This window comes from Accipiter gentilis, chromosome 8 (genome assembly GCF_929443795.1).
Source record: "Accipiter gentilis chromosome 8, bAccGen1.1, whole genome shotgun sequence".
NCBI classification, from domain to species: domain Eukaryota; kingdom Metazoa; phylum Chordata; class Aves; order Accipitriformes; family Accipitridae; genus Astur; species Astur gentilis.
The window spans coordinates 1,848,999-1,909,991 of record NC_064887.1 but is presented as its reverse complement, the minus strand read 5'-3'; the positions used below and the strand labels follow the sequence as shown (position 1 = coordinate 1,909,991).

Here is a 60,993-nt window from a genome sequence, read left to right as displayed (position 1 = left end):
CATTCAAACCAAGTATAAAACAATTCCAGTATGAAGATACAACAGAATTTGCTGCAAAGATTTACAAAAATATAAGCATCGCATTAAAGGATCTGTGATGACTATTAATTTTTTATCATGTTTCCATTTTAGTTGCAAATATTCACATAGGTGGTTACCAGCAGGAAAAAAGTAAGCTACTTGATGTGCAAGTCCATTGCTTCTTAATGAGTGTGGTTTTCTAGCTCTGATGCTTGCCATAGATTTAAATGCTAAAGTGACTTTTCAGAACACTATTTCTCATGGTTGGTTGTGCGCTCTGTTCTGTTACTGCAAAATGTTAATTCACATGTTACCAATCACTGGATCTTTCACAAAACAAGTAGCAGCAAGAAGAAACCCCTGTAGTTTTTATGATAATAGTAAGTAGAAGTCAAGATAACTTTTCATGCCAAGTGGATCAGGAAAGCAGTAACCAGAGAAGGATTTTATGGTATCACTGCAATATCTTGCCTGGCAATAGCTTATGTAATTTTCTGTGTACTGTGGCTTAGTACTCAGTTCCTTGCTGAAACTTTGCACCAAAACTCAAGGCAGAGATATTCTACAAATCATGGCAAATTTCACGGAGTTCAAAGCTCAGACATGAGTTTTTTGTCTTCAAAAGATGTCTTCCATGATTTCAAAGCAGTCCAGCTTTGTCAAGAACTGAGGACTCTGCCATGGCAGAGTGGGACCCAGCATTTGGAAACTGGGGGCTAGAAATTATGAATTAGGTGCATGTATATGCATGCACACACACGAAGGGAATGTACTAACCACACTTCTGATATAAATTTTGATCTTTCTTTCTTTTGAACAAAGATTGTGCATTACAAATAAAAGTAACACTAGGGGATTGGAGAACTCATTTCAGCACATATGCATATATATACATGTATCATATATATATGCACATATCATATATTTAGATATACATGCTTTTGATCTCAGTTGCAACAGGGTGATCGAACATCTAATTTGTCTTCTAATTATGCCTTTTTAATGGTTAAGTCCTCAACACTAAACAGGAATGAATAAACCCTTTATCTGGATGCACGCAAATGTTGACATTGACCCTTCTGCCTCGGTTCCTCTTCCCTCCCAACAAGGCTGATGGCTCCATCCACTGAAGGATGGACCAGGCTGCCCTGGGACTGGTGGATAACAGGGTGCCCCAGTCCGAGCACCCAAAAGCAGCGTAAGGCTCTTCAGGTAGATTTAGTGTACCCACCAAGATCCTGAAAAAGTGCAAAAAAGAGGACAGAAAACTACTTGCAGGGCTTTTCTTCATGATTGTGGTACTGTATCACTCTGTCTTTTATGTAGCACGCAAATCACAGTAAATGGTATTTTTATCCCTTTCTATGTTACATGGTTGCAAAAATTGCTGACAGAAACTGCCAACATGCTCCACTAATAACTATAATGCTGTTTCACTGGCATAAATGACTTTTTACATTAACGCAGACCATCTAATTTAGTGGCTTTTAATGATGCAACTACACTGACATTTACAGCAATGGAAACTTCTCTGATATGACAGATTAGGGGGCCAGATTCTAAGGGGATATGTAAAAAGAAGTGGGGTATGTTAAAAGCTGACAACTGGTTAAGAGTCTAAATGGAGACAACATATGCATCAAGAAGGTGTGGATATGCTGATTTGGAACCACACATTTAGACTCAATTCAAGTAACATTTTCCTGACAACAGAAAACAAATACGTCACATCTGCCACAAATGTGCTGTACGTAACAGCAGTTCCTACAGCATCAACATTATATTTACTTAGTGATTCATCCCCTTCCTCTGTATGTTTATCTAACTACCCTAACCACATCCAGTTACCAATTACTAGCTAGAAATGGCCTTACAAAACCATGTTCAAGGGACTCCAAACAGTCAAACACAGACTGAGGCTTTGGTGTCACCACGCATCGCCAAACATTTGCACAGGAGAATAAATCAATCAGCACTTTCCTAGAGTAATATAACAGCGAGCAACCTAACTATTTGCAATTGAATCTGCATCACCTCTAACCAATAAAATGCTTTTGGATGACTTCAGAAGAGTCTTGATTAGGCCTTTAAAATGGAGGAAGCAACAGATCTTCATATAGCTGCTGCACCTTGAAACTAAAACAGTTTTTCAGAAGCCATTCAGTGATTTCAGGTAACTGTACAGGTAAAATCAACAAGTGATTTGTCATTTCAACCCACGAAAGTCAAATTTGTTTTTCTTCTGATTTGGGTATCACCACCAATTACCTGGATTCTCAGAATCGAATTCTGTTCTCTTCAGCTCATACCAGTGCAATTCAGAACACACTCTAGTCCTGCAGCAGGGAATTGTACACACTACTAGATTATGCCTTAACTAGAATATAATTCTGCTTTTTTTGTTCTTTGCATTTTTTTGCAGGAGTGAGACAAATCAGAAACACAGATTCTTCGGTAATGTAAACAAGTGTACACACTCCTTGTCTTCTTTAAATGAGCTGTTTCCACAACTGTATTTATTATGTAATTATTCATGGTTTTGTAAGCTCTTTATGGCAAGAGACAAATGCCAAATCTAATGGCCATGAACCGGACTGTCACTCTCATCTCTCTCCCTCATATCCTTTAATCTCTCCCAGGAGTCTGGTCTCCCAACATTTTAGAATAGGGGCAGACTCCAAGGCAGAAGAGCTTCTATGTATGAAAGGCGTTCCACACTACTTCACTCTTTTGTGAATTTCTTTTTTAAAATATTCCCAACACACATGTAGGCCTACGTAATAGTCTTTTTTGCTTCAAAGATAAATTATGAAGTCCTAAAAACTCTCAGTTGCTGAAATTCAGAGCCCAAACCACATACTTTCTTCCTTCAGTCTCTCACTTTTCCACAAGACACACCACCAACAGCAGATGACATTTCTCTGAATGAGAAAGAGAGAGGTGGCTACCTTCAGAAGCTAATTGCAACTCCACAAGAACAATCTCCTGATGCTCCCTCTGCGGTCAGTGGAGAAATGGGCACTTCCATATGCCTGTCACACTCCTCCCCTCTACCCCGGGACTACAGAGGAGGTTAGTCCTACCGCTGTCAGAGCACCCCAGGATTTAACCCTCTGGAGCACCTAGATCCTCTGCTTACCCATCTCTCCGTTCTGCATGGCTCTAGTATCTCATGGCACTTGAGCTAATGCATCTGTCCCCAAGAAAACCAGCAGTGCAGTGGTAGGAGTAGCACAGCAAGCGCTCCCGGACTGCAAAGTAGCTTCCTCCTCTCACAGCAGTTTTCATGCGCTTTTCCTGGGGCCTGACTAGAGTCTGGGAAGGCAAAACTAGAGTTAAAAACACTGTGATCCTGTGTTTAATTATGTGATAAATAAATGTGAATAAGGTTTTGATGTTAATTTGTATTTTTTATACATGTTGTAATACAGCTACCGTATCATATAGCTGCAATGAACAAATGTGAAGAAAACTTCCGTGACTCAACTGATTGTCCTCAACTTTTCAGACAGTTTGTGAAGGCATACCTGGCTCTTCACATCTTTCTTTACATGGGGATTCATAAAACCTCAAATCATCCAAAAAAAGAAGCTAAACAGTAAGGGAGCTGCCTTTCATCTAATATACCCTCAGTGGAACTCACATTTACGTACATTAGCTGAGGATCTGGCTCCCAACCTCTCCTGCATTTAGTCTCCCATCTTCAGACTAGCTTGTTTAACTCCTTGTGTTCTCTTGTACCTTCCAGCAACTAAAATAAGCTTCTTAATTGATATTTCATATCAATTCCAGATACTACACTTAGTATACCTGCCAAGGCTCAGCTGTTCTTTTTGTGTAGATACAAATACATCAAGTGGGCAAAGAAAATTAATTTTTTTTTGTCAAATTTGTTTTGAATCAATTGAATCTATTTTAGAATGATGTAAGCCCTGAAAAATGCTGTGGGACTGTCTGAGTCTGTTAGCACTTTTAAGTAAACAAACAAAACCTGCTTTAATTTAGACAAATTTCCAGGCCACAATTGTCAGAACACCACTAAAAGCTCTTGGGTATTAAAAAACAAAATCTAAATAAGAAACAGAAGCTACATAAGGAGGAGGGCTCTGTGGGAACCTTCCTGCCTTTGGTCTGACAATCCAAAAAGTGTGTTCTGGTTTCCCCCAGCATCCGGTGCACTCCAGCAAGTTTCTAAATAAAGTCGAGTAAAAACTTCACTCAAAGCTTTAGTGTTCCTTAAATGGCATGTCTCATCTTTGCTGGCAGAGCTGCAGCTCATGTTAAAGTAAGCAACCACATTAACATTTTTCCTAAATGCTACTCTATATATTCTAAATGCTCAGCTCAAAAGTCGCTAAAATAAGTACTTAAAATAACAACTTCAAACACTTGCACAAGGCTGCATCCATTCAGAAGAGCTAATTTTTCTTACCTCACTCGATTTCCCTTCAGTGTTCATGAAACAAAGGATGCTCCATGCCATGACAAGAGAGAAAGGCTAGATTTCAGCTTGAGGACTAACGTAAGTCAATTAGATTCTATTGGCGCCTAATTACAGGATTTGTTATGTATCCCCAGCTGCCTCCCAGTACAAAAAACTGGTGACTGATGCCTTCTCTTTATGATAAACAGTCACTTAGATACATGTGCAGGCTGAAATGCAATCTAGAGTGTTTCTTTTTCCTTTACTCTGAGCAAGAAGTGCTCAGCTTTCCTGAGAATGTTTAATACCCTTTTAAGCCTGAGTAAAAGTAATAAGCACATTCTGATTGTGAACACAGATCTATCTACTGGAAAACCTGTAAAATAATATAAGCCAATACATTAACTGCAAAAGTATTTTAAAAAAATTCTGCAAATTAAGTTCACACAAAATGAAATTGCTATGCAACGCTAGCGTTTTAGAGATAATGCATCTTATGAAAGTCTAACACTTAATTATGGAAAATGAAATAAGAAGCATGAAAATTATAATTGAAAAGTAGTCCCTCTGATACGTTCACAGAACAGAGTACTAAAAAATCTTATGAATCCAGGGAAATGATATATGGGTCAACTTAAAAAAAACAACCCAGAAACAACAGGAAGCCCAAATCTCACTTTAAATACATACTGAAGCATTTGCATCAGCAACTCCTTCTTCAGCAAGCTGAGCACCCAGCATTTTCACTACCATCAACACCTCTTTGAAGTTCAGACCTCCTCAAATATATTCTCCTGCTTTACATGAATTTCTGTCACCACTCTTTCCTTCCCCATTATCACCTGCACCACAGAGAGCACAAAAATTCACATAAAATCCCACAGGAAATGCAAAAGATCTATATAAAGCTGCAAAGTGGCTTCTGTCTCTCATCTTCAGCTCTTTGCAAGTTCCTCAAACTGTTGGGAGAAGAGAATTCTGGTTACACCATGGAAGGAGGGAACACATGAACTGAAACAAGCAATGACCACCCCTATGAATGTCCCAAACCAGCCTGAATGGTGTCGCAGGCTGCTAACTTCATACACGGGCTATACCACGAACCTCTCCATGGCTGCACCAGTGCCTACAACACGCGTATGGATGGGGTTTTTGTTCAATAGTTTCATTATCAGTAACAAATGCCCACCACTCGCCTCATTCTGGCTGGTCCAGAATTAATGAGGGTTTGAGAAGAGTGCAAATCAGATCTGCGACCCTATTTTTTCAAAGGGATTCTCTACAAGTACAGACAACCCACCCCAGATTTAGCATGACCCTCTTCTAACCCTGGAGTGTCCCTGTTGCCCTTTGAGTGCTACGTTTGCCCTGAGAGAGCAGCCCTGCCCGCTCTTCCCTGGGCTCTCACTGCGTTCAGCACAGACCTTCATCTCCCAGCCACAAGGTTCGGGACAGCAGGCGAGACTCTGGAAGATCCCAGGAGGACAGCTGAAGCCACCCAGGGCAGCAGTGCCGCTTCCCACAGCTCCACCTGCGTTGAGTTTCTTGATACAAGGGAGGACAGTATCAAAGACAGTCGTATCTGCTTTAAGTGTAAAAGGAAAAAAAGATTATTTTAAATTGGTATAGCTCAGCAAATCTTAATTGTCAATAATTTTGTCAGTATTATTTTTCAATAACATATAGAACTTATTTACCTACAAATTCTTTCTCCTGCCTATGCTGGATACTTACATTCACGAAAACATTAGTCATCGCTTAATTATCGCTACGAAGCCTTATTAATATGTATGGATAAAGAGCTCTCTGGCAGGAATGCATTTTAATGAAGTCGCTTAAAGGCAACGCACAGTAATTTCTGGAAGGTTATGCCATGACTAACAATAGCAAACTGAATGAAGCAGCCCAGGCACAGGATGAGGTATGGAAGGAAAAAAAAAAATCCAAGTTCATTTTAATATTTTAATGATAAACTTAATTAGAAAGCATTTAGGCATTTTGACTGAGCAGTTACAGCTTCGAAGGGCTTACAACCGTTCTTGAGAGGAATGGCGTCACTCAAAATGTCGCCCACGAGCGTGCTGAAGAGGAGTGGCGTTGCGGCCAGCCTGTATTTAAGGCGGGAAAAGCACCTGCGCGTTATTTCCGAGGCTACCGTCAGGTCCGCAATGCTCAATATTGCCCCGCAACACATAATTTACAAATCAGACAGGCGCCCCCGCGTATAGAATCACACTTATTTCCTGGAGCGGCAACCCGCTCTGCTCCCTGTGCTGTTTTTTGTAACGTTTAGCCCTTTCTGAGGTGAAGTTACCGTTCTTGCCCGCGCTCCCAAGCCCGCCCTTGAGGGCAGAGGCCCGCTGAGGAGAACCGGCGCCGGGGCCGGGGCCGGGGGACGACCCAGGGCGGTGGGCGACAGCAGCTGGGCCAGGGCACGGCCGAGGGATCCCCGGGGGCCCAGCACGGCTCCTCCGGGAGCAGCAGCCGGTGGTACCAGCCCGCTCCCGCCGTGCGGGGCCCGCGGCCCAGCAAGGCCCCGCCGGCAGGCCCGGCCACCCGGGGCAGAGGACAACCGGGGGCGGGCCGCCCTGTGGGTTACGGGGCCGCCCCGAGAGGCGGGCCCGGACCGGACGGCTACGCGGCGGCTGGCCGAGTAAGGGTCGGCGGGGAAAGAGGGGAGGGGAGGGAAGGGGAGGCGAGGCGAGGCAGCGGAGGGCAGGCCGGCCGGGGAGCCCCGCCGGAGGGTCCCCCCGCTCGCTTGCCCCGGGAACGGGCGCTGAGGGGCGGACCGGGCTCCGTCCCCCCCCACCCCCCCCGCAGGCCCACGGTCAGGCCCCGTTCCCGTTCCCGGCGGCTTACTCCTGCCCCGTTCGTCCCCCCGGGGCCCCCGCCGCCTCAGCCGGGGAGACCTGCGTGCTGCAAGGCGGGAACCGCGGGTATTCGTTCCCTCAGCACCGCGACCTGAGGCGTGGCGCCCGCCTCGCCTCGCCTCGCCGGCTGAGGGAATCTGGAGTTTAATTATTTTTTTTTTGGTCAGTAAATGCCGTTTCTTCTCCCTTCTCCCTCTCTTAGGGCCATGTGGAACACTGTCGCTTTGCGCTCCTTTGGGAGACTGTCCCCCAACGCCGCATCCCCGCTGCTCCCAAGGTTACAAACCTTAAAAAATCGCGTGTTGGAAAGAAAGTCTAGGGACTTGCATCGTGGTAAACAGCCAGCACACATCCTGCAGGATCAGGGCTTGGAAAGGACACACGACGTGCTTCCCTGCCGCTTGGGAAGCAACAAAGCAAAATACAGACGGTGGGCCCAAACTTACCCAGTTTTAGATGGACGTATCCTGTCTGTGTATCGGCATGTGTTTGAAGAAAATCTAAGGAACAGTGAGGCTGTTATTAAAAGGTAATAAACTGGTTTTGTGCTGTTTCAAAAACGTGACTTGTGAGATGATGTGAGAGTTACCTACGGGCACTTTTCGGAGCTTTTTCACCTAGGAAGAATGCCAATTAAAAAGTCCGGAGATTAAAAAATAATAATAAAAAAAAGTTGTTTCTTTTACCTAACCATTTTGAAGGTTAAACTAGTTTCCTGGCAGCTCTTTTCTCAGGCAGCTTCTCTGCAGAGTGAATTTTACAAGCATCAGCACTTAAAAATTTCAGGCCCCCCCCCAAAGAGGTGCCTAAATGGTGACTGAAATGCCTAAATCTAGGTGCAGACTGTATTTAAAATAGTTCCATGTGGCATTTTTTTGCATATATTGCCAAGAAGTATTTTTTCTAGACCTTCACAAAATTGGTTTTGTGTTGGATTTTTAATGCAGAGACATAAATGGTGACTCACACATTTGCAGATGCCTCCTGAAAGAGTAGGTGACGGTTGTTGCAATTAATCGTGATTCACTGATAAAAGCAGGAAAATGTATTTTATGTGTTTGTCCTTAAAGATCAGATGGCAAAAATGCAAACGCCTTTGTTCAGAGGATTGATACATGAGCTGGAAGCAAAGCTACAGAAAACACACTGTGCCCTCCTGTGGTGGCATTTACGGCATTATTAAAAATCCTTAGCTTTTTTCTGCTGAGGTTTTTCAATCTCTACAGTCTGCAGGAAGCCATAATAAGGTAATGGAGTCATGTACAGAGTGGTGCATAAATAGTTAGGTTAAACAGTACTTTTAGTTAAAGATGATCCATCTTGGCAAAAAATGTTTTATTTGAAATAAATGAAGAACCTGGTTTATTTAAGACCAAAATTATTCGAGATACCTCATTTGTTTACAGTTTTTTCAATTTTTTATCTGTACTTGATGCTGCCCTGACAATAACACTTGGTAATCACTTCCTCTCTTGATGATTGTAATGGTGCTGCAGTATTCACTACTTTAAAAGTGTATCTTCCGTGCTGTAGAGTGTGCATTTCTTCTAGATTTAGTGATTTATTCTACTTCCGAGTTACTGATTTTTGTCAGATAAAATTGTTGAGGGGAGCTGAAGGAGGAAGCCCTTGACTGGATTCTTCCCTAGAGTAGCTGGAACATGGAGGGTAAATGTCCATGATGAATTAGGACTAGCAAATTATTATAGCCTGATTAATAGCTGCAAGTGATTAATAGCTGCTAATGTTGTAGGGCAGTATCTCTCAAAGTCAGTGTTGGTCGCTGATGATTAGCCCCTTGTCAGAACTCTGCTCATGGGGTTGCTGGCAGAGATTAAAAGTATGATCATGTATTGTGAAATATCATGTGTTGGGTGCATATGGGCAACACGTGGGGGAGGATATGGATTTAATAATGTCTACTAGCTATGAACATAAACTGCAGATAGAAAAAAGAATGAAATAATACAAATGTTCTGTCCTTATTAGACAATTCTTGAATAACGAAACGAAAATGCTTGCTTTAAAGAACATACCTTTGCTTTTTATTACACTTTGTAAGAAACAATAATCCGAAAATGTGAGTTCATCTTCATTCTCATGCCATTTATATGAAAACTGTGCAATACATCCAAGTACTACGTTTAATCTGCTAAAGGGTAACTTGTGTGGTTTTCGTTAATTGAAACTTTGTTTTTTTGAATCAGATATTCAGAATTGCTAGAGACGGTCAGTAAAAGAGGGAGAGAAAATGCCATCTTGCATCATACTCAGAGAAACAAGAAGCTGTTTGTTCGTGAACGCCTGAAGTTGCTACTTGATGATGAGTCTTTTCTTGAGCTGTCTCCACTGGCAGGCCTCAATATGCCGTATGGTGATGTCCCTGCTGCTGGGTGCCTTACTGGTAAATGCTAGCGAATGTAATATTAGAAGTAATGGGAAATTGATGAAGTTCATTTGTTTCATTGCTCATATCTTTAAATATGATTTGTATTGGAGCTAAAGAAGGATATGGGTTGAGGGTATTGTTTTGAGCAGCCCATGCTGGAGACGCAGCCCAGAAGAGTTTTGAACCAACATGATTCTTAATATAATTTGAGAGGTGCTGTTTGGTTGCAGTGATGAGTAAGTGATTGTAGGCAGCGTACATTAGCTGTCATTCCGTATGCGCTGCACACCTTCCCAGAGTAACCAGCCTTGTTCACTGAAGTTAAGGTGTTTGTTCTTACTGGGAAAGGAAAAAGGATGCACATAATCAGGTTTATCGAATATTTTAGTATTTTAAGAACGTGCTTTCCTAGGAAAAGTGAACATCAGCTCTATCCGGTAGCAGCTCCCAACATAGAAGGGTTCAGCCACTGCTGTGTTACTCTTCTGCGATTTTTGCTGGGGAATCTGGGAGAAACCTTTAAAGAAAAAAGTTGTTTCATTTCTTCTAGATTTAGTAATTTATTCTACTTACCTGTTGCTGATTTTTGTCTCAAAAAATTTAGGATGATGTGTCAAATCAGCTGTTGTCTGTTAAAGGAAAGGGGACCAAGTTACTGAGAGACACAGGAGCTGTGACATTTATTTTGTAATATTTTTCAAATTATAGACAAGTCTTTTCATTGCATTTTGAAGAGCAGTTCCAGTTTAAAAAGTAACTAGAAGAACACAGTATGAAATCCTATCTTTTGTCACAGAAGGCTACATTTTTCAGTTTTATATAGGTAATTTTTAATTGCCTTCCCTGTTGTCTCAAGAGTTGGAAGTCAAACTGTGTATTTTTTTCTCTTATATTGTCACCAGGAGTAAGTTTATTTCAAGTTCTGTCTTCTGTAATTTAGATTTTTTTAAATTAGCATTAGCTTTCAGCTTGTTATTCAGAGAAGATTTCTTCCCTATGTGGTATTTGCAACTTACTTTGCAGCTTCTTGATACAGTATTACTGAAAGAACAACCTAGCTATAATTTGGTCCCCTTTTTTCATCAGTGGTATTTTAGAGAGTCTTGATAAGTATCTGTGGTACCACATACAGGAATTGGCAAAATCTGTGGGGTCTGGTGTGTCTTCATGGCAAACGATGCAACTGTGAAAGGAGGAACTATTTATCCGATTGGAGTGAAGAAACAATTAAGAGCTCAAGAAATAGCCATGCAGAACAGACTGTTATCTGTGTACCTTGTTGACAGTGGGGGAGCATTCCTACCACTACAGGTAATATTGGAACCACTTCACAGAAGAAAATACCTACGTTTATTTTAATCATACTAATGTTTAGCAGTAAACCTCAGATTTATGTTTTGTTTTCTTGGCTGGCTGACTTTCCTTGTCTGTTATACTTAAATTGAGTTTTGTCCACAATTAGGAGTCTGGGAGATGATCTGACCATCTATAACAATAGTGATCGCTTTGGCTAATTTTGCATCTAGCATCTAATCAAAGTTTAGAAACTTGAATATTAGTGGGGAGATGAAGTGCTGACCAAGCATGGGTATTCCTCAGTGTGCTGAAATGCTTTTCTGTCTTTAATAAATCGGTACATTGTTTGAGGTTCTATTTTCAACTTCAGTATCTGTAAAATTACTCTGTATTTCATTGTAATGTTTGTTATCACAGTAACTACATTTGTAATGCAGTAACCTCTGTGGCCTTTAAAAATGTAGTTTGTGAAATTCTTACTGTAAAAGGAGATTTTGCACAGGTTACTTTCCAATGTACAGAGGTCATAATATCACAGAGAGTATAGTTGTTCCCTCTCCAGACTGAAAGCAAACACATAGAAAAAGTTTTTACCTGACTTAAGGAATTGCATCAAAAATTAAGTAGAAAAGAAAACTGTGCTGAAGCCATTTCACAGATAAAGTATGAACGTGAGCTTCCCCTCCTTCATGTTTACAGTCTCAATTTGTGCAGAATAAATTGGTTTAACAAAAAAATATGAAATTTACCTCTGCTTTCAAAACACATGGGTATTTTTGTGGAATTGCATAGTGTATAAGGGGAATAAATACAGTAGTGATTGCTGTATGTGAAAGTTTCAGGTATGATTGTTAGTGGTGACCTTCCCAGAGTGGGTTACAACGCATTTGTGAATGAATGGAGTGAAGAGGAAGCGTTGGCTTTTGTAGTTAATACTGACACTGTCTTTTCTCTGTAATGTCAGTCAGAGCTGTTCCCTGACAAGTCACACGGTGGCAGAATTTTCTACAATGAAGCAATAATGTCTGCCATGAGAATCCCTCAGGTACAGTGTTATTTGGAGTACAAGTAAGTGTAGTGTATGTGATCAACAGAGTTCTGAAAAAAAAGTTTTGTTCTAACTCTCAAACATGCAAAAAAATTCCTAAAGCTCACCTTTTCTATTTGTGGGGAAGGGAGATTCAAATAGTATCTCACATAACAGAATGCTTTAGCCTTAAGCATCTTCTAAGTGTTTACCAACTGATCATGATGGAAAAGCATCAGATCACTAGGTTATTTCAGAGTAAGCATTGAACTGTCAAAACCAGCATTGTTGTTCATGCTGTTATTTATATCTCTAGTTCATTGTTCCCCATGCTGCTATTTAGTGTCTTCGGTGTTTGTGAAATAAAGGTAATGCTTTTGTCTTTCCATTCTCCGCTCTCCAGCATCTTGATTTGTTTTGGTTTCTGCGTCCTTCAGGTGGCAGTGGTGTGTGGCTCCTGTGTAGCCGGAGGTGCCTATGTTCCAACCATGGCAGAAGAAACTGTGATTATAGATAAAATCGGTACACTGTTCCTTGCTGGCCCACCTCTGGTAAAAGCTGCTACAGGAGAATATGTCTCTCCCGAGGACCTAGGAGGAGCCAAGCTTCACTCTGAGTATGTGAAATAAGTCTCAAAAGTAGCAGAGAATTCTGCATACTTAGCTTTAAAGAAACTGTCATTCTATTTTAAATTGATGTGACTGAAGCTACTCCAGTGACAGGATACAATATGGTCCTCAAGGACTGAAAAACATGCAGTGAAAAAACCCCCAGTTGATATGATAGATGAATTATTATAAAGGTTGGTGGTATTCAGTTACATATGTGGGAATATCATGGGGCTAGGTATAACTCTCTGAAATAAAAAAAGTAACACAGCATTGTAATTTCAGCTTTACTACTGTCCACGGGAACTTTGCACTTCCACTGTGTGTGTGTATGTATATATATATACACACACACATACTCTCTGAGAGAAATCTCACATAAGTACAGAGGTCAGGATCAGGGCCAAAAGTAGAACCTATTATTACACAGTTTGCTTTCCTTCTCAGGTACAGTTTTTTTTGTTAGATCAGCCAAATGGAATTAAAATTAAGTGATGTTATGGGGTGAAGCAGGGACTAGACAAATCTGGTTTTGGTTCCCCATTTTTTCCACATACTTTCTGAACAAATTCAGGCAAGTCAGTTTCTCTATGCCTCAGAGGGACCAGCTATAGAAGAGGAATGGTATCACTTCTTTTCCTAATGTAAACATTATCAGGATACATATATTAAAAAAAAAAAGTTGTGATGATGGGGAAAATGCATAAGAAGTTCTTTTTTCTTCCCTAAACTGATGAGTGGAGAGGTGGTATGACTTCTTTCCGTTTGTCTTGTCTGCTTCTGAAGATACTAGACTAACTCTAAAATCTGAATGCTTGTAAAAGTACCTGAAGCAAAGAAGAAATGGAAATGGAAAGCCTGCCTGCCTCTGCTGATAAAGAGGGCTTCATAGCAGGAGATGAACGAACAGGCAATAAACTGGATAGTAGCTATCTAACTATTTCTTTAATGCTGTTTTTCTCTGTCAGAAATTTCTGTAGTTGTCAAAATAGTTATTCCCTTCTAGATAGGGGAAAAGGGTGGCTTTGCTTCTTTGTTCTTGGCATTCTATGCTGTGTGTATGGTAACCAGATTCTATATCTTTCTCACAAAACCAAATACTAGTGTGACAGTCGGATAACTGTGTTACATGTAATAAGTTACTGTCTTTATATCCAGGCTGGAAGTGCTTATTTTGAAATAATTTTTAAAGTTTCTCTTTATTATATTGTTCGCAACAACATTGTCACGAAAATAAATTCAAAGGTCTTTCTTTAATATAGGTAAACACAAAAGTCACAGGGAAGAACTTCTTACTGTGAATTTGTTTTGGGGTTGGATTGCACAGAAATTCCACTGACTTACTGCTTCCAACTCATACAGGAACAAAATCAGTATTTTCAGGGAGTTTGGAGACTCACAGATTTCATTAATTCAATACTAATTAATATTGCTCTCTCTCCTAGAGTCAGTGGCTGTACTGACCATTTTGCATCTTCAGAAAAGGAAGCCTATGAATGTATTAGAAATGTTATTTCTACATTAAATTACGATCCACTGCCAGAGGAGGTCATAGAGCATGACAGTCCTCTCTATAGCTCTGAAGAGCTCTTGGGATTGGCACCGCAAGATTATAGGTGTACTCTTCCTGTGAAACTGGTAAGGTGACAGATACTGTATTCCTTTGTCCTTTCAGTCTGCTCTATCTAGTAGCTACAGATTAACAGGCAACTGGCTGTTCTTTCTTGGAGAATCCTGAAGTACCTGAGATATTTTGTATTGTTACCTAATCAGTTGCCAAACTCTCTTGGGTCTGCAACAGAGAAGAATGGCAACAGTTCTGTAGAATTATAGGAAATATTTAAGATGAAAACCTGCTAGAGATAAGATAATTACAGATTATGCCAGCTGATCCCCATCTGTTTCCAGGCACTGTTTGAGATGCTGTTATGTCAGTATGTCTTGTAGTGTGATGGCTGCCTTGAGAATGTGCACCCCTTTAGTGTCCCGTTTTCCCTTGCCCCTGCCTTTTTTTTTTTTTTTTTTTTTTTATCCAAGTAGTCAAGACTCTATCTTGTAACTCAAATGCTTAATGAAAATACTGACTGAAAAAAGCAATAAAGCTCAAATTAAACTTGTTTGACGCTGGGACAGATGCTAATACATCAGCAGAGACATGCAGAGCTGCCCACGCTATTTTCATTGTGTTGTACTAGAAGAGATTTAGTCTCCAAGGATGCGAATCCAGTATTTTTCCAGGGGTAAATTCCTACAGTTAAGGGGACTGACTGTAGAAAGCAGTGTAGCTTTGAAGGCAGCTTTTAAACTGTGTTTGAAAAAAGCATGAGCAATATGCTGCTGAGTGTTTCTTATGCACAAAAACTGTAAGTGCACACGCTGGGTTTTTTACAACGTTTGTATGCACATGAACAACTGTCCTCTGTAACACTGAAGTAATTTTGGAGTTGAACTTTAGCTCAAAATACACGGTTGGTAATAATTTATTTGCAGATTCTAAGCCGTCTGATGGATGGAAGCAGATTCCAGGAATTCAAGGCTAATTATGGAACAACATTAGTAACAGGATTTGGCCACATGGAAGGGTAAGGCTATAACATTTCACTATCAAAATGTATGGACATACTTGTCTAAATAGCTTTCATATCATTCTCAGGTGTTACAGTATTCTAATAACAACATTTATGAAGTTTTGAGTCAGTCAAGAATTGGTAATAAAATACTTCTAGATAGCCTGATCTTCTCTATCTGAGCTCTGAATTCATCATGTCTCAGGCCAATAGCAGCAGAGAGTGATTACAAATGAATGGTTTTCATGACTTTGTGAAATGATTTGTTTACAGAAACTACTAGCCAGAGAGTTGGAACACTGAAGTCTCAGCAGATTCCTTAAGAAATAAGAAACAGCATCTTTAAAAGTGTTCGTTCTTGAACTGAGTGGAAAGCTGTCATCCCTTCTCCCATGTGATGGAGATGGGATAATGCTCATACAATAAAACCTTGCATAATTCAGATCAGACTGTATTATTAACGTTTATGAAGCATACAACGTTCTAGTCAAAGCATATTAAAATGATTAAAAAAAGGTAGTAAAATATATTTTTAGAGCCTCTTTAGGTTGAAAGCATAAACACTGCAGATTGTTATGTTGTATGTTACAGGAATTAGAGAGAGCCCAGAGTCCTGCACCTTGCATGTTGTCTTGCAGTGTAAACTCTGACAGGTCATCTATAGCTTTACGTGCCCTCTGGGTATTAATCCATGTTAATACTCCTATGCTTTACGTATCAAGAGTGCTGTAAGACTTCTTATTTGCTAGGGGGGTGTGTGTCCTTGAATGAAATGACACATGTATGTGCATCGTTTTACATTCTGAATTTTTGTAAGGGGCAGATCTGTGTGTGTGTGTATGGATATTTATGTTTCCATCCTTCAGAACATTGAGCTACAATTTCATCATTTGTGAGGTTCAAAAGTGAAAATGTTCACGTGTCTGTTTTGTAGGCACTTGGTGGGGATAGTGGCTAACAATGGAGAGCTGTCTCATGATGCTTCTCTCAAGGGTAGCCATTTCGTACAGCTTTGCAGTCAGCGAAGCATTCCCATCCTCTTTTTGCAAAATACTGCTCCACATACAGCAGAGCCAACGAGCATCTCACAGGTATGGCATTTGTAGTTCAATATGCTTAATTCAAGAAATTCCTAGTTCCTGTTCTGTTTAAGATTACATTTGGAAGTTATTTTTTTAAACCACTCTTGATGGTTTAAACCAAGAAGCTTCATAATTACTTTGTTCTTAAATCTTTCCATTAGCATTCTCACTTTATTCTAATTTTAAGCAGGCCTCTATGCTTATCTAAAATGGTACTGTCCAGCTGGCGTGCAAGCTGTAAAACTTGGAGTTTATAGTGCACTTTATATTGAAATACAGCCTATCGATTCTTCTGATGCCACTGTGCTCCACAGAAAAATAGATATTTCTCTTTTAGAAAAGTGAAGGCATTAAAGTGCAGTATGTTTTGTCCTGGGCTACAGATAGCCTCATGGTAAAATCTACATCAGATTCTCTGAGCAGAGACTGTTTCTGCAGCCCTGTTCCTCCCAACTGTCACCAGCACTTAAGACAAAGCCTGGCATAATTCTGTTGTATCTGAGCTTTGCTAATGCCTGGGAGAGCTAGGGTTGCACCGCAGCGTAGGTTTTTGCACACTGGTTACAATTGTTTTGCTCATGTACATTGTAAAAGAAGTGCATAATGGACTATGGTAGTTCATAATGCTGTCATACTGTTGTGGAAGAAGCAATCCTACAGAATTGTAAAGAAATTAATGTTTTAGAGATACAAGTTTGGTGGGAGTGGAGGGAATCTAGGAGAAAAACTTAAAGGATCTGAAATCTTTATTTTTATTTCAGGCAGAGGCTCACTCCAACAGATTAAAAGCCCAGGCCTCCATGATGGCTGCTGTTGCTTGTGCTGCTGTTCCCAAAATAACCATTGTAATTGGTGGCTGTTACGGGAGTGAAAGCTATGTTATGGTACGGGTGGCATAAATCTAACGGGTTTGGTAATAGATTTTTTACACTATACCAAGATTTCACAGCACTTCCTTTTTAAAAGTCAACTGTTGTTGCAGACATTTAACTCAATTCATTATTTTAACTACTTTTAAAGTAAGAAATGCATCAGAAGGTGTGATTACAGAAAATTTGGTCTGCCTCTAAGAATCTAGAGCCAGTTCTAAAGAAACAGGTTATCTGAAAATGTCCTTACTCAGGCGCCAATCCTGCCTTTTTCTTAGCACATGCTGGTTTTTTTCAGTGATCAAGGAGAGCGTCTCCTTTAGTTGTGCTAGAGTGTGTGCTGTGCATACTGCTGGTAAGTGCAATAGGGCTCTTTGTTTGCTCAGAATTAAACATGCAAGTGCTTGGAGGAAAAATGAAATAATAAAATAGCAGTATTGAAGGCAATGGGGATTGTGATGGTTGCTACCACAGGGTGTCTGTACTGACACAGGAGCTGTAGCTGTAATAGTAAAGGAACTGTATCATTAATGCTCTACAAATTAAACTGTATAACTTTCTGCCTTGAACTTGATTGTGTCATCCTACAGCCATCTTTTTGTGATTAATTTCAATGAGTTTGTACTGTGCATTTTTTTGTAGTGTGGGAGATCGTTCAGTCCGAACTTTCTGTTCTTGTGGCCTAATGCAAGAGTTGCTCTTGTGGATTCAAGACATTTCTCCACAGTCCCACAAGCTGGGGACAATGACTGTACAAGAGATGAATCAGAGCTAGAACATCTGAAAGAAAAGTAAGGACATTAAATATAAACCCTTGCAGTTACACTGGGATTTAATTAGTTAAATTACCTACTTTTGTTCATCTTGCAGATCAACACATCCCAAACAAATAAAGCAAACCTGAATCTACTGAAAAATATTTTAAATTTCCATGCAATCCTATATCTGTTCTTAGGATCTTCTTAAGGAACCCAGAAAAACCTCAAAACCCAAACCATACAACCCCAAATCAAGATATTCTGCGGTATATTAAACAATGGTCATCATCTGTACTGCAGAATGATCAGATCAGTTATGTATTATTTGCTGGATTCTGATTAATTTTAACAGTAGTATTGCACATTCACTTGAGATGGAAGTATGTGCCTTTTTCATCTATGATTTTATTTTACTGGCCTGATGGTTTTTATTACATTTTTGTCCTTTTAAGCTTGTTTAATACTCTTGTCTTCTCCAGGCTAGAGGAAGAAAGCAGTGCATTTTACTCCTCTGCCAGACTCTGGGATGATGGTGTAATTCTACCTCAAAACACTAGAAAGGTAGGTTTTTTCCTTATAGTACATTTTATTCTCGCATCTCAAAAGGATCTTGTGGTGAATGCATAAGCCTATGACTCGCTCAAGGTCAGCAGCATGCTGATTCCGAGAACTGGGTCTCCCATTTCTCACTCCCTTTTCGGTGGAATTTAGCTTTGTAATTCTTACTTTTTCCCAATTAGTCTATCCAAAAAGTTTCTGTTGAATTCTGGTTATGTTCTGATTACTTGACTACAGCATTTCCTCACTGAACCTCTTAATTGACTTTACCATTTGATTCTGTATCTAAATCCTTTCTTTTTTCGGTCTCGCATAATCCCCCGTATCTTCACTGTTTTTCAGGCTCTTCACCGTTAACATTGTGCCCATTCTTTTGTCCTAGGATGTTTCTTTTTGCGAATTTTTCTTCCTGCTCGTCATTTGCTGCTTACATTTGGGATGCCCCCCCCCCCCCCCCCCCGCTTTTTATTTATTTTTAAGTTGGCAGACATCCATTCCGTTAGATTCTTTCTGAAATCTGCCCTCTTTGTTCTATTTTTCTTTGTTGGATTGTTTATTAGCAATACTTAAAATGTTCTTTGCACTTCTGAAGCTTGTTTACTTAAAGTTCACAAATATAGCCTGCTATCAGTTAATCCTTCTAAATATGGTACATAGTTATGATACTACATAGACATTAAATATTTTCTGCGGGGTTTATGGGAACTTTGATGATGGGAGAACACTGAGAAGTATTTTCTAGTACTAGAGCCCCAAGACTACCTTGTCTCTAGGAGCTACACATGAAAAGAAAATATATGATAGTTGAAACGAATCATTGTTACTCTCAGGTAATTTTCACCAGCACACCACAATTCATGTTTGCATGTGTAGCTGTTTTTTAAAATATTGTTGTGATACTTTATCTCAGTTCTTGCTAACAGATGGAGTTTATGTTTAGCTTTGTCTGAACTGACAGCATGTGCTCATTCAGATCTTTTATGTGCTTTTTTTTTTTAAATAGGCTTTTAAAAGACAGTGTGTGCTCCAGTAGCAGTGAAATATTGAGAATTACCTTGTTTTGAAAGACCAAAACCAGTTCTGTATTTTCAATCCCTGTTGCCACAAGACACCGAGAAAGATGACTTCTTAGAAAAAGATGGATGTGGAAGAGCAGGATGTTCTGCTCGTTTTTGATATGCGATGGGGAATCTTAGGAGCATAGCTATGTAATAACAGAAAGGGATTATCACATAATATATTTTCATCAGAGTTTACAGCAAAATAGCTTCCCAGTGCTCCAACAGTAATTCTCTTGTCACCACAGTGACTTTAAAGTGGTTGAGTGGTGTCTGTATGCAGCACAAACTTTGGGATCCTGAGGATGTTTCTTCCTTCACATTTCCCCTGCCCTAGGGGTAAGTTACACTGACAGCTATTTCCCCTAATGCTACAGCCAACAACCGTTCATTTTAAATGTTCATTGTTTTGCAGAAAGGAAGAACAAATGTATTACTGAATGAGTGCATAACTAGTAAGTTTTACTAATTTTTTGTTTCAGAGGCTCATTGCTTATTTTGTTTGTTGTTTGTTTTTTTTTTTAATTAGGTAATTGCACAGTGCTTAGAGATTCTAGAACAGCAGAAGTACCAGGTCATATCTCCGTGTCAATATCCTGTCATCAGAATGTAACTGCAGCCATTTTTCAAATTATTTTTCAAATAATCAGCCTTTTAAAGTTAGCACCATGTACTAGAAATCTTTAATGTAAATTATTTTCTAATTGTTTGATACCATTAATAAAAATGTTAAACCACTGCAGACAAACAAGAATCCTGGATTTAAGTCTATTAGCAATAAGTTTGTATTTTGAACCATAGCCTCTTACTACATTAGTTGAAAATTTATTTTGTGAAAAGGAAGGATTAAGCTGAGAGTTTAGCACTCTAAGGAAGCAAGTTCATCTCAAGTGGTAACAATTGCTTGATTTTTTTCATATTCATGTTTTAGCATGAAATTCAGAACTCAAGAAACTGCACTTTGACAAAAGAAATGGGAAAGAGAAAACACATAAGCTAGTGTGTGCAGTTTTCAGCCTTAGTGAAGGACAAGATGCTGCCTGCTGCACTGCCTTGGGCGGGCCAGTTCGGATTTCCAAAGCAGCTATGGAAAGGCTCCGCTCAGATTACTCTGAGGAAACTAAAGGAGTGACCAGGAGGGGATTTAGATCCTTAATATTTCAGCATAGGCTAAAAATTACGTTTTCTCAAAGCACGTAACAGAGCACAGAGACACTAATACATAATGTTATTGTGTGTGCAAGTATTGAGTTTACACTGTGCCGTTCCATGCATCTTTCACTGTGCCACAGCTGCACGGTTTAATTTTGTAAAAACAAAAACCCCAGCCCTGTGCCCCAAACTTGTGTTGTTTTAACTGTACAAGAGTTCTTAGCACTGCACCTCTGGAAATAACACCAAAAGGTGTATCTAGAAAATACCTGGTTAAGTATTTTGAAGAATCATCAACAAAACTGAAATGCTCAATCTCAATTACGTAGCCATACGAATAAAAAGTGATGTTGAAGGAATTTAGGTCATTTGAGTGCTTGTAAACGGAGACTGCACCTTTTCGGAGCTGAAACAAACCTAACCCAATGTGTTGCAGGCAGCGGTCATGCTCTTTTGAAGAGTCCGTGGAAAGTCACGGGAATGTTCACCTCCACTTCAGCCCTGGCAACCTCGCTCATGTCTTTGGCGTTCAGGATCAGGAGGTAGGCGGGCTTTGGCCCCGCGCCCGGGCTGATCACGATGCTCAGCACAACCCCTGGCAGGCGAGAAAAACAAGAAGGTTGTCCTTGCTGTACCCTCCCCGTGGGCTGCTTCACACGGGACACCAGCAAATCCCGTTATTATTGCGTGCTCATCAGTTCTGAAGTAGACAGTGAGATGATTATTTATTTGTTTCTCATCCTATTTGGGGTTCTAGCTCCTGTAGAGTTTCTTTTTAAAACCGCGAGAAATGTTTTTGTTCTGAAAACAAACTATGAAAAGCTATTGCAGGGGCTGACGCCAAACATCACGTACTGGAATGTATATCAGATTTGTCCATTAATTTTTTCAACATTATGAATGAATTTATAAATTATAAGTCTGCTTCTGAGGTTTAACGTGACAAGATACCCATTTCTGGATCCTGGTGTCCCTGTGTGGAATGGATGGGACATCCTGGCTCTTAGGTTGTTTGTTCATTTGTGTACTTCTCCGGGTCAGTCAACACATGGGAACAACCATACACCATAATCTGTGACAGCATCAAACACAGCCTTGGGGAAGATGACAGAAACAGGAGCATGAAGCCTGGTGTTAACGCAGCTTTCAGAGAGTGCTGCTGCATGGGCTTAAGTCCCAGGAAGTGAGAAGGGCTTAAGCATATTCCTAAAATGCACGTTGTCTACTTCAGTTAAGGTAAGCTTTTAAGAACAAGCTTAAAACCTTTCCATTTCAGTGGGACTTAAACCGTTGCACAAGTACTTTCTTGAACTGGGAACAGATGATACGCAATTTCGCTCTGAAATATAAAGTATTTTGGCTATGCAATATGCTCTTAAATTCAGCAGAGCCAAGTCTTCTCCTAGCTTCCCATACTCCTGTTCAGAGATGAGGAATTGAGGGAATAAGCGGACACCCTCTCAGGCTGAGTGCTGCCACTCACCTTCAAAAATAGGCACAGGGCTGGGGATGCATGAAGAAATGCGTATGGTGCTTGGCATGAATATAACTACCTGTCCTCGAGTGACAAAGCCTGAATTCGCTCTACTCCTGCACAAGGAGGATGGTTTAGCAATAGAAAACATGCTTGGTTTAAAAGAGGTTCAAATTTTACAAAGTTCTGCCACCTGGAATTCTTTAAATATTGCCGTTCCCGATGGAAAAAGGCTAGGAAATGACAACAGATCACCTAAACCTAGAGGTCTTTCTCCTCCTTTGTTTGCATTCAGTCTTAATTTTCCCATGTTTCCTCAGAAACTTCCCACCAGTGCTAGAACAAGGCACATCTCGTCTGGGAGCTGCCTGTGGGCTCTGCCAGTGCCCGTCTCTGGCACAGCCTTGCAGACAGCCCCTGGCACCAGCAGACACGAGCTTTTCCAAGTCACGATGCCGCTGACCAAAACAAAATCAGTATTACCGTCATCTTCCTCCAGGGCATCCGGATGGGAAACAAAGATCGGCTCCGATGGGTACGAATCCGGCTCTTGCCACACCCAGGTCTCCTTGGTTTTAACATTCAGCTTACAAAGCTAAAGGTGGGAAAAAACAAAACCACCACATCTCAGAAATACTCTTTTTTTGTCTTTAAACTGAAAGCTCATCGAAAAGATGTGCCTCACCAGTTTGTTGATAGTTACCCTGTCTGGGACAAAGTGATTCAGCCCCAGCCCATACGTATACGTGTAAGGTTTCCCACCGTATTTCTTGTAATTGATCTGTGGAAATTCAAAGGCTACAATAAAAAAAAAAATATATATATACGTGAGGATTAGTGGGATGCGGAGTGCAGGGGGTACTCGCATCACCGCGGGCTCTGCTTCAGGGTCGTCATCGTACCATGGCGAGGCCCTGAGAAAATAACTTCTGGCTCCAGCCAGATGGTCTCGTCGCTGCGCAAGGTCGCCGTAGCGGTCGTGTAGGGCAGGGTGACCAAGTTCTTGCCCGTGTCAGCCTGGGACAAAGAAAAATACCCAAGAGAAATGGAGAAACAAATTTCTTAGTCTGTTTGCACAGATTCGCTGCAAACTGCATTGAACAGTGAAGGCAGTGATGCGCAGCAGAACCTCATCCAGCTGCGGAATGGCAACATGCTCAGGGGTGGCCACTTCTTCTGTTTTCTTAGTGCAATGAGTGCCTATTGCTAAAACTGTCCTGTATGTCAGCCTTTTTACAACACACGGGAAATAGAATAACACTGATCAGCTAAAGAAAATAAAAAGTTTCTCTGAAGACCCATACTTGAAGTTCCCCCCCCTGCCCCCCTTAAAATGTTTAATTGGAATTAAATGGGGCCAGGCAGAGTGCTAGCGATGCTCGGAGGAGCAGACACCGGCATTGGAGCGGCACCGGTACCTTGTCGATGTTGAGGGGCAGCACGTATCTGCGGGCTTCAGGCTGCGGGGCTTTCTCTGCCTGCCGCTTCACTTCATCCCAGTTTGCTCGTAAGTTGGCTAAGTAGAGGTAGTTGTAAACAAACTCGAACCTGCACAGAAACGGGATCATAGACAGAAACCAAGATGTCATTTGCAAGTGTAGGGCGTTCAAATGCAGCTGGTTTTTTTCCTAGAATTTAATGGAGCAAGACAAGTCCTTGGCAGAAGCGAGCCGTGTGTGCGCTCACCCTGCGAGGAAGACCCAAGCACCCTGCGGCAGCGGCCAGGATAAGCTCAGCTCAGGGCGTCCCAGCTACGCAGCCAACACGGGATTGGGCATCACCCTTTTGGTGCCACATTTTTCTGCGTTCACAAGAAAAGCAGCATTCAAACCTTAACCAGATCCTGCTCATTGCAGCCCCAGGAGCCAAAATAACATCAACCCTTGGGTATTCAGTAACATTTATTAAAGATAAAGGCAAATTAAAGATAAAAATCAATTTTTTCTTGGAAAATGAGTTTCAAACAGGCTTTCTGCACCTCTGGATACCTTCCACGCTCTATGTGTCACCACACGTGACTATTTAGATGGGTTGGAAGGAGTTGGTGCGAGTGTCAGGGGCGATTCCAACGGGAAAGGGACCAGCCTGTCTGGTGCTGGGGCTCTGCTGGCCCCCACCAGCTCATGCAGGGGGAGGCACGACGCTGCAGGGACCCTCGGCCGCCTCCAGGCTCGGCACTACCAACACTCACCCCTTCCAGGTGCAGAGGTCGACGATCAGAAATCCGTTATCTTCATAGGTGTTAATGTGATGGAAAAGGTTGAAGGCCGAGGTGCGGTATTTGATGTTGAGGAGCCTGCCTTTCTTTTTCTCTGCCACATGAAGCCAGACCTGAAAAGCAAGCAGCAGCTTGGTTTAGGCTCAGAGAAACAAAGGTGAAACCAAAACGATGGACCTCCTAGTCCAGGACTGGCTGCCCAGTACAGCCCAGTTTGGTACGACCCGCCGCTTACCCCCATGGTTTCGTTGGACTCAAAGCAGTCCATGTAGTTGGCTCCCCAAAGGCTCCAGGAGGAGAGGAACTTGAGGAGGTTGATTTTCACTGGTGTTTCAACAAACACTATGTAGTTCGAAGTCAGACCGAAGCTGTTTGGAAACGTACGGGGAGCCCATCAGGCTCACTGTAGTTAGTTTGGACAAAAACTATGTAGTAGTCAGTCTTAAGCAATGGATATAGCAAGCAGATCATCGCTTAAAATGACAGCAACATAAACATCTTGATTTTGGGAAATCATCTAACTTTAGTTGCTGATTACATGCACGAACAGGCCAGCATCGCTGTACACGCACAGCCCACCCGTGTGCGCTCGCAGAAGGAAAAGGGGACTCTGCTCGCCCGCGCGCACCGCTCGGAGCGGGAACGCGCCGCGTGGCACACGTGAGCAGCGTCCCTCTTTTCAGCCAACCTGCACCGTCAAGCTACCCACCCCACGAAACGTTACCTGTGGACGTAAGAGGGCTTAAACCTGTCGCTGCAAGGGAACTGCACCACCACCTCCGACTTGTTCATCGGGTCTTCCTTGTCTGGAACGGGACAGTTGAAGCGTTATGGAGGGTTTCACCCAAAATTACATTGTATTTATAGTGTTTGCCCAGCAAGTTTCTGCCTTCAGCATAAAGGAAGTTCATGATTTGGAAACCGCTTTGAAGTGTGTTAAAGATGAAATTGCTGTTACTTAAAAAAGGCGAATAAAATCTAAAGAAGATTAAAAAAAGAAGTAATTTGATGACACCACTTGTTCGAAGGATAAAAAAAAGTTATTTATAGGATGAGATTTTCTCAGGTCGCTCAGAGGCTGGGATTGACTGACCTGCCTGAAGCGGAGGAATCCGTATGATGTTATAGGCGAGCGCGAAATTTTTTCCAAAGCAATTGCCAATGTTGTAAACTGTCCCGTCGTTTTCAATGTGGGGATGAGCCGTTGCCCCATTGACGGACACATATTTACAAAGATCCACCTGAAGAAGAAGATGGAGAAAGTCAGGAGCTTTCTTAGCAGGACATGGGAAGTCACCAGCACTGCAAGGCGTCTCAGGTCAATACGTCTGCACTCCAGACGTGGAAAGCTCTTCTGCAAGCCCAAACCACTGTCCATTTTGTGAAAAGGAGGAGAGCAGCAAAGCCAAGCGATTCAAGAGGGTCGGGTGAGCTGACACAGTTACAGGGAGAGGTTCGGGATCCTGGGGTCCAAAAGGAAAGGCTCCACAGGCTGGACATTGGTAACAGAGCAAAGAAAAATGTCAAAATACACATTCTACGTTACATACAGTTCTGTGGGGTAAATGTGGCTCGGCTCCGATGTGGATGAAGGCAGCAGTAAAGCTTTGGTAGGAGCCCTCCGGTTGCGGTCCCCTTCGGCCAGGCTGCAACGTAGCTCCAGGTCGCAAACCCCAACCCGAGCGTGAGGATACGGACCGCGGACCCCCATCGCCTCCTAATGCAATATTACTCAGAGCAGCAGCAGCGGGTTCATTTACAAGCTGGTTCTGACTCTGCTCTCGTGGACCCTCACAGCTGGCTGCTTCTGCATCCTCTCTCTGACAGAAACCCCAACTCTTGCCGTGGTGTAAGAGCCTGTTATTAAACACTTTCATTTTAGTTGTACTCCTCAACCTATTTAGAAGCACAGTACAGACCCACCTGCTTAATTGTCTCTAACGTATCTGGGTTAATTTTGGTTATAAAGTTGGTCTCAGTACAGGCATAGTAATCTTCACCGACGGGGTAAACATTAACGAGGGCGTTATCAGTGACCTCCACACCTTTGAAGTACGAGAAAAACCTAAGCAGAGAAAACGGACAGGCAGTCAGGGGCTGCTTGGAAGTGGAAGCACCGTAGGACATCGCCGCAATCTCTACAGAGCCCCAAGGTACCTGGAAAAGATGTTCTTGCACGGGTCTGGGTATGCATAGGTGCCAAATTCTGTTATCACGATCCTTTTCTCAGTCATCGCTCTCACGTAAGCATCAGTCCTGACAAACCTGGGGAAGGCAAGAAGACGCGTTGCAGGGGTAGCCATAAAAAAAGCAACGGGCTATGTAATTACAATACGAATATTCTTGTGATGAGCCCCATGAGACCTCCAAAAGCCGCAGGTCCCTGTGGCCTCACATTGCATCTGGAGCACATGGGGTCCAGCAACAACCACCCCACCGCGGCCCCAGGAAGGGATGGCCGGCGGAGAGCTGAAGCTGATGGGAAATACAGCATTTTGTCTAAACATTCTGCACCAAACACCTGAAAGCTGATAGCTCAGCAGCTTTTAACTGAAAACACATTCCAGTTTTCAGACAATGATGTAATTCTGTCACTGACTGCCGCTACATCCAGCCCTCCCTCTCCTTCCCTTCCAGATGTTTTATAATTTGTACAAAAAGTTGCATTTCTGCTAACTATGAGTAAGTTTCAGTTATTTTCAGCTGGTTTTAGTGATCTCACCGTTAGAGCTCTTCCAATAACCGCACGGACTTGAAATAACCGGCGCCTCCCACGTACTGGGCAGCAGAGCCCGTCCCCAGCGCTTACGGTCAAGCAAATGCTTCGTTATTATTTTTTTTTTTTTTTGCTTGAGAAAATGGCCACGTACCTTCGGTGATAGGTAACGTGCCCCTCCTTGAAGTCAAACTTGTGGAGCAGCGCCTGCCCGTCAAAGAGGTGATAGAAGGGCTCCGCGCCCACCTCGAACAAGCCGGGACCACATCTCAGGAGGCTTCCTCGCAGCCAGGTGGGAATCCTGCCTGCAGAAGATGCAGCCTTGGTACGTGCGCAGCCCACAGCAAATCAGACCAAGTAATTTTTATTGTGTCAACAAAAAGGATGAAACTTCAAACTTTTTTTAATGTTTATTAAACTTGGCTTTTAAGAGTGCGTGGGCTCTTCGAACTGTTCTTTCTTTCTTCATCCACAGACTGACCAAAGATGTCAAGCATTGGTATGTCTAAAGATCCCCCGTCCAATCTGTCCTTCCTCTACCCCCAAAAAAGCCACCCTGTTAGGTCCTTTACCTCCAACCCTGTGCTCCAGCCCTTGTAAATCCTCCGAGCTCTGGTGGCCCACGAGCTCCCGAGAACACAAGCTGGGCAGGAGGAGATCAGGGAGCCCACACCAACCTGTGACATGGGCGGTCACCGGAGACGACAGCTCTTCCACCGTCTCAAAGAGCTTCTTGTAGCCTCCAGCGGGATGCTCGACTCTGAAAGGGCCAGCAGACCTGAGGTTAGCCCAGTTTTGGCATAGTTTTGGAACCATCCCCCTGCCAAAGGAGGGGTTTTTGCTTCTGGATGGACTAATCTGTGACTTGCAAATAACTTGAGAGGTCGGGAGGGAGAAGCTCCAGCCTTCACGGGAGGGAAGGCTGCGAGGGCTCTGACCAGCTACGGCAGCCACCTGCGAACCGTCCTGAGCACGTGGAGGAATAGGGAATAGCGATGGGACAGCCCATGCCACAGCCCTGCAGGCAAGCACCCTCACCCACAAATTCAGGATATCTTGAAGCATCCAGAAGCAAAATTGAACTTGTAGCGCCCAGGTCTTGGATAAGCATTTTTTTCCATTTTTTTTCTTTAAGCAAAGTATACTTGAGCATGGAGCTGAGAACTGTTTCTTCCAATTTTACCTGCTGCAGAGCCCACAAAGACACAGCAGACACAGGTCGTGCAGGGCACCCTCCTTCCCCTCCCTAGTACGGACTGGGAGTGACCCTGTCCCCCTGGACCAGAATCGCCTTGGCATGGGATGTACCAGCACAGACACCCCCCCACAGGGACCCCCCACCCCCCCCCGCCTCCTCCTCCGGACCGTGCTGACCCCCAGCCTCCCAGCAACCCCCCCAGCCAACGCTGAACCACGGATACAACCGGTGACTTGCTCCTATAGAGAGAAGCCCGCAGGGATACTCACTGGCTGTACATTTTCTCCCCGATGAAGGACCTGAGCCTCCGGCAGCCAAGCACACGGCGAGAGCCTTGCACTGGGTATTTATGGGGCGCTGAGCCCTGCCGAGGGGAGCCCCGTGCCCGAAACCGCCCCTGCCAATGAGCGCACCCCGGGAACAGAGCCGGCTTTCACCACCGAAATCCTCCCGGGGCTTTGAGAGGTTTTGTCTTGCCATTCACACAAAAAAGGGCTTTGAATGTTTTTCTGAGACCTAAATTCTTCCCAAGCAGAAGTGATTACAAAGAAAAAAAAACACACACACACACACACAAAAAACAAACCAGAAAGGAGTGAAACGGAGCACGCTGGAGTCGCGCCGGGCACTTGGCAAGGCCACTCGGTTCTCCACCGGTGCCCTGCGCTGCAGGGAGACCTTCCCAGCTCCGACATGGACCGAGGGCAGCAAGGAACGGCTCCTTCCCACAAAGGCATCTCGATCCCGTGTAACAGAGCGTTCCTCGGCACCTGCATATCGAGGATCAGTGCTTCACCGGGGAGTGACGTGACACTAGAGACACCGAGAGATAAGAAGATGTCAGCGTCAAATATTATCATTTCCACCTCCCGTATGCATCAGCCACCAGTTTTTCCCTCCGTCCTAGGTTTCTGTGGAAGGCTGGCTTTGCGGGCTTCAGCACGTTGGTACAAGGACAGCAAGACCGAACCCCTACCCAGCAGCCAGGAGGGCATCAGGGAGCATCATCATCCGCGATGGCTGCTCTTACATCGCCATCTGCTTACGGCCATCGTCTCCCCTCTCCTCCCACTTGTTTTATTTAGTGTGTTTCAGCACAGGGGCACACGCCAGCAGCTCTAGTTGCTGCGTAAATGCAGATTTCTTAAGACTTAATGCACATAGAGGAGTATTTTTACACGGGGTGTTAACAGCCCTACGCAGTCAGAAAGATATCAAACCCGATCGTTTGTTTTACACGCAGCACAGCAGCCACTGTCAGAGACAGCTCAAAGATCGCTTTAAAAAACCACCTCTAGTAAGAGTAGACATCTATGAAAACAATGGTGCTGTAAAGAGTAATTTCAAAGATTAATGAGATTAGGAAGATTACTGCTCTCCCCCGCTGTGGTACAGGATGAAGGCATTTCGTAATACCACGTACCTTCGGGTACTTCTCCCGTACAAACAAGCTGGGCTCCAGTGATCAAATCTGGTGAAAGGAGAAAATTGGACATTAAACAGCCCCATGTTCGATCTGCTACTACAACCGTTAAGTGAAAGGTTGGCTTCTTTTTGTGTTGTTTTTGTTTGTTTCCTCTTTACAAGATACAGTTTCCTTTTTGGACTGAGGGTTCATTTAAGGCTCTTAACCGACAAACAACATACCCAGTTGAGCCTTCGTGAGCTCTTTGACTGAGGCCTCCCGTTAACCCTCCATGTTAAACAACCATAATTATATGGTAATGTCTGCGGAAGCATCCTAGCAATAAATATATTCAATAGAAACTTGAGTGCAAACTCAAGGCCTCTTAGCAGTGCAAATAACATGGAGATGTTTAATTAACCCTGGGATAAGGACTCAAAACGGCCTTCTAATCTTTGATGTCACGAAAATTCAGTGTTTCCACAGCGACAGCATCTCCCCAGGCCCCATCCTCCTCCAGTGGCTCAGGAGGCAGAGATCCAAAAACGTCGCTGGCCCCACACACCAGCAGCCAAATTTTCCTCCTTCTGCATCTTACCAGCACCGAGCAGGATCCAGCCCCGCTGACTTGGCAGCAAGAGTTAGAAGAAGGACAGCCACCGCGGGCAGCCTCCATCCAGCCCCTACAGCTCTCCTCCCTTTTCACTCACCCTTGCCCGGACGGCGTCTGCCTGCCAGGAGCCTGGGCCAGAAGGGACGAGCCACATCGGCTGCTCAGAGAGCTTTCGTCTTGATGCTTTAGGCTGGTACGGGAAGATAAAATTCAAAGAGCACTCCGCTATTAGTCTGTGCTGCAGAACTTGGAGGTATTTAGGACTCAACATGGCCCTGAGTAACCCAATTTAGTTAGACCCATTTTAAAGAGGGTTTGAAGTAAATCAGACTAGATACAAGGAAGAAATTTTTTACGATGAGGGTGGTGGAACACTGGCACAGGTTGCCCAGAGAGGTGGTGGATGCCCCATCCCTGGGAACCTTCCAGGTCAGGTCGGACAGGGCTCTGAGCAACCTGGTCCAGTGGAAGGTGTCCCTGCTCATTGCAGGGGGGTTGGAATAAGATGATCTTTAAGGTCCCTTCCAACCCAAACCATTCTAGGATTCTACGATAAATGACCTCTGAAGGTCCTTTCCCACCAAAAGTACAATCCTGTGATTTTCAGTCTTTCCCCCCCTCCCCTTAAAAGTATTAATTTTGCCACTTCTGTCTGTCTCCTGCCCACATGCAGTTAAATTTGGAGTACACAGTTGCATCATGACTCAACGCTGAGATTAGCCATTAACATTTTATGCACGTAACCTCCTGGCTGTTTTCTACCAGTTGCTTTCTTGGAATCACCACGTGCCACTGCACACCAGCCAGCACTAGACCAAGCAACTTGTCTGGTTTCACACTAACACCAAGAACAGCATATAACCTAACAAAGCATTATAAAAACTGTTCCTTCTTGCAACTAGTATAACTAAAAAAGAGTTACTGGCACCGATTAGCAAAAAACATGCTGCTAAGCACAAGCAGCAGCATCTCAGCGTGCCTTTCTGTGCACAAAAGGGAGGCAACAAGTCTATTTACCCCCGATTGCCAGCTGACCAAGTGGTACTGCAGATGGCAATCTCAAGTAATAGCTCTAAAACACTTAAGCAAAAGAGAAGAGAGTTTTGGATCTCTGTATGCAAAACAGTAAGTACATATTCAACACCCAAATAGCCTACTGTGACTGCACCTGAATTGGCCACATGCTGAGTGAACAGCTTCTCATTTGCCCAAGACTATTCATGAGAACTAACCAGTGCTAGAAATTACATGTCGGCTGAACATGTTTTTAAAATAAACGTAGTCCCTTTCAAGTGAACTAAAATACTCAAACCAACATAAAGGTGGTTTTTTTTTTTTTAAAAAAAAGTCTAAACAGTTTACACGAGGCTGATTCTCGCGTAACAGAAGTTAAAAAGCCACCGTACACACAGTCTTTTATACGGGAGAGACTGGAAGTTGAGAACCAGCCACTAAGCCCCTCGCCCACCCTACCCTACAGTCTCAGCCCAGTAAAACCATTGCCTAAGTCCGAATCCTCGGGAGCAGCACGGATGGTTCAGTGCTGGGCCGTGACAGCGTTTTCTCCTCTCGAGTCAGCGTAAGGCAGCCAGGAGTCCCTTCTTGCAGTGACAGTTTTCAGAACAAACCTGGACAGGCAATTCAGCTACACCACCTCGTACACAACTGACAGATTGCAGGCGACCGCAAGTTCACTTCGGATGAACTGCTCCCCATACAGAATAGTAATTTTTGCAGTATAATACTTAAAGAAAAAAAATATAAAAGCCTTCCAGTAAAAAATTTCACTCAAGTGAAAATGATATCTCAAAGAAAGGTTTAGATGAAAGTTAAATTTGTATCTGTCATTCATTTTGAATGTTTTAATTGTCCCATAGCTAGTCAATTTGTCTATTTATTCATATTTTTGTTAAGTTCCTTCAAAACCTTAGAAGGGAACATTAAATAACATGGATCAAGAAGTCTGAATAATGAGGGCAGTCCTTTGAAAGCTAAATCCTAAGAAATGCGAGCTTCTCGCCTAATAAGTTACTTAACTGGAACACATAAATAAATAAAGCATTTACACAACACTTAACAGGTTGAGAATAATTAGAAGCAAGTCTAGGCAGGTAATAGATTTTTCAAAGCAGTTGACTACAGGTGTTACAGAGAAGGAACATCTGTTACCTGCTATGCAAGCGTGAAGTTATCTACAGGACATTAAAGCACTACTAATACAGGCTAAAACCAGGCTAATCTTGGTTTCTCATTTACAAAGCCTTCCTCCTCATAAGGAAAAGAGCAAAATGATATATTGCAAAATATGTATTGTGCCAGATATAACTCAGTTAACTGAAAGTAAATTTCTGCACTAACACCCCCCGCCCCCGCACCATAAAGCTAACATAAGACTAATTTGGTATATATATATATAATTGTGTGTGTATATATATATCTATATGTACAATTAAGTATTGGATGCAGAATAGAAAGGTGGTTTTGCCTCATTTTTCCAGGGAGAGGAGAACCTGAGAGAACCGAAGTGTAGTCCCATGGCTGCAGACCATAGCAGTTACGTACCAAGATGTCAGATATAAATGACAATTCTCAACCAAGACCCTCATTCATAACAATGAAGTATCCGAGACAGAGCATGAATTTGCACAAGAGTATTATGGAAGCTCCCCAGGAGATGCCAAAAAAACCAAACCCAAACCAAGTACCGAGATGAGTAGTCGAGATTTGCTTTAATTTTAATGACTGCTTTTATGACAATTACTGTAAGAGTCTGCATATGCAGGTACAATAACAATTGTTTCTTGTCCTAGAACAGGCAAGACATGACAAAGCAAAATGATACGCCTACACTGCGCAGCTCAGAACTGTGTAAGACAACGGACAACCAAACAGCTCACACAAAGAAAAAGCACTCACCTCTCTAAAAATAGCTGATTCCATAAAGCACAAAACTGCTTAATAAAAAAACCCAAACCCTAAAGCGAAAACAAAGTTGGACTTCAAACATACCTTCTTCTGCAATCCAACACTGGCAGCATATCCCTTCCATTTTTCTGCAAATACAGCCCAAATAGACAGTTTAAGATTTATCTAGAAGCAATACTACAACTGAAACGTAACATGGACACAAATTCTTCACAACAAAACCCAATTTTGGCACCATTCCAAATGCAGAATGGTTTCAGTGTGTGGCACGTTATTCATTGCGATGATATAAGCTTAAAGAAACCTTTAACTGAAGAGCAGCATGAAAGCATTCTGCAGCAAGAAGTCCACCTGAATATCAGCTTTGGTTATGCGAGGGACAGGTCACAGCTTGGACTGTGGGTCTGACAAGTGACCAGACCCATCTGAGAAGCTCAAGCACAGCAACATGTGAACAGTAAACATTGAAGACCCCGAATTGCATATATACAGCTAACAAAGTCCAGTGCCACCAGCCCTTAAAGGAGATACACTTTGTTCCTTACTCTGGCACAGTATTGGAATATGTAAAAAGTACTAGTTATTAACAAGAGAATTTACAGAGATTGTATTTTACATGGTGGCATCATTTCCTCCAAGGACCTTTAGCTGCCCTATATCAAATTGTCAGTTCAGCTGCATTACTTATCAACCAATCTCCCCACTTCCTAACTGCTCATGGATACAGCTACACCCTTACCAGCCCTGTTTCTAAACTCCCATGTCACATTCTTCTCTCCTTGGACTGCGAGGACAAGGTGGCAAGAGAACTGTGTTGAAAGCGAGAGGCATATCCGTTAGTGCTCCTACTCGCAGGGCTTGTTCTATAAAACACCTTATCATACCCAGAACCTGAAGTCCTTCCAGTACATAATGGTTCTGTTTCTAGATTACAAGCAGCAATAGCCATAGGTCTCATGGCAGAGCTCGTGCTTGGCATGTTGGCTGATTAGAGCTCCGCATGACTTTTTTCCAAAGTGACAGTACTTTTAATATAAACAATGTTTCAATGAATCCTTAAAGATTCATCCATCTTTTTGCTATAGTACGCTATTTTTACCCTGTTAAGAAGAAAAGGATTTTTTTTATTAAATCTTATTTAAAATTCCCTTGAGTGCCCAGGCTTTACACCTACACACTGTTAGTGTCTCTTTGGGAAAACAAAAAAAAAAAAAAAAAAAGGATTTCAGGCTTCTTTCCTGATGGATGCAAATACAGGAGAGAACAGCACCCATTTGTCTCCAAGCCCAGTATTAAACACTAACATCATTCACTGACTTTTTAGTTTTTTGCCTGGAGGGTATCTGCCTAAACATTAAACTGGGACCTCCTTTATGAAAACACTTACTTTGAATTGTTCTCTCACAGAAATACTCATGCAGATTTATACTCTTGTGGGGGAGCCTTGGCCCCATCAGAATTAATAAGCAAACCCTTAACTGTAGAAACAAAATAGCGAAGTTTAGTGCATTCTGATTCTATTTGTTGTCACTGCACGTTATCATCCATCACTTCTATTATTTTGAGAAGTACAGCAATAGATCCAAAATAAATTTTCCATGAAAATATCAGAAATAGACCTAAGACTTTTAATATAAATAAATACACAAAAACTTATGTGAGTTTTACAGATGAGATGAACAGAAGTATTTTATGGAGTCAGACAATCATTTATTTATGGTGAATTTCTGGCTCCCTTGGAAACAATAGAACCAACTTTTAAATTAGTCCCAAACTCAAAGAACATTGATTTGTTTAAAGACAAGTATTTTAGGAATACAAAGAAGGCACTTATTCACAACATACAGACATTTAAAAACCTATACAAACTATAATAAATGGCACAAATTCCTGAACAGACATTAAAGAAGTTACAACAATATGCATATCATTAGTTTCCCATATGAAAATCATATATAAATTTTTGGTTACTAATAGCTTCATGCTTATTTTCACATTTATTTTACTGAGCATAGTATATTGTAATAATTTGTAAACAGATAAATATTTATTTCTCTCTTCGCAGTCATTCAAAAGTTATCTGCACAAAAAAAAGTTATTTTGGCACCTTTCAACATAGTGTCCATGTAAACGTTTTTCTTCTACACACACAGCCACCATCAAACTTCTGTAGAAAGTGCCCTTTGGCAAATCATTCATACATACATCCACAAAATAAATAAGCAGCTGAGGTGTGGTGAAATTAGTATCTTAGGCTACGAAATCTTGGTTTTCTTAGGCTAAGCATTGGTTGTTTGATGGTAGGTTTGTTATCAAATAGCATTGCTTCATTTTCTGTAGTTGGAAATCTATTCTGGTAGATTAAAGGGTATTCCTTCTGAAACTGGAAAACACAAAAACAAAAAATAAAATAAAATATCAGACTCCACCAAAAACTCCAGCTGTGCAGGGCTTGAGCATGAATCACTTCGTGAGGATGCATAACAGCAGGAGGAGCAAGGCTATCAGCATGTAAAGTAGCTCTGCTGCGACACTTGACCAAAGCCGTGGCTCTTCGTGCTTATGAGTTTACAACTGATAAACAATGAGTCAAACAAATTTTGTCAGGCCCTTCATCTGTTGAAATGAGAAAAGCTTCTAATCGCTTTTTATTCCCAAGGATTTTTAGCTGCTGTGAGTGGAACAGCGCTGTGAGCAAATGCTGTACTGTTCTAACTGCCTGGATCTCCGTTAGCAACGAGTCTGCAGTTGCTCACCGTGTTGTTCATCAGCTGAGTAACAGCAACGCTGCTTACAGTTTGAACAGCACGACCAGCATTCCACCCCCTAAGCAAGGCACGGTAGCTACCCATGTGAAGCCATGCTGTCCAGCCAGCACTGGCATCTATTCTGTTTATGCTTGGAAAGCTGTCTTTCAAGAATTACAATGATGAATGTTTTACCTAAATGGAAGTTAAGCTTTCCTGAGAGAATACCTTCAAAATCTGCTGAAAGCTTAATACTTAACCAAGGGAGTTAATTTTTCAATTTCTGCAGATATACAGCTAAATAAAAATATCTTGCTTCAGAGACATGTTTTTGACATTTTGCCTGTTTCCTGTGTAAGGCCTCAGGAAGGAATAATGGTACATATTATGCATCAGCCACAGCTTTCTGCCAATTGATTCAACCTATAGAAAATGACACCATTTGTAACTTTTAGCATTGGTACAAGTTGGACCTAACTCTCTAGTGCGTGCCATGTATTTGGCTTGCCCAATTCAAAGTATCAGAACTGAATAACTGCTCCAAAAAGTTGTGATTTATCACATCACCAGCTATCCCAGCACAAATGGCAAGACTATAACAATATAGCTCTGCAAATTTTAAAAATAAACTTTGCTAACAGGTGGCCCTTGCAGTACAAGCTGCTTCCGGACTTTGGTGGGAACTCACCAAAATTTAAGCATGTACTTCAAGTTTTACTATGAGAGCATTTTAGTTTATTTCCTTCCTCCCCACTTCACCTGCTTCAAGTGCTGCTGTGTATCACTTCTTACTGCTTTCTTACTCCAAGTTTTAATTGACTGTAATTAAATACTCTTCTTTACATGCAGGAAGTTTTAATGAACTTGAACAAAAGTCCAGCCTTTGCTTTTACAGGACCAGAAAGTTTTCACAACACATATGAAAGTCAGTGTTGCAGAAGCTGGGGGAGGGGCACCAAAGAGAAAGAAATGTGCTTGCTCTGAAAAGCTGCTTTTTCAAATTTGAGTCACAAGACTTGCTTAGGAGATTCTAGGACAAGTACAATACTATTCAATTGGTCAGAAATACTTGCCAAAGGTTTTCCAAAAAAAGAAAAACCCTCCAGTATTAAATCCTGCCAGAACTGCTGTATTTTAGCTTTAGTATTAGGCAATATGTTAGTAGGCCATAGAAGTACCAGATAATCTTGAGCAATATACACGTTACAAAACACAAAGCTAAGTCCACAGAAAACGATGTTTCAGAACTGTGAACAGATAGAGCTTGAGCAAAAAAAAATCACTGCTTTTATCGCCTATTGATTTTAAGCCAATCTATAGCATTTTAACAGTAAACTTGTACAGCCAGTGCACCACAAGAAACCATTCTATAATTCTATCACACATTATGTAATGGAAAGCATTATCTTAGAATAATTTTACACTGGTTTTAAACCATTATTTGAACACCACTGCTGCCAGGCAGTATCAAATGCTGTATTAGACACCATCTTTAAAATCCTAATCAGAACACACAGTCAAAACCCAATAAACAGCTCTCTTCTATAAAACGAAGATTTCTCTCTACACAGTTGTGAAATGATTGCTGGAGCTGACTTATTGATACGCCCACCTCTTAAGAGAAGGTAAATCTCCAGGGCGGAATGCAGTGGATATGCAAGGAATCTGCTCCATAATAATTCCCTAAGCAACATAACCTGCAACCTTAGATGTTAGCAACACCAGGGGAGCTTGGTTTGTTGACTCTGAGAAACAACATGGGAGGTAGAGTGGAGTGGAAACACTGCAGCCAGCGTCTGTGATATCATCACAGGGATGGGAACTGGATAGCACTATGGAACTGATAAACCGCATGGTTGTTATCCTGAGCCAGCCTTGAACCAGCATTTTTCCATTTTCTGTCAGTCATGTCCTCTGGATGAAATTCGCTCATTATAATCTCATTATAATACCAAAATGCACCTCCACCCCAAAGGCTACCCGCCTTCAAGGTGCAACCACTCCTCACTGAGCATGTGCTCTGAATTTCTCTAGCTTATACCTTCAGAAGTAAAGTGAGAAGACTTTACACCAATCATAATAAAGGTATGTATGACTAGAATCACTCAAACTCCACCTAAAAATAAGAAAATAGTATTAAAATGGCTTTAGAGAGGAGGAATGCTAGGGAAGACACCTTCATAGACAAGTCATGAGGACATCACTGATTTCTGGGATCAGCCGACAGGCTGAACCTCTCTTCCCCCCCCACAGTGACGCCTATTGGGTGAGATTTGAACCCTCAGTTATACCAAGTGCTTCCCTGGGAAACTCGGAAATCTCTATAGAGTTTTTCCATAATTTAGTGTGCTTGCAGTCGACTGTATTATTATTTGCATGTGCTTTGCAGACAGTGTATTTATCACCAGCATTCCAAAAGAACCTGTACTTCTGTTGCTTCAATAAACTGCATGATTTATTAATCTAGCTGTGAGGGTTCTCATTGAATACAACCAAGCTCCTTAAGTCTGGCCACGTTAGTTCATTGAACATGACTAGACTGAAAGTACATTGCACTATTCATGTATTCGTGATCAAGGTAGTTCAATACATTGAACGCGACCAAACTTACAGCGTCAAACTGGGCATCACTCAGAATCTAAGCCTAGCCGCGCCTAGCCCCTCTGATATCTGAGAACAAGCTGGAATGCAAAGGGGTTTATTTTCTGCCAAACTTCTTTACCCTCTAATGTAACAACAGTCTGCTCTTGTTCTGTACCAGGGTCTAGTGACTGAGATCCTTCCCTCAAAAAGGTGTTTTCAGAAGCAGAAGAAATATTCACCAAGTTTCTTACCTGTTTTAACTTTTTCTTTTTGTCTTTTACAGACAGGTTTTTATCTTTGATAATGTTCTCCAAGAGCTCTGTCACTGCAGCTTGAGAGGTAGAAACCTTTTGTTCTTCAAACTCCTGAGAAGTTATTTGTTTGCAGTATGAATATGTTGGCAATATGGCACAAATTTCTTCCTTTGGATGTTTGCACTGAAACAACAGTTGAAGGGTCTGCATATACTCAAATGATTATATACTACTTCAGTAAGAAGGTACCCAAGAAACATCCAAGCATACTAACTTACAGCGACATCATGAGTCGCAAAACATTATAACGTAGCTAATATTTATGATTGCACCAACAGTTTAATAAAAGTTCACATTCAAAATATAGTGGGTTTATTTGCAGTTTTCCCATCCCACCTTCAGAAGTAACAAATACTCTGCAATTAGCAAATGAACTTAAACTTCTGTCATGCCACCAACCTGAGCCATCTTCATGTATTCTATGTGATCTCGCACTGCAACCTGCAGGTAAGTTGGTACTTTAAATATTTCTTGTTGATGGTCCATTAGAAATGAAACTAATCGTGTAGAAAGCAGCTCATCAAGATCTACTTCTTCTGCACAGCAGAGCACGCATCGAGAAAAAGTCTGTATCATCTAGAAGTGTTTAGCAGATCATTAGTACGTGAAGTTGAGGGATTTGCCTTCTTTCCAGTCTACACAAGTGGCACAATGAATCCTCCAATACCAACTTTCATTGCAATCTCTCTTGCCTGCACCACTGGTCAAGAGAGGAAGAAAACCAATTATAATTTTTTCCTCATCTGAAATAAAGTAGCTTCTTATAACTTTAGACTTGTACTTTTTTTGGATTGAACAGTACTTTCAATTAAGAAATACATATTTAAAGAGGTAATAATAAAAGACTTCCCCTGTAGAAAAGTGTACATCTTCAATTAGCTGTCTTGAGACAAGTGAGGTGATAAAAAAAACCTGCAGAGCCAACCTAACCAAGACCTAATGCACACCAAGATCCAGTTTTAAATAGCTTTAAGAAACATTTTTACAGCTTTCATATTTCCATCTTTTAGTAGGCTTATTTTAAATTAGCATGTACAGATACTTTGCTGGTTTACCTCATCTTGTTTGACAAAAAATCATTAGTCATTCCAATGAAAGCTTGAACTCAGACCTTGAAAGCTAGTCTTTAAACTCACTAGGCAATTTACTTCTTTGGAACCGTTTTTGTCATAACTTCACACACACAAGTGTTTAGCCCAAGAAAGGTTTTCTACAGACACTTTGCCAAAACCTTTTAAGTTAAATGGCAGTTAGGTGAGAAATCAGACTAAACAATAATTTGCACTCTTAAGAAATTATTTCCCTTCTGCTCCCAAACTAAACAAAAGCAACACCAATATTTGAAATATATTAGGATGGAGACAAGAAAGCACTTGCGTCAAATCAGGTTTTTGAAACATTCTGGACATGAAAAATTGCCCGTTAATTACTATTTAATTGCAATGAGCCAAGAACCTCAAGTATGAAATACAGCTAGCATTCTTAGCGTTACTTCAGCAATATTCTTAAAAAAATAGATATAACTGCACTTATTCTCTTACCAAAGAACGTGTGCCCATTGCATCATGCAGTCGTGGCATATCAACATTTTCACTGATCCGAGAGATCATACGCATTAGGAGCTGAATCTTTCTACGATTTGGTGGCGGAAGCAACAAACAACATATCTGTAGTGCTTGAATGGCAATTCTTTCTAAATGAGGCTGAAGGAGATCTACAAGTTAATTATAAAGACAGCTGTCATTAAGACTTGAACAAACTTTCAGGATATTTTTATCTCAGTACCAGAAATTTCTTTTTTTTCCAAGGACAATAATCTATGTTTCATAGAAATCAGCTGTAACATAATAGATAATGTTACATGGCCTTTTTTTGTGTGGTCACGCTCAACTTGCTTCATTATGATAAACTGCTCGTACAATTAAGAAGTGACACTAACATTATTCACAGAAGTATTTCCAGAAAACGTGTTTCAAAGACCAGAAAGAGACATCTCCTTCAACAGGCAGGTCTGTGCAAACGCCCTGCCTCACTCTTAAACAGTGTCTAGGTCAGAATTACTTACGACTTACCTGAACAGAAAGGTGAATTACTGACACATCAAGTTTAAGACTCCAAAGATACTACATGCTACTATTTGTTAGCAGAGGTAGGAAAGACTGCCTTTAGACAGAGCAATGTAGCAACCAGAATTTTTTTATTTTTTTTAAAACCTCACAGGTGATGTTATATGCATATCAAAAAACCTAGCAACAGTGACAAATATTAAGGAAGCAGAGATTAGTTAGACAACGCAATAAGCCAATACCACATGCTTCAGAAAGCCATCTTACTTTGCGTGCCAGTCAACATATAAGAAGAGTGAGTGAAAGAGTATTCTGAGAGTTCTGTGGTACTTTTGCAGAGTCTTTTTTTGACGGTGATATCAGAAACCTCAGTCCTGACGTCCACTGAAGAAGCCACACCAGAGGTATTTGGTTTTCCTTGCCCACAAAATTGAGACCTTGGCTTTACTGTGATTTCAGCAACTGGTACATTAATGCTAGTGCAACTTTTGGAGCCTCTCTTGCCAAGTAAACTCAGAGACCTGCATATTTGCTTCGATCCGTGATTTTCATTAAATAGATCTTTATTCTGAAGAGTTGAGGCAGACACTCTCTTGATACCATGGGTTTGTTTTTGACATGTGTTATCAAAACCAAGCCCCAATACAGAATTAGCTTTATGCTCATACGGTAGTGACTGTTTTCCATTTCTTGTGCCCAGGATGGTGTTCACATCACTTTGCCTGAGGGAATCAGCTTCTCCTTTATTACATACACTTGAAGTAGCATCTCCAATTCTCTCCAAAGAGTAACATCTTGTCCTAAATGCTTGAGGTGGATCTTGTTCATTCCTGAAACCTGAAAGATTTTGACAACTTCCTCCTATTAGATTATCAGCACTACCTTGTTTACATGTCAGTTTATATTGCTGCAATTTCTTTGCACGTTGTTTTTCAATAGCTAGCTCTTCTGAAGAAGACTTCCTGGAAGCTTCATAGTCTTTCTTTTTTTTGTCAGGCTCTTTGCGAAGCAGGCTTAGAAGAAGACATTCAGTTGACTTGAAAGAGTTCAAGTGAAGAGTTTTTGAAGGTTGTGGGTCACATTTCTCATCTTGGACAGAATGTTTTCCACTGCATATATCTGGAATTGTGATGTAGCCACACATAACTATCAGAAAATGAAATATAAGTTAAGATGCAAGTGGTATGAAAACGAACAAGCTCAGAAAGAAAGTTGCTAACTGAGCAGAGAAGACAACAACTATAAAGACACTAATTTATAGTTGACTCAGTTAGTAAAACCTAAGAAAAATTTAGCTTAGTCCAAAAGCAATCTAACAAGATAACTGCAACCAACAGGCAAGAATAAAGTTAACACTGCAATAGTGAGGAACTGGCAGAACAAGCACATATTTTTAAATTATGGTTATTGCATATTTAGAATGTTAGCTCAGACAGCAATTTATATAGGATATTATGAGACAGAGCTGCATTTCAGTTAATATTGTAATACAGAATGATAGCATTGATGATATTCCTCAGAGTCAAGCTGCCATACAGATTAGGGGGTCAAGGTCTGCTTTGAATTACAGATTTGTTCCCCAGTTGATATAAACTTATAGCTTGCACTGATTATTTCTATATTCATACATACCTAAAATATTAACAAAAAGTTCATAGTACTCAAAAGTAAGTAATGGTTCAGGGAGATTGAGAAAGTAATCAGCAACCGTTCTGAATACATCCCGTTCAAACCCACTGTAAGTTGGTTGGCTCATGTCATTATTTCTAGGCCCTAAAAAGAGGTGAAGAAAGAAAATTCACAAAAGTATTTACTCTCAACTCCATTATTAAAAAAAATAATAATTAAAAAGTGAACATAAGTTTGTTCTTGTAGGAATGACTGTTTCACAAGAAAAGAATCATGCCAGCAATATACAAATATTTAGTTTAGTTCAGCACTATACCACTTGTACGCAAAAACAGTATAAAATATTCCAGATAGCCACTGAGGAGTTGTACTCAGTTTCAACATGCTGTTCCACACCAAGAAAATAAATGAAAACTCATTTATGCCCTTTATAGGTTCCTCAGCAAGATAATCACAAACTTCCAAACTACAGTAATCTCAGTTCTCCCACAGGGAGCTCTAGCTTCCAGATCAAGGAGCTCATGCTATGACCAACTTGGATGAGTGTGCTGAGAAGCCCACCAATGTATATACATGTTGCTTTACGCATAGGCCAAACAGAGCTGGTCAGCATCTTTTCCCTTTGTGGGGACCTCCTCTTTTCAAACAGTTCACCAAGAGAAAGTTTTGTTCACCACTACTCCCATGGTGGATCTTTTCTTCAGAAGTAGACAGATAAACAATCCAATAATCCAGGAGATCTGGTTAATAAACCTTGACCACGTTGCTACAGACAAGAAAAAGAATGAATGAAAGGGGTCCTGGTATGAATAAAATTTGACATTGTATAGATCTTTTAACCCTAATGTTATCATACTCCACCAAACTCCTACAAATTAAATAAGCTACCTTACAAAGCCAATTTTAATGAATTAGGAGATGGCAGTTTTAATTACACATAGAACCTGGGAAAATTTAACTTTTAATATGATCAAACTTTATAATCATAATCACCTTACTACACTAAAATATATATATATATATAGTAGAGCAGTATTCCCCCTGCCAGTGTACATATTTTTAGTTTTCACTGGGCAAAGTAACTACCGCCTTAATCATTTGGTTACAGTATAGCTAGCAGATGCAGAGATAAAATCTCCACTTGAACTAATCCACTCAAATTAAAAATTGAGAATTAAAAAAAACCAGAAAGGTTGCCTGCAGTTTTCATCTCATGAATACAAAGACCTATCAGTTCTAAATACAGTACTGATGTGAGAATTAAGGTATTGAAGTGCTCAAAGACCAGTGCTCAGCTACATTTTCCACTTTAATTTAATCCACTCACCAAGCTCTTCCCTGTTCTGCTTTACCTAACAGTGCTCTTCAGGTAAGAGGCTCTATATATTTGGGAATGCAGCTGAATAAAAAGTGTCATGTTGAAGGGAAAAAAAAAGGGGGGGGGGGTGTCATTTTCACAAGTGCATATGCTACAAACTGAACTTCTGAAACCACACTAACCCTGCATGGACCCCTACCACAGTTCCACTGAGCAGCTAGAGATATATACTGATGTATAAACACCATCCAACCACGTTATAGCTACTATAGCTTTGAGGGGAACCAATGAAGGAGACTGCCAGGAATCAGGGCAAGACTTAAACAGCAGAGCAAGCACACATATAAAAAGAGCTCATCATCTCTGATTTCATTTGAGGCACTCATCTAACTCTAGCATGCCCTGTTAGCCATTTAAAGAGGCAGGGTTGGGGTTTTTTTTTGGGGTGTGTGTGGGGGGGTGTCAGTCTTAATTGTCCTCTGCTTCTGCAGAATCTTTTCAAAGCCTGCTTCATAGAGATGCAAAGCTTACAAATTGTGATCTGTATGTGTTTGTAACACAATTTCAAACACATCTGACAAAGGAAGCCTCAAAGGCAGTTAGGTTCTGTGAAGCTGCATAAAAATCAATGGCACTGTAAAGGAAAAAGGCGATTAGTACCACACAGGTCTGCTACAGCACATGCTGAAGAACAAAACCACTCCTTTATTAGCAAGAGAATCCACATCAGACTGAGCCATTAAAAACTGAACTTCATAGGTTCATTGAGAAAGTACTCCCCCACTCCCTCCATGTGTGAAAACCTATGTTAATTGTATTACTCCACAGTAAATACATTCCCAGTAATTCCAAGGCAGCTGCTCAAGTACACATAACACTGATGCCTTAGGTAACTGATGCTTCTTTTCTGAAACTTAAGATTTAACATCATGCCTTACTAAGTTTTACATTTAAGCAGATACACAAAGAAAACAAAACAGAGAAGCACTAGGTTTTCTGTAAGTTATAACCACTTTCAGTTTCGCTGCTTGGTATTTCATACATTAATACCAAAACAAGGGAGGCATGCAGACTGACTCTCCATCTGCAAACAATGAAAGTTCAGTTCTGTCACACAACACATTAAACAGCTAAAAAACAGTCTGACTTTAAAAATCCATCTCATCTGCCACACAGTGATTGGTAAGGCATTGAAGCCCTTCATTTTCCACAGCTGAACTATAAAGGTATCTTACTGGGTTTTAAGCATAAGTTTTTTCTAAAGACAGTTTAAGAAAAAGGTGGGGAAGCAGATAAGGAAGTACAAGAGGAGCTATACTCCAAGTCCAGGATCCAAGAACAAGTGAGTGGAACTCTTCCTTCTGTTCTCATGACAAATTTAGTAATAAAGCTGACTATAGGAACATGCTTTTGTCTCAAATCCTTTGCAAAATTTTGTTTGATTTCTTCTAAGACAACTGGTTTTCTGTGAATTGGCCTCCCCAGTTTAATATGAGATGCAGGAACTGTTTTAGTCCAGCTCAAAGCCAGTAACTGGAAAAGGAAAGCCCCTTTACTTCTGAAAACCTGCATTAGAAGAAACCACACATGTTTTGCCCAACCACTCAGGTTCTCTCCCTGCCTGACTCTTTGTTAATAGGAATTATTTGTGTAAAAAACAGTCCTTAACTTTTTCATGGCCTCAGACAGCATGCTTCCACTGAAGGCTTAGTTTAATTAATTCTCCCATACATTTCATGGATTAAGGAACACCAAAGCCCCTCTTATTCCACTAATTTAATCTGTTCATATTGCCAAAAACTCATATGCAGAATCAGACAATGCAACCTAAAAGCAGGATAACTAGCTAGACTCCTAAAGGACTGATATCTTGGTTGCCTGAAATATAACATATTTAACATGCATCAACTCTTTTAGGTTACATTTCTGTGCAATAATTTGCCATGTATTGCTTTCATCCCTTCTCAACAGATCAAGGCACTTAGATTATTTGGATTTCCAAAATGAAACATCACAATTGACATTAACATGCAAATATATTTCACTTTCACCTCAAAATAGGTTTCTGGAACTTGAAGGCTATTCAGTGACTTACAGTATGCGAGGCATTTCATAGCTGACAACACCCAGTGAGGGAGGTCTTCTAAAACAAACAAACAAGTACAGTATTTATACATAAACCCAAAGACTTAACTGATACAAATAATGGCACACATGTAATAAATATAAAAGATAAAATTTAAAACTAATTTAAAATATTGCTACACACGTGTAATTTAAGTGTGAATGCAATACACTTACAAAACCTTCTAGACAAACATACTGAACTGTGCTCTAGTTTGGAAAAAAGTGTAAAAGACAGACCATGAAACATATTGTTTTGAATATCATTTACTGTTTGTTACAATGCACCATACAGAATCTTTAAGCAAAAACAGGAAACAAACAAACAAAATCTTACCTGATTTGTTCTGCAAAATAACAACACCATGTTTGCTCGTGTTAGTCATATTGTATATGATGTACTCAGGAACTATCTGTGTTGGCTGCAAGACTTCTTCCAAAGATGGGACGCCTAAAATGGTTTGCAAACTGTGGGGTGGAAAAGAGCAGATGTTGTCTAAAAGGTTTGCTAGTAATGAATGAAAACAAGTTCTTTCTGTACTATTCAAACACCGGTTACTTGATAAGCTAGTTTGCTGTTTAATAAATTCACACTTCCAGAAGAACAATTTGAGGACACACTTTTTTCTGGGACAAACACCAAAACCCATTAAGAACGAGCATCTATGATACTTGAAATATACTTCAACACCAGCAACAATAGATTTCAATAAGTTTCTTAAATACAACAATCCAATGTTAATAAATACATGAGAAAGCATATGTAAACAATAGTTAGTAAAAAACCCATTAAACCTGAAACATAATTTTAAAATTTGCAAGCCAAAAGCTTGATTGGGCCATTACATGCCCAAAGCACATATACAAGAAGGTACTTTTTACAATTTAATACTTACTGTATTAGAATTATATTTCTCCAAGTTTCTTGCACATATTCGTGGCTTATTTCCTTCCTATGCAGAATGTCTTCCTTGTTTTCCTCTATTATATCTGGGTTTGTTTTTTCTAAGTTTTCCTGAAAATAAGTGGTTTCTACCATAAGATAAACAAGCCTCTTAAGATAATTCAAAATTAAGTAAAAATTGTTCTCAAAAGTCTAGGGCATTCTGCAGAATATTAAATTCTAAAACATGATTGAGGGAGTAACCTTAACAGTCTCAGCACTGAAATGTAAGCATACCCAACTAAAAGCAAAAAAAAAGACACTATGAAAAAGACCTAATCAACTCAGAAGTCAGCAATTTAAAAGATAGAAATACATCAAATCCAAATGTATTAGTAGGCGAAGCATTCTCCTTTAGGATCACAGTCTAAATTCAGAAAGTACGTACATACCCCCAAATCTCAAAGAATAAAGGGCTAAACACTCACATTGAATCTTTTTCAAAAAGTAAGCAGAACAGTTAAATAATTTGTGCCTTTTACTTGTCCTAAATGAAAAAAATATATTAAGTTTCAACAGGAACATATTGTCCCAATAATTTCTAGAACTCTACCTTCCAGCCCTCCTAATACTTTAAAATACTGTAGCAGGCATAATTCTGCACTGAAGGAGACAAAACAAAGAAAACAATCCAAAATAAAACAAAAATACCTCCCATACTGACTACACAAGATGCTCAATTGCTTACACATATATACACAATTAAAACTGTGTAATCCCAGGTCATATTGATGCAAAATTAGCCCTATACTACAGTGGATGGGGGGGGTCAAATGACCCTTCTTTCTGCTTCAATAACACTTTACCAACAGCCCTACCCTAATTTCCCTTCCCAACAAACCTATTGCCAATACAAAGATTAGAAAACAGGTTCTTACAGGTTTAAGAGCATACTTAATTTCTCCTGTCAAATGCGTAATCCCTTTCACTTGCTTAGAGTTTCAAAAATGGCGTGTTACAGTTTTGCTTGAATATTTATGGGCCATTTAGCAAAATTTCTTTTTGTACATGCAAGAAGAGAAACAGCACACGTCACCAAGACACTTCATTATAAAATATAACTGCATCTTTCTATAATACCAATATAAATGTTCTATTTCACTATCTAGAAGAACCTACCAATACATTTTTTTCAGCTAGAAGGGAAGATGACACAACAGAACAGTTTCACTAAAAGACGATTGCTTCTGGGTGTTTGCTTTTTTCAAGAATAAAGAAATTACACGGCAACTACAATTATGTAAGAAAGGCAAGATATTACCAGAGACTGTAGTAACTCATGTTTTTTAAAAGTTCTCCTGGATAAATGCGGCAGTTTAAAAAGTCTTTCCTTGTCTCTAGAGAAGTTTTCCAAGTTCTCTTTTGGTGGACATGAACTTGGCAGAGGTTTAACTGGAGATGTTGAAGGAAATCTGTAATGAATAGGAGAGATGTTAAATACATTGAGAATAGATTAAAAATATAAGAAGTCACTTAACGAAAACCATACCCTATCAGTGTAATTCCCTAAGACTGTGAAAAGATTCAGGAAAGTAAAAAGAAAAGATGGTGAAATTTTCTCTTCAGAACACTGTTTAACATTTTCATACTATAAATTAGCTTTGGGCTACTTTTCTTGATTCCAAAGTCAAGTTGAAGATACTCAAATATTTATACAGCACTGAGAGCAGAATTTGAGAAGTGAGGGGCATTAATACCTTTAATTTAATGACTTAGGAAAGACTGTTTCCCACTTGGACTTTCTGTAAAACGTACAAGAGAAGTAAACACGGGACTGGTAGCACAGCATGCAGCTGCTACAGTAAATTCCCCTTGGCTCCCCTCCAAAGCACTTGAGAGCAGCGTGCATGCCACTGAAAAACTTGGCTAGACAAAAGCATGGAAACAGCCCTTAGCATACAGGATATATGGTTGATACTGCAAGTCGGAGTAAAGTAAAACAGTGCAAGTCGGAGTAAAGTAAAACAGTGCAAGTCGGAGTAAAGTAAAACAGTGAGTGGAGTAAAATGGTGCTAATAATTGAGTTTTGGCCTAACTGCTCAACTCAAAGCAAGATATTTTTGAGAAACTGAGCACTCAGATTTTTAAATACAGTTCTCAACCTGAAGAGCTCTTTTAACTGGTCTTCATTGCAGTACCTGTACAGCACACCATTGTCTTCTAAGTTTTCAGATCCCCATCTCCCTTTTATATCTTCAATTACATGATTCTTGAGAAACTTTCTTAATAACTGAACAGTCTGCTGCCTAGTAACTTCAGGACCAAAGTTACTGTTATTCCTTAATACTTCATGGAGCCATTCTACAGCTTCTGACGCAGTAAAACAGCTTCCATGTTTTTTGAAATGTTGCCTGTGTTTCCTTAATGGCATGCCGGCTCGGAAATACTTTGTAATTTCATTCCACTGCATGGGAAACAAAACAGCAAAGAGTGTGAGATTAAAACCTGAAGTTGATCACTTTAAGTATCAATTAAAGCAATATTATTGACTATAAGCATATAAAGGAAGTCACAACATTAATACTAACAAAGATTGATAGTTACACTAAATAACACAGTAGTAGTATTAATATAGAAACATTAAAGTTCAGATTAAAGAACAGGTAGACATTTCACTTGGGTTTTTATCTCATTCTTCTGTAACCGAAAACAAGGTTAGAGTTTCACAAACATAACGAGTTTTATTGACCCAGTCGGCACATGCCCAGCATTTACATCAACTGCATCTCCCGAGGCGCTGTCAAACCACAGCCTTCAAATTCGGAGCAGCGCTCAGACATGAGATGAATCCAGCTGTCAGAGCACATAAACACCAGTTTTAAAGTATCTTCCTCCTTCCCTATTTACTCGCACAAAATGAGGTGACACGCTATAATTAGCGGGCTCCTCTTCCCAAGCTGTCGCCCCGTTTTCAAGGCGCAAGGCGCTGCCACCGCCGCAGGCCCTAACCAGGGAGGGTCTCGGGATCCCTTACGTCGGGTGGCAGCCGTTAATATTAATTTGTGCTTCACCCGTGAGGCAGAGACCCGGGCTGACGGGAGGCCCGGGCCCCGCGGCAGCAACCGACTTTCCTCCTCCTCCTCCTCCCACCCCACAAACCCGCCCCGAAAAACCCAGAGCCCACGGCCAGGCCGCCCCGGCCGGCTCCGCACCCCCAAGCACGCCGATCCTCACCAGCTTGGTGGCGCGGTAGGGCCCCGGGGCGGCCGGCCGGCTCTCCATCTCGCTGAGGCGCAGCCCTCCCGCCGTCCTTCCTTCCCGCCCGCCCTCCCTCCGGCCGGCCGCCCGCCCTGCTCCGCGCGGCCCAACGGCCGCCGCCGTTTGAATCCTCTGCGCGAGCCGCCCGCGGAAGCGGATTGGGCGAGGCCGGGGTGGGGGTGGGGGCACGTGCCGCCTGGCGTGACGCAGGCGTTGGCGGCCTGAGGGAAAGCCCGGGCGGCCGCCGCCTCAGGGAAGGCGGGAGGGAGAGGTGGTGGCTCGTAGGTCCTGCGCCCTCCCAATAGGAGTATTAGTGTCTCCCAGGCGGCCGCAGAGCTCGTGTGGCATTCGTCAAGCCCTTAATTCACTGTTTTCTCCCTGAGCTAAGCTGTCCCTCAGTGTCGCAGCCTGCACGGGAGTTGCTCAGGCGGCGGCTGTACCCCTCAGCCGAGGGCCGAGATTCCCGCCTTCTCTACCAGTATAGAGTGTGGTAGAAGCCACGTACAGGCACATGAAGCAGCCACGGGTCAGTCCTGAACAGAGGTGTAAAAGCTTGCATCTTCTCAGAAGCTCACCTTGGCCATTTGTTAAGATGAGGGAAAAAAGCCAACTCGCGACTCATCTCAGTTTTCGGAGTGTTTTCACAGACAACGCTTCAAGAGGCAGGTGTGGTTTACATGTTTCTTAGGTCCTGTGAGACTAACACATACGCTAACTGCTTTCAGAAGAAAACACATTCTTTCATCTACCCTGGCTCATCCTGTTGATTTCCTACAGATACAGTATACTAGAGAGCAGCGCCCCCCCCCAAAAAAAAACCCAAAAAACCCAGCCCCAAAACCACCAACAAAAACTAATGCCAAAAACCATTGCAATAGCATAGCATTTGCAGGTTTGGGGGGGTTGTCTTTTTTCTTTTTTTTTTTTTTAAGTGTACTCTTTCTCAGGGCCTGTAGACTAAGTATGCTTGCAACCTGAGAGCTGTAAATACCCCATGAGTGTTTTATCTCATCTTGATATAGCCATCTATTGCTCAGACATTTTTGGCTCATCACTTAAACTTCTTCTATAGTCCATAAAGGCACACAGATACCTCAGACACTTTTATAAGAAGGGATAAAAACATCACTGCTGTGAGAAAACACACCAGCATAACAAGCAGATTGAAGCAATAAGACCCAAAGCTGCAGCCCAGGGAAAAGAACAGAAATAGAAAGCCAAAGCACCAAAACACAGCCACCTAGATGGTGCCTCCCAGCATACCCAGGACTAGTGCAGCACTGAAGAAACCAATTTCTCAACTACGTTCCCTGCTAAGGGAGGGATGGCTATTCTGCTTTTATGTGCTTGAGAAAGTAGTAGCAGTAGTTGCAGGAGCCAAAGCTGGCTCCTAGTAACTTCTGTCAGATCTGTGAGCTGTAGCACCTGCTGGTAAGCCAGCAGTTGTTGATTTATGAGTCAGTATAGTAAACAATTCAAAATTCAGTGAGGCTTTGTTACTTGACTTACATTTTGCATCTGATTAGAAGAAAGATGTGTATTCTCTCACTAGATTAAAAAACTTCAGAGATGCTCTTCATCACTTACATACTTGAACAACTCACCTCCTGTTTTCCTTTCTAACAAAATTGCCTGATGAGTGATTGCCAAGACAGAAAGTGGTATTGATTTTTTCCAGTGACCCAGGCTCTAAACCTGTTCAAGAGTATAAATCAATTTACTGATTATCTTAGGGAAATCTCCACAAGTAAAACCTGCAGAAAGTGATGACTACAACTGTTTCACTATGGATTACTTCCCATACTCCTTCTCTCAGGTCATTAAAAAAAAATATTGCTTGATGTATTTACATTCAACCTGCTGCCTAATACATTTTGTAAAACTTCATATCTTAGATCAAATAAAGAGATTTTAGGGACATGACTGGCAAATACAGTAAAAGTGATAATTGGAATAGTCTGGGAAACATTACAGTCCATCTTCCACATACTAGTGTAAGCGGTATTATACTCTTGTAGCCTAGAATGTTTTAATTAATTTCCTAGCAAAGACTACAGGAGTTCTTTCTGCCTTTACAACTCAATTTCAAGTCGTACTTTTGCTTGCAGGTTTCCCTACTTAAAGCAAAAAGACTACACAGAGGCAGGTGTTCCCATATTTTTATCACTACACAGTTGTGAATAGATGCAATCAACTGGAAATACAAGAAATCTTTCAAAATGGATTGGAGGGTACCTTCAGGTTGCTAAGAATGTTCTTACAGCTAGTTTTATGGCTTTACAATAAGATTCCTTATTTTTCAGTGTTTTCCTTTCCTTTATTCTCATTGGAGAATACCAAATACCTAGTGCATACCTGTATGAATACCAACCCAGCTTAGCATCAGTGTAACTTCACATACAAAGTTCTGCAAAACATCTGAGGCAAAGTAGTGGGAAAAATAAAGCTTTATTTTCTGCTTCCCCTTGTAATTGATGTTGGTGTCTACTACTACTAACAGTAGAAAGTAAAATAAATAGAGATTAATAGAGTTCATGTAAAATATCAAGGCTATGGCTGTCCCTCTGGATTGTTTTTCACTGTGTGTGTTACTAAACAGAAGAGGTGTGTGCTGTATATGCTGTAGGTCTTTGTTTTACTGGTTTTAGACACAGGAATAAAGCTAATCAGAAGTGCTTACTTCCTGATGATCTGAAGATCTTCTTCCTGAAGATCTCATGATGTTTAGTGCAGCTGATTTAACATTCTTGCCCTTAAATTTAAATAGAAAGTGATTTTAAAACCTAAGGGAATAGATTGTGGAGAGTGCTAGCGGTTACATAAGCTTTCTGTATTTGTCATTAAGGAATACAAATACGTATACATTTACAAATACATATTCCACTTGGTTTGTGAGGAAGATGCTGTGAGTGGGGTGTTCTTCTTGGAAGCGTTGCAGTGACCAGAGACCTGGAGCAGGACTTGGTATGCTAGCCCTGCATGGACTGCGCTCTTTCAGCTTCCAGTGGAAGAAAATTCAGTAGCCTGAGTCCAAAACAGCACAGATACCAGGCCCACATCCCAGACCAGACACAATGGTTGACCCTGCAGGAATTTTCTTTGGTCCCTGTGTTTATAACTTTCTCTCTACCACAGCTAGGTATTGTTTTTGATCTCTGGTAAGGTAAAACATATATGATTGTAATTGCAGCCGTGACAATACTGCTGCTGTGACAATCAGGAGCAGTGATGATGAATTGAAGTCTTTGAATTTGCTGGTGTAAACACAGCCAGTAGGAAAGCTAAGAGTGGGGCCCAGTGCAATGTTTTTAAAGTGCTGTGAAGATTTCAGAAGCATGCTTTGTTAATGCGCCGTTGCTATTCTTTCATGCATGTCTCTTTAAATTTCGATTTTAGGGGACAGCTTCTATACTTACAGTAGGCAAAACAAGTTGCCTGATATTTAGTGAAATGAAACAAGAAGCATAAAAGTGCATAACAGTTGAAAGATGTGAGTCCTTAATACAAAGTTCTCATTGTGACATTGAGATAACAAGGTAAGAACTCAGCTGTTTACATTTCTGGATGAAACATTTAAGCAAACTTCCCCCCTGCCACCACCAAGAACATTATGCATCATTCTTTGAGGATATTAAACAGTGAGGGGTGGAATTTTTATTTTTTTTTTTTTTTTAAGTGTAGTACAGACTTATAAGAGGAACATTTTGTAGACAAAGAATCTAATCCAGGCAGGATGTGCCTGGGGGAAAGATCCACATTGAAGACAAACTGCAGTGATTACCATCATTTCATTACAATAAAATTTTTTCTTAGAAAAGCAATTCTGTGGAATTTAGCAACTTTTAGATAAAAACATTTCAGCTGATTTGCTGCTTTTTGGAGATGGAATGACTGTACTTTTATAGTGATAGTACAGCCAGTTTTTGAAGGATTGGTGTGGGAAGAAGAATAGAGGAGAATGCCTGTGAAGGTTATAATGAAGATGTGCATGTCAAAATTTAAGAGAAAAGAAGAATCTTTGGAACTATATCTTTTTCTACTGGTGCTAAACTTTACCCCATGTAAAATCAGTAGCATGTACAAAAAGCTACTTAGATGGGAGGTTTTATGCAGTAGTGTAAAAAAACCAAAACAAACAAGTAGGATAAATCATAGAATGGTTTAGGTTGGAAGGGACCTTAAAGATCATGTAGTTCCAACCCCCCTGCCATGGGCAGGGACACCTTCCACTAGACCAGGTTGCTCAAAGCCCCATCCAACCTGGCCTTGGACACTTCCAGGGATGGGGCATCCACAGCCTCTCTGGGCAAACTGTTCCAGTGCCTTGCCACCCTCACAGTGAAGAATTTCTTCCTTATGTCTAATCTAAAACTACCCTCTTTCAGTTTAAAACTGTTACCCCTTGTCCTGTCACCACACTCCCTGATAAAGAATCCCTCCCCATCTTTCCTGCAAGCCCCCTTTAGGTACTGGAAGGCTGCTGTAACGTCTCCCCAGAGCCTTCTCTTCTCCAGGGTGAACAACCCCAACTGTCTCAGCCTGTCCTCATAGGAGAGGTGCTCCAGCCCTCTGATCATCTTCGTGGACCTACTCTGGACTCACTCGAGCAGGTCCATGTTCTTCTGATGCTGGGCTGAACGCAGGACTGCAGGTGGGGTCTCACGAGGGCAGAGTAGGTGGGAAAAGTCACCTACCTCGACCTGCTAGCCACACTTCCTCTGATGCAGCTGAAGATACAATTGGCTTTCTGGGCTGCGAGTGCACATTGCTGGCTCAGATTCAGTTTTCCATCTGCTAATATCCCCATGGCCTTCTCCTCAGGGCTGCTCAATCCACTCATCGCCCAGCCTGTATTTGTGCTTGGGTTTGCCCCGACCTGTGTGCAGGACCTTGCACTTGGCCTTGTTGAACTTCATGAGGTTCGCACAGGCCCACCTCTCAAGCCTGTCAAGGTCCCTCTGGATCACATCCCTTCCCTCCAGTGTGTTGACCACACCACATAGCTTGGTGTCGTTGGCAAACTTAGTGAGGGTGCACTCGATTCCACTGTCCATGTTGCCAACAAAGATGTTAAATAACACCGGTCCCAATACCAACCCCTGAGGAACGCCACTCGCCACTGGTCTCCACTCAGACATCAAGCCGTTGACCGCAGCTCTTTCAGTGCAACCATCCAGCCAATTCCTTATCTACTGAGTGGTCCATCCGTCAAAGCCATGTCTCTCCCATTTAGAGACAAGGGTGTTGTGCAGGATAGTGTCAAACACTTTGCACAAGTCCAGGTAGATGACACCCATTGCTCTTCTCTTATCCACCAGTGCTGTAACCTTGTTGTAGAAAGCCACCAAATTTGTCAGGCATGATTTGCCCTTAGTGAATGTGTGTTGGCTGTCACCAATGACCTGCTTATTTTCCATGTGCTCTAACATAGTTTCCAGGAGGATCAGCTTCATCATCTTGCCAGGCCCACAGGTGAGACTGACTGACTTGTAGCTCCCCAGGTCTTCCTTTTTTCCCTTTTTAAAAATGGGGGTTATGTTTTCCCCTTTCCAGTCAGTGGGAACTTCCCCAGACTGCCACAGCTTCTCATATATGATGGATATTGGCTTAGCCACTTCATCTGCCAGTTCCCTCAGGACCTGGCAGATGCATCTCATCAGGTCCCATGGACTTATACATCTTCAAGTTCTCTAGACGGTCTCAAACCTGATGTTGTTGAGCCTTGAACGATGACTTGAGATCCCCTGCTCTACCCTTCAGTAACTCAGAATCCCCAAGCACTTTCCTCTCTCCCACAAATGTTGAGGAATTCTATGTACTGTCACCACCTCAACTCAAGCAACCTGAGCACTGTGTTATTTTTTTCTCCTCTGTCTGAGGATGGATCAGCATGCTGTTCTGTTTACACCTTGCAGATACTGAGAAATACCCTACACCTTTTCTCACTAAATTTTCACATCATCAGATGCATTTACCTAGCCCCCTACCTCCTCCCTTCTTAACGAGTTAACAAAAGCCCCATGAGCTGCTCAGGACTTTGCCCTTTATCCCCATCCTCTGCTAAATACAGTTTGGATCCCATCTGCTGAGGGGTGGGGTCACTTCCTCGCTAGTGTGTTGGTTAACAGCAGGAATGCCCAGTCTATAAAGCATACCATCTGCCCACAGATCTGTTTGAGGTGTTTCTTGACAGAGCTTTCTTAGCAGTTTGCCTAATAGTGAACCCTGAGATTGCAAGCCAACATGATACCAGGTAGGAAAATGTTACTCAGTTTTTTTATTGGTCTTAGTTCTCTTTCTCCAGAACAAGGTTCTGAGTAGCCCTTCTGCAGTGGTTTATAATAATGTGAAAAATGTGCTGATATTTTGTAAGAGTCATAAAGAAAAACCTTGAAGTCTTTAATAATACCAGTTTTTATGGGTATACGATCCCTTAACCTTGTAGGAGTTTAATTTGTGTTTATATTGTTACTCTAAGAACATAAATATCTCTTAGAATGGAAAAAGCTCATAATTTTGAGCTGAATAAAAAAATGTTAAGAAAGCATTTTTGGAACACTGTTAGTGTAGAAATAACAATTAACAGCTATCTATTTGTTATTATTGTTAGAAAAAAATCTGTCAAGTGGATGAGAGAATTGTGCATAACAGTATGAGTAGCTATAACAGGAGTAGTTGTAAGATGATCATTATAGTACTATAGGATGATGTGCACAAAGAGCCTTTTTGCAAGAGAAAATTAATGTAAAGTTAAATATGTGCAAACAATTAAAATATGTATGGGGTTGTGTGATCTTTGAATTTTCAGAAATACTAAGCTTGAAGCTCAGTTTACTTGGTGTAGTTTCAAGTAGTTTCAAAGTCTTGCAGAAATGTTTAATCTATAATTAACAACTAGTGCTTGCAACCACCTTAGATGAAGGCTGCACTTTAATGAAAGCCTATTTTATTTTTAATAGGATTCAAAGATATCGCATACAAAAATGACACAGCAGTAGCTATTTCAGCTGCTATACCTGAGATTGTTAAGTATTGATACTAACTAAGTATCTGAAGCTCTAGTTGTAAATAAAGCCTTTGCATGTATAGGGATGAGAAGTCCTGGCTTCAAACACAATTAATACAGACAGTATGAGGCTTGATGTATTTTTGAATCAATCCTAAATTAAAGCCCTTTTGCTTTGCCTTTCATATTTTATTTATTATTCTGTCAAAGAGGTTTTTTTATATACTGGATCATGATATGTTAATTAACTTGTGCTTTTTCTGCCCCAGTCATGTGGCTTAAGACTTAATTAAATAGTGGATATTAAGCATAGTTTAGTAAAGGGATTCAGCTGAGTTTGTTTCTTGCTAGCTGAGGTGCACAGGATAAGCCACTTGCTCACTCCACTATGTTGGTAGTCCATACTTCTTGGTGTGGGATCCAGCCCATTCACTGAAGAGCAAATCTGTCCAGATGGACTCTTCCTTCTAAACAGGAGGAAGTTTTTCTGGATATTAATCTTCTGTCTGAAAAGCATTTCTCAAATCATTTTGGTAACAGCTATAATAATAAAACCCCTCCTTGTTACTTGGCTGTTTTATGGAAATGTCAATGCCTTTTGCTGTTCTTGCTGATGCTAATCTATTAGCTCTTTGAAAATATGTGATGAAATGAAAAACTGGCAGTGCCTCAGATTCTCTGACAACTTCATCCAGGAAGGCTGGACATTGTTTTACTTTCTGAGTAAAAGAAAGTAGATGAAAATAGAGGGAAAACAGCTGACTACATGGGTTTTGAATCAGTTTTTTTCTGGAAGGGAGTAAGGGTGAGTAGAGAATTGTAGCTCCTCGTAAAGTGAAGAAAGGAAGGAAACAATGCAGAGTCCTGGACCTTGAATGGACTGACCCCATATGCAGTGCAGTGTGGGGGCTGCTAGCTAGGCAGCCTCCTAGTACATGAGAGATGGCCTCATTCATATGGCAATCCACAGTTAAGGAGTTTTGCTACAAAGCGATAATCAGTGCTGTTTCAATCAAGGACTCTTCCCATGGAATGTATTTTTAAGCTCATCTTATCATTTCTATTGATCCAACATTACGTGTGTCTGTATGATTTGGTTTTGGCTTTGCTTTGTGGAAAGGTACTTCTGAACTGATGAAACAATACTATTTCGACTTGGATCTTTTTAAAAGATAGGTTTAATTGTACACTATTTTACTGATACCTTTGGCATAGTTATGTTTATATGGCACTGAATCTGTAATAATCCCTTGGCATGTGCTTCTCTAATGGCTTTGTGCAAATCTTGCAACTCCTGTATTGTGTGACATCCACACTTGAGATGATTTTTGGAAGGCAAGGTGGGAGGGTACAAACTGTAGCTTCCTTTTGGCTGTAACAGCAAATGAAAGTTTGCTCTGATAATTTAATATCTGTATTTAGTATGCTAAGAATTTTGATCTATGGTTTCTCTGGAAAAATGCAGAATTTGCCTTCACCATGTCTATTTGATCACATAGTTTTTTATTGAACTCAGTTGAATTACACATGTACTTTAAAAGAAAACTGATTTTCTGACTCTGCTACAGACCTTTAAATAGCAGTTAATTCAGGTATAGGCATTTTCTCCCTGGTTCCCTTGTCCACCAACCAAACTATTTAATTAAAAAAAACCCAACCCCACCCCAAAACCAACTACATGCAGTTTTAGTGAAGTTGATCTGAAAAACAATCCTTTTGTGCAGTTGCTCACAATTTGTTGCTTTTCATTTGTGAGCTGCGTCACAGCTGTGCCCAGTTTTTCTCACAAATTAGTTCATCAGATCTATTATTCTACAAATGTGTAGCAGCTGTTGCTCAAATCCAGCCTGATTGCACATGCCCTCTGCAGTTTTACTCAATTGGTTTACTCCAAACATTTTGTTACTAAATCATTCATTTGGTCGTAACCATCTGTACAAAGTATACATTAAAATGCTTCATAGTATGGCAATTTGGAAGCCAGTTGCTCAAAAGATCAAAGGATGGGATCACATATGGAGTATTATTGTCTTACTATATGTGTTCACAACTCCTGGCTGTTAGTAAAAGGCAGGTACTTATATCAAAAGGGGAGAATGCTCAGACTAGGGTTTTCATTGTAATGGTATTTGGAAGCAGTGGGGAAACATGAATATGGTACATGTTTTCAGCCATTCATCTTACTGATTCTTGGTGCTTCACTCTTTCTCTGCAAGTTTCTGAAATGCAGATGTTCCTCAAGTGGAAGGTGGCAGCTGTCAGGCATGTTAAACAACAGTCGGGAAAAGGAGATGTTGGCAGGAAATAAGGAAGAAACTGTCTTGATTACCAGGAAATAGACTAAATATTTACAAAGATTGTTTTTCAGGATTTTCCTAGATCTTCTGTAAAGGACTCCAGCACAAAGTGAGTAGCTTTTGCATGCACACAGCCTTAAGGTCATTACTGCTGGTGTTAGCTGTGCTGTTTCCATCATCTGAGGCTGCACTGTTTTAAGTAAAAAAATTTGAAATACAGTTATCTCTTGACCTAGCAAAAAGGCTCAGAATATCCAAACAACTTGAAAAAAAAATAGGAGAACATATCAAGAAAACACAAAGCACAAATTGTTCTTGGGAATAGTCCATGTTATTTTCAAATACTACAAATTTCTGCAGAGATGTTTAGGAAGTTTATGCATGAGATAAGAAATCACTAGGATTTACTGCCTGGTTAGCCTCCTGGATCCAGCCACATCAGGTTGTTTCACACTGGTGAACAATCCCTTGCTGGGTCTGAGATCATGTTAATGTACATTCTGGCATGTGAGGGCTCAAGGTTGTGTGCAGGCAGCTTTACTGCAAGCTCTGGCTGGAGGGGAGATGTGCCCAGACAGACAGACAGCTGTCCCTGTTGAAGAGGGGAGGGGAAATTGCACTCCTTGGGCACCCTGGTGTAGATGGAGCTCCTTGCAGTCTGACCCAGAGCAAGCCTTCTGCCTGGGACTGCTGCAGCTGGGAAAGCTCATTTCCTAATTACTTGGCTTATTACTTAGGTGTGAGCTGTTGTTCCCATCCTGTTCACAGAATTCTTTATTGTAATTTGAAGCAAAGCTTTGAAAATAGCCTCTTTCTACCTGGCTGCCTGGAAGAATGTCGTCAATATCAAAATCTACTTGTGAACTGTAGGGCTGCAGTCTACCCCTGCTCCAATGTTATAATTCCACTGGTGTTTATTTGATAGTGTATGTTCCCCATTTCTCCCAAAGGTATGGGCATACCTTTGTATGATAACCATAGTCTTGTATCTATTAATACCTGAAAAATATAATGAGCATTGGGGATGACCACAATGTAATCTAGACAGTCAAAGCAGACAAGTAATCCATGATGCTGAGTTTAAAGTACAATGTCCTGTACTGCACAGGGTAGAAAATGGCAGAAGTCCATATATACCCATATGAAGACTTGCTTTCTTCAACTGAATTCAGGAACCTGCTGTAGGATGTCTGACTACTTAAAAAGAAGATGGAGCAAGCCCTTGATTTTCTGGATTCAAGTCCAGTCTTTCTGTATCACTTTATTGTGATGTGATTGATTTCTGCCACATGGGGGTGGTGTTGCTTTTTTCCTAATCCTGAAAAGTTTGTAAGACCAGCTGGAGCAATGAAAACTGCTTTGTTAAATGCAACTTAATGATAACATGTTGATTTTAATAAATGTTCATGCAGTTTTCGTGTTACTTTTGCAGCCAGGGTGTAAGAGTACTATGTCATCAATATAAAACAGATTTGTTGTACAGTAGCAAGGCTATTATTACCAGCTTCCCAGTCCTTTGCATCTAATATTTTCACTGTGTT

The 60,993-nt window shown here is 41.1% G+C and overlaps 3 protein-coding genes across 8 annotated transcripts; 1 reads left to right on the top strand and 2 right to left on the bottom strand.

Moving 5' to 3' along the window:
- The first annotated feature begins 7,066 nt into the window (after positions 1-7,066).
- Positions 7,067-20,232, top strand: LOC126042035 (biotin-dependent 3-methylcrotonyl-coenzyme A carboxylase beta1 subunit-like). 3 transcript variants are annotated; one of them, XM_049808614.1, is made up of 13 exons: positions 7,067-7,097; positions 7,517-7,843; positions 9,522-9,718; positions 10,836-11,014; positions 11,964-12,044; positions 12,464-12,642; positions 14,080-14,272; positions 15,125-15,216; positions 16,136-16,292; positions 17,045-17,167; positions 17,795-17,943; positions 18,390-18,471; positions 20,056-20,232. In XM_049808614.1, the coding sequence occupies exons 2-13, from the start codon at positions 7,521-7,523 to the stop codon at positions 20,137-20,139; spliced, it is 1,839 nt and encodes a 612-aa protein (XP_049664571.1). In that variant the 5' UTR covers positions 7,067-7,097; positions 7,517-7,520; the 3' UTR covers positions 20,140-20,232. The 3 variants fall into 3 exon arrangements, with proteins under 3 accessions (XP_049664571.1, XP_049664570.1, XP_049664572.1); XM_049808613.1 differs by having other exon boundaries at positions 7,072-7,103; XM_049808615.1 differs by lacking the exon at positions 7,067-7,097 and adding an exon at positions 7,188-7,271.
- Positions 20,233-20,474: 242 nt separating this feature from the next.
- Positions 20,475-28,643, bottom strand: RPE65 (retinoid isomerohydrolase RPE65). The gene is made up of 14 exons (XM_049808616.1): positions 28,554-28,643; positions 27,764-27,846; positions 27,241-27,391; positions 26,528-26,635; positions 26,294-26,435; positions 25,464-25,611; positions 25,095-25,176; positions 24,606-24,738; positions 24,344-24,483; positions 23,571-23,700; positions 23,055-23,169; positions 22,856-22,950; positions 22,636-22,747; positions 20,475-21,273 (listed from the first exon to the last, which is right to left on the bottom strand). Exons 1-14 carry the CDS (start codon positions 28,562-28,564, stop codon positions 21,122-21,124), a joined length of 1,602 nt encoding a protein of 533 aa, XP_049664573.1. The 5' UTR covers positions 28,565-28,643; the 3' UTR covers positions 20,475-21,121.
- Positions 28,644-29,707: 1,064 nt separating this feature from the next.
- On the bottom strand, positions 29,708-50,204 carry DEPDC1 (DEP domain containing 1). Of its 4 annotated transcripts, XM_049808687.1 has the most exons (13): positions 50,126-50,204; positions 49,090-49,355; positions 48,213-48,363; positions 46,905-47,023; positions 46,346-46,476; positions 45,980-46,027; positions 42,570-42,710; positions 41,205-42,083; positions 40,413-40,585; positions 39,271-39,447; positions 38,809-38,994; positions 30,400-30,492; positions 29,708-29,755 (listed from the first exon to the last, which is right to left on the bottom strand). In XM_049808687.1, the coding sequence occupies exons 1-13, from the start codon at positions 50,171-50,173 to the stop codon at positions 29,750-29,752; spliced, it is 2,418 nt and encodes an 805-aa protein (XP_049664644.1). In that variant the 5' UTR covers positions 50,174-50,204; the 3' UTR covers positions 29,708-29,749. The 4 variants fall into 4 exon arrangements, with proteins under 4 accessions (XP_049664644.1, XP_049664642.1, XP_049664646.1 ...); XM_049808685.1 differs by lacking the exons at positions 29,708-29,755; positions 30,400-30,492 and adding an exon at positions 34,563-35,610; XM_049808689.1 differs by lacking the exons at positions 29,708-29,755; positions 30,400-30,492; positions 41,205-42,083 and adding an exon at positions 34,563-35,610.
- Positions 50,205-60,993: the final 10,789 nt, after the last annotated feature.

What these genes read in the sequence shown, in the direction of transcription:
- LOC126042035 (XM_049808614.1), top strand. Translation starts at nt 7,521, where the DNA reads ATGTGGAACACTGTCGCTTTGCGCTCCTTTGGGAGACTGTCCCCCAAC. An exon ending in AGCCAACGAGCATCTCACAG is followed by an intron (nt 16,293 to 17,044) that starts GTATGGCATTTG and finishes TTTTTATTTCAG; the next exon opens with GCAGAGGCTCACTCCAACAG. An exon ending in CTAGAACATCTGAAAGAAAA is followed by an intron (nt 17,944 to 18,389) that starts GTAAGGACATTA and finishes TGTCTTCTCCAG; the next exon opens with GCTAGAGGAAGAAAGCAGTG.
- RPE65 (XM_049808616.1), bottom strand. An exon ending in AAGCCCTCTTACGTCCACAG is followed by an intron (nt 24,739 to 25,094) that starts GTAACGTTTCGT and finishes GTTTCCAAACAG; the next exon opens with CTTCGGTCTGACTTCGAACT. An exon ending in GACCTCTGCACCTGGAAGGG is followed by an intron (nt 23,701 to 24,343) that starts GTGAGTGTTGGT and finishes GTTTCTGTGCAG; the next exon opens with GTTCGAGTTTGTTTACAACT.
- DEPDC1 (XM_049808685.1), bottom strand. Translation starts at nt 50,173, where the DNA reads ATGGAGAGCCGGCCGGCCGCCCCGGGGCCCTACCGCGCCACCAAGCTG. An exon ending in CCTACCGCGCCACCAAGCTG is followed by an intron (nt 49,356 to 50,125) that starts GTGAGGATCGGC and finishes TTTCCCATGCAG; the next exon opens with TGGAATGAAATTACAAAGTA. An exon ending in TATTTTGCAGAACAAATCAG is followed by an intron (nt 46,028 to 46,345) that starts GTAAGATTTTGT and finishes TGTTTGTTTTAG; the next exon opens with AAGACCTCCCTCACTGGGTG.